This window comes from Dendrobates tinctorius, unplaced genomic scaffold (assembly GCF_039654945.1).
Source record: "Dendrobates tinctorius isolate UK_male_01 unplaced genomic scaffold, ASM3965494v1 ptg000107l, whole genome shotgun sequence".
NCBI lineage: Eukaryota > Metazoa > Chordata > Amphibia > Anura > Dendrobatidae > Dendrobates > Dendrobates tinctorius.
Genome location: NW_027361775.1, coordinates 25,496,530 through 25,568,160, shown reverse-complemented (window position 1 = coordinate 25,568,160; position 71,631 = coordinate 25,496,530). Strand labels below are relative to the sequence as shown.

Sequence of the window (71,631 nt, the reverse complement as noted above, 5' to 3'; positions counted from 1 at the left end):
CTGAGTGACGTAAAGTCTTCAGATTTATGTCAGGACGTTATATATATATATATATATATATATATATACGGGACAGTCAGCAAAACCAAAGAATTTTGACCAGAAGACCTTAATAGAGTGCAGTGTGAGCTGGAGCATTGGAAGAGCCATCATGTGAGTGAGAAGACTGGACAGGCACTGGGAACCTAGAAGGCAGCAAACACATTTACATCACATATACATTAAGACATAAATGAATGAGTTGGCTTCTTTATTAATTGATGGAAGGACACAACTTTCTTGTATAGTAAGCCATGCTTCCCAACTTTAAAGGGAATCTGTCACCACATTGTCCTATTTAACCTATTAATGTGGATATAGAATACTGATAACAGTCCTAACCTGTGATATCAGAAGTCTTGTTGCTGAGAAATCATCTTTCATCACTTTATATAAACTACCTCTTCAGACTCTGGGGCGGATGGTGCCTGGAAGATCACTCTGCCCTCAAACCTCATTGTCTTGTGAATCGCCTCCCATAGCATCACTGTGTGCATGTGACTTTGGGTTTTCGTCCTGTAATCTTGCGCCAATGGAGTCCCAGTTGCCATTGTTCCTTTTCCGTGATCCTCCCTTCTCTGGGTATAGGTTTCACGTTCCTAATGAAAAGGTGCTGGCAGTCACTGGTATTTCCACTCCATTGTTTCTATGCACCGGAGACTGTTGGGGATGGAAGTTCCAGTTTATCATCTGTGCAGTAGTATGGTCTAAGAAGCTTCTCTACAGGTATAATGCATTATACCAGCAATCAAAGTAATAAAAAAAAGTGAAAGTCCCATAGAGGGACCAAGTAAATTAAAAAAAAAAAAAGCTGTAAAAAGTTGTAAACGTATTTCTTTAAAATTACAAAAGAATTTAAAAAAAATAAATTATTCCAATAAATGCACATTATATAAAAAAGAAAAAAGTTCACGTATTTGGTATCGCCCGATCTATAAAATTGTCACTATTAAAACCCTTCTCAGTGAACACCGTAAAGAAAAACTTCGCAAACTCTGGTTTTTCATCATACTGCTGGAAAAAAGTGGAATAAAATACTTTAAAAAATGGTATAATTACAAACGTAATCTTGTCCTACAAAAAACAAAACACCACACCCCTCCATTAGAGGAAAAATTAAAAAGATATAGCTCTCAGAAGAAAGCGATGCAAAAATAATTTTTCTATAAAAGTTATTGTATAAAAGCGCCAAAATATAAAAATAAACTGTAAATGTGGTATTGCTGCAATCGTATTGAGTTGAAGAATAAAGCTGCCTTATCGATTTTACCACACCCAGAACAGCATACACACACACAAAAAAAACCAAAACATTTCTTGAGTTGGATTTTTGTTCATTCTGCCTCCCAAAAATTGGAATAGAAAGTGTTGAAAAAAATGTTATGCACCCGAAATTGGTACAAATAAAAACGTCAACTCATTCTGCAAAAAGCAAGCCCTCACATGATGGGAGAAATAAGGAATTCTAGAAAAATTATTGCTCTCAAAATATGGAGATGCAAAAACTTTGTTTTGCAAAAAAAAAGGCAGTTTTTAGTATGCGACAACTGCCAAATATAAAAACCCAATATAAATATGGTATCGCAGTAATCACACCGACTCAAAGAGTAACGTCGCCTAATCTCTTATACACAAAGAACGGCGTAAAAAATAAAACCAATTTTTGACCTACTACTGATTTGTTCATTCTGCCTCCTAAAGATCGCAGTAAGGCTCGGCTCACATTTGTCCTGTGCTCTATGCTGAGCGCTTACACCAGGGTTTCTGTGTAAATCTCTTAAATGCGTGATTCAGACTGAACCCCCGGCAGAAGATTCCCTGTAATGAGGGAGATGGAGGCATTGTGGATGCTGTCTGACTTGTGATCCGGTGGTGTCAATCTTTTAGGATTGTATAAAAGCGCCGTCTGCCACAGTTTTGTGCACTTCTGAAAAGGACACCTATGCACAGAGGCCAGATGGAGTCCAGAGTAACTCTGCTGCTTCATTGTAGTGAATGGATCCCTTGAGGGTTTCATTTGAATTGCGTCACTTGGAGATTTAGGCCGGAGTCACACTACCATATAACATGGCTGAGTGCTATACGAGAAAACATCTCATAGCACTTGGCCCAGTGTTATACCATGGGGCAGCTCAGATCTGTGATTATTTTCTCATGCCGATTCAGCAGGAGAGAACAATTACAGCATGATGTGATTGGCAGTGAGACTTTGCTCACTCACAAATATACAAGTCTATGGGTGCGAGTGAAACATCGGACCACACTTGAATGTCACCCTAGTATAGTCCAATATACGCAGAGTCAGGCCATGGAGGAGATGAAGAAATTACTTTCTACGTCTCTTCTGCACCTCTGCTGCGATTCTCACATGCGAGAGAATCGGAGCACAATAGTATGACACTCTGTTCACACTCGCAGTAGAGCTGGAGCTAAGGGTCACTGGCATATCGCATCATTGGATGCCATAGTTGGAAACCGCAATATAAGCGCTCAGAGTAGAGCGCAGGATAAATGTGATCCCAAACATTTTGTAAAATATTCCCAATAAAAGCTTCAACTCAATCCCCAACAAAGCAAGTCCCCACTCAGGTCCATAATCTGTTAATGGAAATATTTGGTGCTCCCATGTTAATGGTAGTACAAAGGCTCTGGAAAAGCGGTATTGCTCCTCGCTCCCCAAAGATATCCAGTGAATTCTGCACTCCCAAATCCAAATGCCCCACTCGCTTCTGAGCCCTTCAGTGTGCCTAAACCACTTTTAGCATCCACGTTTGTCATTTCTATAGCGATGAGAGCCAGCCTAACATATAGGTTACTGGTCTCCAGAAACATGAGCTAGGTACAATGTATGGGCACTGCAACGTACTGGTCACTACAATGGCATATGTGCAAATTTCACTCACCAACATCCACTGCTGCTTGTTTCTGGAAAACATCCATGGAGAAAAATCATCACTACACCTTTGGATAAATTCCAAAAGGGGTATAATTTCCAAAATGGGGTCATTTGAGGGGGCATTCTGCTCTTCTAGCACTTAGGTACTCTATATATGGAGTCTAAACTATTCTAGGAAAATCTTTGCTCCAGGAGGGAGATAGCGCTCCGTCCCTCCCGAGTCTCACCTTATGTACAGCCACATATGGGATATTGCCATGTTCAGCAGAAATTGTGAGACAAATTTTGGTGCCAGTTTTACCCATTCCCGGTCATGAATGTGCCACATTCTGCTGGGACCTGTAGTTAATTGAGATTAGAAGATCACTGTGATTAGCTGAACACAGGTCCTCTTTAAATCCTCACGGTCTTTCATGAGTTAATACGTTGCTTGTGGCATGGAAAGGGCTTAGAGTTTGCGGTGTATTGGCTGTGCTGCTTATTGGAACCACTCCTTTCCATTATATAAACCTGTGCCTGGCTTCTCCCCATGTGAGCAGTCATAACTTCATAGCTGCAGTAGAGAAGGTGGTTCTGAAGTTTTGTGCTTGTCAGTTTCAGATTGTTGTATGCCCCTTCTCTTCCCTTGTTTGAGTTTCTTCGTGTTACGTTTCTGCCCCGTTATTGTGCACCCATCTTCACGTTGTATTTTACCCTGTGTGCCTGTAATTTTAAGGGCAAACAAAGGCACAATATCTGTCTAGCTGATGTTACCCCTTACATCCCTCACTTGGGGAGGGTGGAAGCTACATAACGATTGTGTAGCAGCACAGAGAAGTACGGGAATCGGGCACCTCCTTCAAGAGCAACCTTGGGGGAATAGACTAGGCTTCCCTAGATTGGGGACAGTATAGGGTCCCTCTTCCTGGCATTTCTCTATGTAATTGTAAAATCTGTGGTTCAAAATTTTTTGTTGTAAAAAAGGAGATTTTTGTGTACTCGTACCGTAAAATCTCTTTCTCTTAGCCTTTAATTGGGGGACACAGAACCGTGGGTGTTATGCTGCTGTCCACTAGGAGGCGACACTATGCATAATCTGAAAAAGATTAACTTTGGCTCCTCCTCTGCAGTATACACCCCTGGACGGCGTCAGCCTTCTCCAGTTTTGTGCAAAAGCATTAGGAGGAATATACCAGAAACATAACCATGCCTGTAAGAAGGCTACCATAAATGAGCCCAAACAATATGAGAACCCAGCTCAAACAATATGAGAACCCAAACGTAACAACGGCCCGCAAGGGCAACAGGGTGGGAGCTGTGTCCCCCAATTAAAGGCTAAGAGAAAGAGATTTTACGGTGAGTACACAAAAATCTCCTTTAGGCCGGTTTCACATTAGCGCTTTTTCAGCGCGCGCACGGCCGGGGGTAGCTCCGCCCCCGAGCCGGCTCTGCCCGGCGTGCCCGCCCCTTCCTTGTAGCTCCGCCTCCTAGCGGACAGCGGCGCCTGCGATCGGCGCACCCTATCTTTAGCATAGGGTGCGCCGATCGTGCGCAGGCCGTGCGCTAGTTGCGCTTTGACCTGCGCTGCGCACTTTTGACGGTGCGCCGTGCGCGCCAAAAATCGAACTTTTCGGATTTTGGCGCGCACGGCGCACCGTCATAAGTGCGCAGCGCAGGTCAAAGCGCAACTAGCGCACGACCTGCGCACGATCGGCGCACCCTATGCTAAAGATAGGGTGCGCCGATCGCAGGCGCCGCTGTCCGCTAGGAGGCGGCGCTACAAGGAAGGGGCGGGCACGCCGGGCAGAGAGCCGGATCGGGGGCGGAGCTACCCCCGGCCGTGCGTGCGTTGAAAATGCGCTAGTGTGAAACCGGCCTTACTCTGTCGCCTTATTGGGGGACACTGAACCGTGGGACGTCCCAAAGCAGTCCCTGGGTGGGAAGCAGTGGACGAATATTGTACTGACAGTTCCCTAAATTTGGGGTACTGCCGCCTGCAGGACCCGTCTACCCAGGCTCACATACCCTGAGGACTGGGTATGCACTCTGTAGTGTTTTGTAAATGTGTGCAGGCTAGTCCAAGTGGCTGTCTTACACACTTGATGTGCCGAGGCTTGATGCTGAATGGCCCAAGAGGCCCCTACCGCCCGCGTAGAGTGAGCCGTGATACCGGCCGGAAGAGCAGAATTGTTAAGGCGGTAAGCTTCTTGAATGGTGGACTTGATCCACCTAGCAAGGGTGACGTTGAAAGCCGGTAGGCCCTTGCGAACGCCTTCTGGGAGAAGGAAAAGTGAATTAGACTTCCGGAAGGGAGCAGTCCTAGACACGTAAATACGCAATGCCCTGACAAAGTCTAGCGTATGCAGAGCCTTCTCCACTCTATGAACGGGAACCGGGCAAAGAGATGGTAATGAGATTTTCTCATTGAGGTGGAAGGTGGACACAACCTTCTGAAGGAAGGATGGCACTGTACGGAGAACCACCTTGTCCTGATGAAAAACCAGGAAGGGTTGTCTGCAGGAAAGAGCTGAAAGTTCGGACACCCTGCGTAGCGAGGTGAGTGCCACCAGGAAAAACCACTTCCTGTGATACAAAGCGGAGTGAGACCTCCTTTAGGGGTTCAAAAGGAGGTGACTGTAGTGCTGTCAAGACCAGGTTGAGGTCCCACGTCTCCGACGGATGTTTGTAGGGGGGAACCAATCGAGAAACCCCTTGGAGAAAAGTCTTCACTTGCGGATTGTTAGCAAAATGCCTCTGAAAGAGCACTGAAAGCGCTGACACCTGGCTCTTAAGCGAGCCCAGGGATAGCCCGGCGTCCAGGCCTGACTGAAGGAAACCGAGGACCTTTGGAAGAGAATAGGGGAGTGGGATGTGCCCACGAAATTCGCACCATGTGAAGAAAGCCTTCCAGGTACGATAGTAAGTTTTGGCTGAAGTTGGCTTTCGAGCCCTGATCATCGTTTTAACAACGTCCGATGAAAAAACCTGCTTGGGTCAAAAACCAGGTCTCAATGGCCACGCCGTCAGATTGAGAGCCCCTGATTTCTGGTGGAAGAACAGGCCTTGTGACAGAAGTTCGGGACGTGTGGGGAGACGCCAGGGAGCGTCTGCTGTGAGTTGCACTACGTCGGCGTACCATGTACGCCTGGGCCAGTCTGGAGTGAATAGGATGGTGGGGAACACCCTCTTGTTTGATCTTCCTCAGGACTCTGGAAATCAGGGGAAGGGGTGGAAAAATGTACAGAAGCTGGAACTGGGTCCAGTCCTGAACCAGGGCATCTGCTCCGAGCGACTGCGGATCGCGCGTCCTGGCCATGAAATTGGGAACTTTGGCATTGAGATGGGATGCAATCAGAACCACGTCCGGGGTCCCCCAACAATGGCAGATCTGATGGAAAACTTCGGGATGGAGAGACCACTCCCCCGAGTCCATTCCTTGACGGCTGAGATAGTCGGCTTCCCAGTTGTCCACACCCGGAATGTGGACCGCAGAGAGTACCGACCTCGCATCCTCCGCCCAGTGTAGGATACGTGTTACTTCGTTCATCGCCTGGATGCTGCGGGTGCCGCCTTGATGGTTCACGTATGCCACCGCCATGGCATTGTCCGACTGCACTCTGATATGAGAGTCTGCTAGCAAGTGATGGAAGGCTTTCAATGCCAGGAAGATGGCCCGAATTTCCAAGATGTTGATGGGCATGGTCACTTCCATTGGTGACCACTTGCCTTGCGCTCTGTGATGTAGGTGTACCGCTCTCCAACCTGTAAGGCTTGCGCCGGTGGTCAAAACCTTTCCGTGACCGGAGAGAAAAGGATTTTCCCATTGCAAGTGAGGTTGGCTGGAGCCACCAGTGCAGGAACCTCCTGGTTTTCGCTGATAACCGGAACTCTCTCTTGAAGGAGAACAGATTCCTGTCCCAGGACTTGAGGATGGGGTCTGAGGTGAATCTGGGCAAATGGTACCGCCTCCATTGCCGCTGCCATCCTGCCCAGTCCGCTCATGGCATACCGGAGAGATCGGGGGAAACCGCGGAGGAGAGTGTGAACTCCCAAACGGAGGGCCAGTGCCTTGTCCCTGGGGAGGATCACCAGACCCCTGGAGATGTCAAATAGCATCCCCAGGAAGGTCAGAGACTGACTTGGGGTAGTCGAGGACTTCTGTAAATTGACTAACCATCCCAGGCGACTCAGAGTGTCGATCGTAATTGAGACTTTGACCTCGCAGTCCTTGAAGGTGGGGGCCTTGATGAGGAGGTCGTCCAGGTATGGAACGACTACTATGCCTCTGGAGTGCAGAACGTCCATGGTAGCTGCCATGTCCTTTGTAAATGTTCTGGGAGCCGTGGCGAGACCAAACGGGAGGGCCACAAACTGGTAATGGTCTTGGTTGATTGCGAGTTTGAGAAATCTCTGATGGGCGAAGCAATCGGTATATGCAGGTATGCGTCCTGTATGTCTATGGAGGCGAGATATTCTCCTTCCTCCATGGACGCAATGATTGACCGGAGGGATTCCATGCGAAGGTGACGAACTCGAACATACTTATTCAGTTGCTTGAGGTCTAGTATGGGTCGGACGCTGCCTCCCTTTTTGGGCACCACTAACAGGTTGGAGTAGAACCCTCGTAAGCGGTCGTCTGCTGGAACCGGTATTATGACTCCTGCTTGCAGGAGGGATGAAACCGCTTGATGGAAGGCTCGAGCTTTGAGTGGAGGTTTTGGAGGAACAGAGAAAAAACCTGTGCGGTGGGCTGGTAGTAAACTCGATTTTGTATCCTGAAGACACTATTTCCTTGACCCACCTGTCTTCTGTAATAGGCAGCCAGACCTGCTGAAAGAGTAGCAGTCGTCCGCCTACAAGTGGGGTGTTTTCCGGAGGGGATGAGTAATGATGAATGAAAAGTCTGAGCTTTCCCTCCCTTGGATTTTGACTGGCTTTCCTTTGACTGCCAGTTTCTGTCCGGCCTCTGTGCCGCCCGTGTGTTGTCCCTGAGAGGGGAACTGTTATGACTAGCCTGAAGAATTCCGAAAGGAACGGAAACGAGATTGATTACGTGTTTTAAACGTGCGTTTTGGTTTCAGCTGAGGGAGGGAAGTACTTTTACCCCCGGTAGCATTGGATATCATTGTATCCAGCTTTCCACCGAAAGGACGGCCCCTGAAGTACGGGAGATTTGTTAGGGACTTTTTTAAGGCCGCATCCGCCTTCCATTGTCTTAGCCAGAGAATATGCCGGATTGTGATGGCATTTGATGCTATTTCCGCTACCCCTCTTGCAGAATCCAACGCTGCATGGACCATGTAATCTGTCACTACTGCAATTTGCACCGCCTGGTCCGCCAGCTGAGGATTTGAAGCTTGGAGGCCCTGTTGTAATAGATCAGCCCAGGCCATAATGGCCTTGGCTGCCCAAACTGAAGCAAATGCAGGAGCTAAAGAGGCACCTGCCGCCTCGAAGATTGAACGAGCCATGCGTTCTACCTGTCTGTCTGCTGCGTCCTTGAGGGTTGAGCTGTCAGGCAGCGAGAGAAGCGTTTGTGCTGTCAGCCTAGAGACTGGAGGATCCACTTTAGGCGGATCTGTCCAATCCTTAGTGTCCTTCTGTGGGAAGGGGTAGTTTGCTTTCAAGTATTTGCGATTGGCGTTTTCTCAGGCTGCGAAAAATGCTTAGAAAGTATTTTTTTTTTTTTTTTGAAATTCCGGGTGATCAAGAAAGACCTCAGATGGTTTCTGAACACTTTCAAAGGAAATCTTGTGTTCTGGTACTTCAGGGGTTGGATCAGAAAAGTCTAGCACCCGAAGGATGGAAGAGATTATATCCTCAACTAGCGCAGCATTGTTAGGGGGACAAGGGAGCAGAGCGTTCCTTGTTTCGTTATCTGAGTTGGAGTCACATATGCCCTATGAGTCTTGTGTGGTCTGGGATCGTTGTGGAGATCCACATCGTCCCCTGATACAGAGAGACAGTCTCGGTGACCTGTAGCCACTGTCTCTCCCTGGAGGGGGACGACCTAGTGCTATGTGAGGACGCAGATGAACGCGACCTGTGGGTCCGCTTACGTCTCGAACTGTCGTAAGCGGCCTGTTCCTGATACCGGACGTCCCTTTGCTGGGTAACGTTCATAGTCGAGACATGACCCTGCAGAGCCTGCAGTAGTGAGGAGGTCAGGTTATCTATAGATATTGTTATAGACTGTGACTTCTGATTCGCCCATTCTGGCACAGTAGCGGCCGCAGAAGCGTTGCTGTTCTTTGGGTAGTCCCAGCAGTGCGGGTACGTGCTGCCGCTGGGGAGAGTGGCCTTGCAGGCTGTGCAGACTGCGCAAAAGCAGTCTTGCCTGGTCCTTTTTTGAGCCCGACATAGTAACTATTCGCAGAGGCCCTACAGGTGTATCTACGCAGAGGAAAGGAGGGGTAGGGGAGCGTTATAGGTGACAGGAACTCACAGCTGAGTACAAAGGACCCAGCTGTGATCTTACCCCACCGGTGCTCCCCCTAGGTCCAGCGCTGGTAAATCCTCTTGTGCCCCCCAGAGACTGCTGTGCTGCCTTCAGTTTCTTCAGGTGCAGCAAGATGGCCACCGGATTCTGAGGTGGAGGGGGAAGGGGGCGGAGAGCTGAAAAGGGCGCGCGGAGCTATGTAAAAGCGCGCCCTTCCTGTCTCGATCCGCCCCTTCTATGACACTGTAGTGTAATTTTTCGTCATCCGGGGGCGGGCCGGGGGGCGGGAATAAGGCGACGACTTCGGCTAGGCCGAAGCCGCGGCCTAAATTTGATAGCTCATGCCCAGAAGGGCTCCAGGACGGCGCGGTTGTCCGGGGGAGGGTCGGATTCCAACCAGACCCCCCCGGATTGAACGGTAGGCTAGCGGTGGGGACATGAGGGCCACCTGGGCCCTGTGGGGGGTCCCTTTGAGGCGCTATGCAGCTGGTGCTGCCGCAGAGACAGGGGTGCCGGTAGCCCTGTCTCTGACAAGTGCCATGCCTGCCTGCACCTCCCCCGGTCCAAACAGGAGCCCGCAGCTGGGCTGGGGTCCCTGGACATGTAAGTGGCCGAATGGTGCCTGGTAGAGGCCCTACATGCGGTGTCTCGACCTAATGCCCCCAGAGGGGGATTAGGGAGGGTGCTGCTGTCACCGTCAGGGGGCTTCGTCCTACCCTCGACCTCAACCCAGAGCCCAAGGAAACTGGGGAAGGAGGGGGGGTTCTCGACTTCGAACCAATACCCGAGGGACTGGGGAAGGAGCGACATGGGGAAGAGCCATCTCGACCTCAACCGGGTACCCCTTAATAGAGGACCGAGGAGGGAGCCATGCCGGGGGTCTCACTGGAGACCCGCTTTTCTTCATCTGTAATCCGTTGAAAAAAATTAAGGAAAAAAACGGAAGAGAGAAAAAAATCTTAGGTGTGCCTCCTTGCGACACTAAGCAAAAACTGGAGAAGGCTGACGCCGTCCAGGGGTGTATACTGCAGAGGAGGAGCCAAAGTTAATCTTTTTCAGATTATGCATAGTGTCGCCTCCTAGTGGACAGCAGCATAACACCCACGGTTCTGTGTCCCCCAATAAGGCGACAGAGTAATGTAATTATTTTTTTCTTTTCTGCCCAATGGGTTAAAATTCTGTGACCCACCTGTGGTGTCAACATGCTGACTGCACCCCTAGATAAATTAATTGAGGTGTAGTTTGTAAAGTGAGGTCACTTAAGGGGGAGGGGATTTGTTCTTCCAGTGGGTCATTGCACCTGCAAACCATAATAGTAAAGTCTGCTCTAAAATGTGGCGCTCCTTCAATTCTGAGCTTTGCACTATGGCTCAAATGTAGTTTTCAATCATATATGGGGTATCGGCGTAATCAGGAGAGGTTGCACAACAAATTTTGGGGTTCATTTTCTCCCGTTACTTTTGTGAAAATAAAAACCAGGGCTAAAAGAAAACTTGGGGGGGAGGGGTGGGGTAGTTTCCCCTCTGCTCTACTGTACGGTATAAACGTCTGTGAAGCGCCTCGGGGTTCACAGTGCTCAGCGCAGAGGCGGACCTACCGTAGGTGCAGCTGCATCGGGGCCAGAGGGGGGCCCTTTCAGGCAGGTGAGTACTGCCAGGGGCCCAGATTTCTTCTTCAGTAGACAGCTGCCAGCACTGTACTGTCCTTTAGATATGTACAGTGCCGGTAGCCATCCCAGTATTGCACAAACTGCAGGCTGTGTGTGGCCCAGTCTGCTCATCTTAGGTCACCTGCACCCCTTTTTCAATGTGCCGAGAGGAGAGAGATTAGGTCAGCAGAGAGCCAGGGGGCAGGAGGTATGTGACAGGGCTTGATCTGATTGCTGCCTCTTGTCTTGATCAGGGGAGGCTCTAGCTGCACTGTGAGGTATTGCACCATCTTAAACTTACATACAGGTCACTGTCAGTGGGGTCATTAGCTCCAGCGTCACCTGATCTGTATGTAAGCTTAGGGTACCGTTACACATAACGATGTCTCAGCGATCCCACCAACGATCCGACGTGGATGGGATCGCTGGGACATTGTTAGCTGATCGCTGGTGAGCTGTCACATAGACAGCCCCTCCAGCGATCAGGACCAGCGAGCACGCTGGTTACCAACGTAAACATCAGGTTTCTAAGGGCTGTGGGGCCCTTAGAAACCCGATGTTTACCCTAGATACCAGCGTGCACTGCAGGCAGGGCGAGAGGTGGAGGCAGAGCGGCGCAGACAGACTGGCGTAGCTCTGCTATCTGCTACTCCGGTCTGTCAGACCGGAGTAGATAGCAGAGCTACTCCGGTCTGTGCGCCAACCTGCCTGCAGTGCACGCTGGTATCTAGGGTAAACATCGGGTTTCTAAGGGCCCCGCGGCCCTTAGAAACCCGATGTTTACGTTGGTAACCAGCGTGCAGCGTCGCTCATCGCTGGCTCCCGCTGCCACACGCAGCGATGCGCACTGGCCAGTGGGAGATCAGCGATGAAAAAGCAGGCCAGAACGATCCAGCACGATCAGAGATACCCCGCTGGGGGGCGATTGCTGCTGGATGTCACACACAGATCGCGCTGGTGAGATCGCTGTGTGTAACGGGTCCTTTAGGCCGCAGCAATAACACACAGCGACCCTCAGATAGAGGCTGCAGACACCAATATACAGTCATCCTGCAGTTTCTGACCCCAGCTTCAGGACGACCTGCATTATATATCAGATATACAGGGTGGGCCATTTATATGGATATACCTAAATAAAATGGGAATGGTTGGCGATATCAGCTTCCTGTTTGTGGCACATTAGTATATGGGAGGTGACCATGGTGGCCAGTTTGAAGTCAGCAATATTGGATCCAGTTTTATTTATTTTATTTATTTTTTAATGGGAAGAGGGTCATGTGACACATCAAACTTAGAGAATTTCACAAGAAAAAACAATGGTGTGCTTGGTTTTAACATAACTTTATTCTTTCATGAGTTATTTACAAGTATATGACCAATTATAAAATGTGTTCAAAGTGCTGCCCATTGTGTTGGATTGTCAATGCAACTCTCTTCTCCCACTCTTGACACACTGATGGCATCACCGGAGAAGAAATGCTAGCGCAGGCTTCCAGTATCCGTTGTTTCAGATGCTGCATATCTCGTATCTTCACATTATAGACAATTGCCTTCAGATGACCCCAAAGATAAAAGTCTAAGGGGGTCAGATCGGGAGACCTTGGTGGCCATTCAACTGGCCCATGATGACCAATCCACTTTCCAGGAAACCATTCATGTAGGAATGCTCGAACCTGACACCCATAATTGATGGTATGGTGTGGTATATGGAGTACAAAGATAGTGGGGCTATTCTTCATCAATGGAAACCTCAATGCCATTGGATATCTGAAATTGCTACATGATGATGTGGTGCCCTCTTTATGCACTGAAGATGGCACATTCCCTGAGTTTTTCCAGCAAGATGGAGCACCACCACATTATGGGTGTCAGGTCCGAGCATTCCTACAAGGAATCTGACCCCCTTAGACTAGCATTTCTCCTGCGGTGTTGCTATCAGTGTGTCAAGAGTGGGAGAAGAGGGTTGCACTGACAATCCAACACAATGGGCAGCACCTTGAACACATGTTATAAGTGGTCATAAACTTGTAAATAACTCATGAAAGAATAAAGTTACATTAAAACCAAGCACTCCATTGTTTTTCTTGTGAATTTCTCAATAAGTTTCATGTGTCAAATGACCCTCTCCCCATTGGAAAAAAATTAAGTTGGACCCAAAATGGCCAACTTCAAAATGGCCACCATGGTCACCACCCATATTGAAAAGTTTTCCCCTCCCATATACTAATGTGCCACAAACAGGAAGCTGATATCACCAACCATTCCCATTTTATTTAGGTGTATCCATATAAATGGCCCACCCTGTATATTGTGTGTGAGGTCCAGGAGTGCTCAGTCAGTGCATTTAACACTGTATATACGTGCACATAGTATACTCCATTACACCCAGTACACAGATTAGCATATGGCTTATATATAACAGACCTGGGCAAAGTGCAGCAATCGGACCAATAGCCAAAGGCCCCGAAACACTGTGCTGCAGGTCCCACCAAACGGCTAACCTGCACCCAGCTTTCACCGCTATCTGTATCTTCAGGATACAGGTAGCAGGTGAATATAATGGTGGAAGACGGAACCACCAGCTACTTCCACCACTGAGGGTGTGTGACAGACAGCAGACGCGATGACGTCGCTACATCGCTTCTGCTATGCGGCAAGTCAGTGCACGCAGAAAAGACCGAAGCAGAGAGCTGGGGGAACGGGAGCGAGAAGAGTATGTGTGTGAGTTTTTTTTTTTCAATATGTATGTGGGATTTGTTCCTTTATATAGAGGGCTATGTAATCGCTCAAACTGTATAGAAGGGGCTATTGTAAGTGCTCATGCTATATATAGGGGGCTATGTGAGGCCTCACGCTGTAAATAAGGGCTATGTGAGGCCTCTCGCTATACACTGCGTTCCAAATTATGCAAATTGGATTTAAGTGTCATAAAGATGTAATTTTTTGTTTTTCAAATAAACTCATAGATGGTATTGTGTATCAGGGCTCTTTGGATCACTGAAATCAATCTCAAATTCCTGTGATAATTAGTTTACCAGGTGAGCCCAATTAAAGGAAAACTACTTAAGAATGATGTTCCACATTATTAAGCAGGGCACAGGTTTCAAGGAATTTAGGAAAGAAAAAGGACCTCTCTGCTGCTGAAAAGCATCAAATAGTGCAATACCTTGGTCAAGAGATGAAAACATTAGATATTTCCCAAAAATTTAAACGTGACCATCGTACTGTTAAGAGATTTGTGGTTGATTCTGAGCACAGACATGTTTGTGCTGATAAAGGCAGAATGAGGAAGGTTTCTGCCAGGTAAGTTCATCAGATTAAGAGAGCAGCTGCTAAAAAGCCATTACAAACCAGCAAACAGATATTTAAAGCTGCTGGTGCCTCTGGAGTCCCTCGAACCTCATGGTGTAGGATCCTTCAAAGGCTTGCTGTGGTGCATAAACCTACTATTCGGCCACCCCTAAAAAGTGTTCACAGGCAGAAATTGTAGCAGTGGGTCCAGACATACATGAAGACTATTTTTCATACAGTCTTGTTTACTGATGAGTGTCGAGCAACCCTGGATGGTCCAGATGGATGGTTGGTGGATGGCCACTATGTCCCAACAAGGCTGCGACTTCAGCAAGGAGGTGGAGAAGTCATGTTTTGGGCCGGAATCATGGGGAAACAGCTGGTAGGGCTCTTTAAGGTTCCTGAAGGTGTGAAAATGACCTCTGCAAAGTACTGTATATAGAGTTTCTGACTGACAGCTGTCTTCCATGGTATAAAAAGCAGAAATGTGCCTTCAGGAGCAAAATCCTCTTCATGCATGATAATGCACCATCTCATGCTGCAAAGAATACCTCTGAGTCATTGACTGCTATAGGCATAAAAGGACATAAATTCATGGTGTGGCCACCATCTTCCCCTGACCTCAACCCTATAGAGAACCTTTGGAGTATCATCAAGCAAAAGATCTATAAGGGAGGCAGTTCACATCAAAACAGCAACCCTGGGAGGCTATTCCGACTTCATGCAAAGAAATCCAAGCAGAAACTCTCCAAAAACTCCCAAGTTCAATGGATGCAAGAATTGTGAAGGTGATGTCACAGAAGGGTTCCTATGTTAGCATGTAACTTGGCCTGTTAGGATGTTTTGGAGTTAAATAGCTTTTTTGTTCAGTGAATGTGACCTCCTAATGCTGCAAATTCCACAAATGAACATTTTCAGTTCTTTAAAACAGATCAAATGTTTAGAAATTCTACTGTGTCTAATAATTTGGAACAGTGCAATTTGAGTTTTTATTCATTTTGGAGATTATACTGTTATCATTGGGAGGTTTCTTCAATAAAATCTGATGTATACTCTAACCGGTGATGACTTTTATTAGACTGACTGTCATTTGTACTGACTGTTTAGGAAAATCATAGAAAAATATCATTTGCATAATAATTTGGAACACAGTGTATATAGGGGGCTATGTGCACCAATGCCTACAGATCACATGCAGAAACAGACATGTCCATTTATCTTGTAGAGACACGAGTCTCTGCAAGATAAAATTCACCCTTACAACGTATTGGACGCTGTGATTCCACATGGTTCAATGATCACACGCAGAATCACCTGTGTTCAAAAGCTCCACTGTGCGTCCCTCAGACCCGAGACAGTAGCAGCCCGTCCCAGGGGCTGCCGATGTCAGCGTTTCTTTTGAACTTTAATGTCTGGCCAATCAGAGGCTGACATAGGCATCTGAGTCATGGCCACGCGCCACCATGGAGGGACAAAATTACTATAAAGGGCCAATTGTAAAACAATAAATGTAAGAGGACAAAAAAAAAAGTAAAATCATTAATAAAAATTCAAAATATTTGGCCACTGAAAATGCTGTTTTCTGTAAAAACTGAAGTAAAAAAGAAGTCCTGTACCATATCCCATAAGATAAACACTATTAAAAAGAATAAAAAACATGCCAAAAAATGATGATCAAACAATTATATAGAAAAATAATAGTATCACTGTAAGGCTGTGTGCACACGCTGCGGATTTTGCTGCGGTTCCGCAGCGGTTTTGGCCGCTGCGGACCCGCAGCAGTTTCTGCTGCGGTGTACAGTACAATGATTCCCTATGGGAATCAAAAACCACAGTGCAGACGGTGCGGAATTTTCCGCGCGGATTATCTGCGGTTTTCAATCCGCAGAAAGAATTGACATGTCAATTCTTTCTGCGGATTCTCCTGCGGTTTGCCATCTCCTCCATTGAGGAGATGAAAAACCGCAGGGCAAAACCGCAGAGCAATCCGCAGGTAAAACCGCAGGTCTTTTGACCTGCGGTTTCACCTGCGGATTGTACAAAATCCGCGCGGATGAATCCGCACCTTTTCCGCAGCGTGTGCACACAGCCAAAACATCTTCTCCCACAAAATGTGACACATTTGCCCATCTGAGTTTGTGACCCCTGTTATACCCAAAAAATGATAAATACCCAAGTACCAAATTATTCTGGTGTCTAACAATCTCTTTTTACGTTTGCACACAGGCCTTATTTGTCCAAAGGAACACACGAAAAGCACGGTATTTAACTGATGCTGCTGTCGTGCTAGCAACAATGTACCAAGCCATATGGGACTTAGGCCGGGATCACACATGCGAGAAACACGGCCGAGTCTCGCATGTTAATACCCGGCACTCTGATCAGAGCCTGTGGCCGCGTAGAAATACATGCAGCCGCACGCTCCGCTCCTGAGTGCCGGCGGCAGTGCCAGGTATTAACATGTGAGACTCGGCCGTGTTTCTCACATGTGTGATCCTAACCTTATAGTGTATCACGTTACTACATTCGTAACTGTTCAGACTGGAGTTAGCTCTAATAAATATTTAAAAGAGCAGAAAAGTTTTAGCGTGTACACAGATTCATTCATTTGGTTCCATTGCTGCTAGCTCACCAGATCACTTAGTAAAGAGCGCTCAGCTTTCCCTCAACCGGTTTTAGTACATAATTCCATTTCTATATAAATTTAGGGCGTTTCGTAATAGTGTTGTGCTTTTGGTATTAGAAATTACTGAATAAATTGACGACTGGGTGTTGTCAGTTGGGGGTGTGTCCCTACAACACTGACCAATCATTGCTGTCAGCAAGGCTGTGGAGAGGCAATTTCACTGCACACTCTCACGATCATGCAAATGGTAAGATCTTTATTTAGAGATTCCACAAACGTGATACAAACCCAGGAAGAATCAGTCAGTATATTGTTTTTTTTCCCATATACTTTGTGGAATCGGCAAATAAAGCTCTTACTTGCATCATCTCGAGAGTGCGCAATGAAAATACCTATAGGCATGGAGGGACCGCCCTGATCTACTTGCACCTCCATCTTATTGATATTGAGTGTACTCTAAATCATCTTAATTTGAAGACTGTGAACGGACACAACTCATTAATCAGAGGAATGAAATCAATTATGAAAATTACTCAAATAGGAGCAATACCAGAGGAAAGTCAAAACACAGCGCCGAGCAAAAGTTTTAGACACGAGGAAAAATTGCTGCAAAGAATGGTTTCAAAAACAGAAGTATTAATAAATTATAATTATTTGTCAGTTAAAATGCAAAGTGAATTAGAAAAAGAGAAATGTAAAAATCAATATTTAATGGGACCATTTTTTGCCTTCAAAGCAGCAATTCTTCTAGGTACCCTTGCACACAGGTTTTGAAGGAACTCAGCAGTAAGGATGTTCCAAACATCTTGGAGAACTAACCACAGATCTATGTATGTAGGCTTGTATAGACGCTTGTGTCGCTTCATGAAATCCTTCACAGACTCAATGATATGGAGACCAACAAGGAAAGACTAGAAGCAATGGGATGAAACTGAATGGGAGGAGACACAGATTAGATATTAGAAAAAACTTTTTGACAGTTAAGAGTGATCAATGAGTGGAACAAGCTGCCACGAGAAGTGGTGAGTTCTCCTTCAATGGAAGTCTTCAAACAGAGGCTGGACAGACATCTGTCTGGGATGATTTAGCGAATCCTGCTTTGAGCAGGGGGTTGGACAAGATGGCCCAGGAGGTCCCTTCCAACTCTACGATTCTATGATTCAGGGCTCTGAAAAGCGATTAAACACTTCTATTTTTTTTTTAACAGCGTGACTAAATATTTTGCACAGTACCGTAGTTCTAAGAAAAAATGCTCCAGAATTGGTATGTCATGGGGAATACAAGTATCTACAAGAAGACAGGGACTTTTTAGAGACAACAAATACGGTAGGTATGTACTTAGTCCTAATGCTAGCAGAGGAACGGGTATTGTCATTTATACAGGAAGCAAAACATAATATTTATGTTAGTACCATGACTAGACTATTTGGATGAGCTCCTCTCAGCTTTAACACCTTTCCTGCAATAATGACAGCCTGGCTTATATGTATACTTGTCTTTATACCAGTGTTCCCATGCAGCCTTAGAGTCTGGTCACATCGCTGATGAGCATTATATCAAAAGTACACTTTAAGCAACACTCCAGCGATATTTTTTTTGTTAGCACTGGAGTGGCGCTACAAATCTTAGGTTCCTGATCCTTATCTTATAATTACCCACTGCCGTCTTCACCTTTTAACCAGTGCCATAGGACTGGGGCTTCTGACTGACCGGAAGTAACGGTCACAAGTGCTCAATACATGTCTTTGAGAGCAAGAATGAGATTCTCATAGACTTACATTGTAAAGGGACCTCCAGCTCGCTCTAGCAAAATACTGGTGCGATCTGAAATTGCTGACGACAAACCAGAGTGGCGGTGATAAAAGATAAAACCGTAGTCGGATAAGTATCAGACCAGGGTCAAGGACCTTACTATAGAAGCACCACTTCAACCCTGCAATAAAAAAAAAACAAAAAAAAAACACTGGCGTGGTCAGGACAATGTCTTGATGTAAATCACTGTACAGCCATGCAGTTGTATATGTCACCCATAAACTCTCATGATGATTAAAGAAAACAAAATACATACATATATAAAATAAGATTTTTTATAGATATGTCTGCATAGTGAAGCACACTACTTGTTTACTTAACAAAATATACAAATTTAGTTATAAAAAGGTATACCAGCCTGATGCATGCCAAAAGGTTTTAAACCTTCATAGTTTAAATAGGGCCCTACGACTATATTTGGAACTCTCCTAGTACATATGTCCATTATACAGTGGGAGAAATAATTATTTGATCCCTTGCTGATATTGCAAGTTTGCCCATTGACAAAGATATGAACAGTCTATAGTTTTAACCCCTTTGTGACACTGGACGTACTATTCCATCCATGTGCCCTGGGACTTAATGCCCACGGAAGGAATAGTACTTCATACGCTGATTGTCACAGCTGACACCCGGCACTAAGTGCCAGGAGCTGTCACGGACCATTCCCGGCACTTTAACCCCCGAAAAACTGCGATCAAACACGATTCAGAGCCAGTAGAGGGGCAGATCTGTACGCCATAGAAGCAATCAGCCTGCACAAAATGAGTGTCCCATAGTGGGACAATGTGTAAAGGAATGAATAAAAAAAAAGTTTAAATAATTGTAAAAATATCATTAAAACAATTTGAATACATTTTTTTTAAACAATAAAAGTACACATATTTAGTATCGCCGCGTCTATAACGACCCGACCTATAAAACTGTACCAGTAGTTAACCCCTTTAGGGAACACCATTTAAAAAAAAAAAAAACACGCCAAAAACAATGCTTTATCATACCGCTGAACAAAAAGTGGAATAACACGCAATCAAAAATACAGATATAATTAACCATGGTACCGCTGAAAACGTCATCTTGTCCCGCAAAAAATAAGCCGCCATACAGCTCCATCACTGGAAAAATAAAAAAAATTATTGCTCTCAGAATAAAGCGATGCAAAAATTATTTTTTTAATAAAATAGTTGTTGTATAAAAGCGCCAAAACACAAAAAAAATGATAAATGTGGTATCGCTGTAATCGAACTGACCCGAAGAATAAAACTGCGTTATCAGTTTTACCACACGCGGAACGGTATAAACGCCCCCCTCCCAAAAGAATTGCATGAATTGCTAGTGTTTGTTCATTCTGCGTCCCAAAAAGCGGACTAAAAAGCGATCAAAAAAATGTCACGTGCCCGAAAAAGGTACCAATAAAAACGTCAACTTGTCCCGCAAAAAATAAGACCTCACATGACTCTGTGGGCCAAAATATGGAAAAATTATAGCTCTCAAAATGTGTTGATGCAAAAACTAATTTTTGCAATAAAAAGCGTCTTTTAGTGTGTGACAGCTGCCAAACAGAAAAACCCGCTATAAATAGTAAACCAAACCCCCCGTTATCACCCCCTTAGTTAGGGAAAAATAATAAAATAAAAAAAAAAAAAAATGTATTTCCTTTTTCCCCATTAGGGTTAGGGTTGGAGTTAGAATTGTAGGGGTTTCCACTGTTTAGGCACATCAGGGGCTCTCCAAACGCAACATGGCGCCCAATCTCAATTCCAGCTAATTTTGCATTGAAACGTCAAACGGCGCTCCTTCCCTTACGAGCTCTGCCATGCACCCAAACAGTGGTTTACCTGCATCTATGGGGTATCGGCGTACTCAGGAGAAATTGCACAATAACGTTTGGGGTCCAATTTCTCCTGCGAACCTTGGTAAAATAAAACAAATTGGATCTTAATTACGTTTTTTGTGAAAAAAAAGTTAAATGTTCATTTTTTTTTTTAAACATTCCAAAAATTTCTGTGAAGTAACTAAAGGGTTAATAAACTTCTTGAATGTGGTTTTGAGCACCTTGAGGGGTGCAGTTTTTAGAATGGTGTCACCTTTAGGTATTTTCTATCATATAGACCCCTCGAAGTGACTTCAAATGTCATGTGGTCCCTAAAAAAAAAAAAAAAAGATGGTGTTTTAAAAGTAAGAAATCGCTGGTCAAATTTAACCCTTATTGCTTCCTAATAAAATAAAATTTTGGTTCCAAAATTGTGCTGATGTAAAGTAAACATGTGGGAAATGTTACTTATTAACTATTTTGTGTGACATATTTCTCTGTTTTAAAGGGCATAAAAATTCAAAGTTGTAAACTTGCTAAATTTTCGCCAAATTTCAGTTTTTTTCACAAATAAACGCAAGTTATATCAAAGAAATTTTACCACTAACATGAAGTACAATATGTAACGAGAATACAATGTCAGAATCACTGGGATCCATGGAAGCTTTCAAGAGTTATTACCTCATAAAGGGACAGTGGTCAGGATTGTAAAAATTGGCCCGGTCATGAACGTGCAAACCACCCTTGGGGGTAAAGGGGTTAAGGGTAGGTTAATTTTAACATTAAGAGATAGAATATCAAAAATAAAATCCCGAAAATCACAATGTATAAATTCTATAAATTTGCATTTTGCAGTGAGAAATAAGTATTTGATCCCCTACCAACCATTACGAGTTCTGGCTCCTACAGACAAGTTAGATGCTCCTAATCAACTCGTTACCTGCATTAAAGACAGCTGTCTTACATAGTCACCTTTATAAGACTCCTGTCCATAGTCTCAATTCATCAGTCAGACTCTAACCTCTACAACATGGGCAAGACCAAAAGAGCTTTCTAAGGATGTCATGGACAAGATCATACACCTGCACAAAGCTGGAATGGGCTATAAGACCATAAGTAAGACTCTGAGTGAGGAGACAATTGTTGGCACAAAAGTAAAAAAAAAATGGAAGAAATATAAAATGAATGTCAATAGACATCAATCTGGGGCACCATGCAAAATCCCACCTCGTGGGGTATCATTGATCATGAGGAAGGTGAGAGATCAGCCTAAAACTGCGTGCAGGGGAACTTGTTAATGGTCTCATGGCAGCTGGGTCCACAGTCACCAAGAAAACCATTGGTAACACATTACGCTGTAAAGGTTTAAAATCCTGCAGTACCCACAAGGTTCCCCTGCTCAAGAAGGCACATGTGCAGGCCTGTCTGAAGTTTGCTAATGAACACCTGGATGATTCTGTAAGTGATTGGGAGAACGTCCTGTGGTCAGATGAGACAAAAATTTAGGTCTTTGGCATTAACGCAACTCGCCGTGTTTGGAGGTAGAGGAATGCTGCCTATGACCCAAAGAACACCATCCCTACTGTCAAGAATAGAGGTGGAAACATTATGTTTTGGAGGTGTTACTCTGCTAAGGGAACAGGGCTACTTAACCGCATCAATGGGAGAATGGATGAAGCCATGTACCGTAAAATCCTGAGTGACAACCTCCTTCCCTCCGCCAGGACATTGAAATGGGTCGTGACTGGGTCTTCCAGCAAGACAATGACCCAAAACATACAGCCAAGGCAAAAAGAAGCACATTAAGGTCATGGAGGGGCCTAGCCAGTCTCCAGATCTTAAGCTCATAGAAAATTTATGGAGGGAGTTGAAGCTCCGAGTTGCAAAGTGACAGCCTCAAAATCTTAATATTTAGAGATGATCTGCAAAGAGTGGATCAAAATTCCTCCTGACGTGTGCGCAAACCTCATCATCAACTACAAAAAATATCTGACTGCTGTGCTTGCCAACTAGGGTTTTGCCACCAAGTATTAAGTCTTGTTTGCCAGTGGGATCAAATACTTATTTCTCACTGCAAAATGCAAATAAATTTGTATAAATTATATAATGTGATTTTCTAGATTTTATTTTTGATATCCTCTCTCTCAATGTTAAAATTGTCCAACCCTTAAAATTATAGAGACTGTTCATGTCTTGGTCAGTGGGCAAACTTACAAAATCAGCAAGGGATCAAATAATTATTTCCTCCACTGTAAGACAAAAGACAATGTGAAGACAGCCATAGTCTGTTACAATTACAGACGTTTGAAGCATACATTCATTATTTAGCATATCTCAGCAACACCAGTAAATGTTTGGTTATGCCATTTGCATGACAACCTGGATACCGCAGTACAGTGCACCTTAAATGATTTAGGACTATAACGTCACATAGCAACCAGCGTTCCTTGTTTCCCAAAATGAATGAATAAGTTACTTCTCATGGACATTTCTTCTGTTTCATTCCAGCATTATATGCCAAATAATGGGAAAAAACAGAAGCAGGGGAAACCTACTGCACAGGAATACACGTAGGATTTATTAGGAATGTTAATGATACTTTTTCCAGCATGTATTTTACACTATTCTCCTTTTAATTAATTCCTAAAAGACTGCCATGTAGTGTTTTATACAGCATGTAGGAACTTATTCAAAAAACAGGGAAGTAACGGACCATTACCTTTACTCGCTTTCAATAAGCGCTGGCGTCGCGGTCCGCGCCTTCAGACGTATAAGTAAGCAACATGGAGTGAGAGCCTCTTACTTCCTTTTAACTGCTTAAGTCTGAAGGCGAGGAATGCGAGGCCAACGCTGATTGAATGTAGGGCCCTGGGAACATGAGTGATGACACCGCCGAAATGGTACGGAAGGCGAGTACAAGAAGTTTAAGCTTTTTTATTTTAACGGGGCCAGACATGGGGATTGAAAAGGGGTTTTCTAAACAGTGGATATCTCCTTTAAGGAACTGAGATAAGTATGAAAGTAAAACCAATGGAAAAACTAAACCTTGCCAAGATCAAAAAGTGTCATTAGGGTTTCAACAGTGTCATCTATAGATATGTCAATCCGGAGCGTTGTGCAGAACGGTTTATTATGAAAGAAGGTAAGATATACAATATTGTTGTATCAACATAATTTAACTGTAGCAAAATTTAATTTACCAAGACAAAACAAGACTTATTGTCTGTGTGCCTGGAAAGATCCCAACCAAAACCTTAAAACAAGTATCGAATTGTTAACAAAACTGTTATATTTTCAGAAATGCTACACAGCAACACTTCACAGTGTACTTTTTGGCAACATTCTTACCCCAAGTCTATGGCTATGTTCACTTGCAGCGTTCTTGCAGCAATTATTTTCTGCCACCAAAAGAAGCTGAATGAATTCACATACTGCAGATTTTCAAAAACCACTGAAGTGCTCAAATTTAGTCAGAGAAAAAAAAAAAGCTGTGTGGGCATGAGATTGCTGAAATCTCATCATAGCTTTCACTGGTACTGTAAAATGCAGCTTCTGTTCTGCAAATAAAAACGCAACTAAAAACATGCTGCGTGTGAACACAGCCTATAGCTACACCGAATGTTGCTTATCATCATACCCAACAAGGGTGGTATTTACCATAATACTTTTGCTCCAAAATCACTGTGGATCAACACTTACAAATGTTTCAGATGAAGCCAAAAGGCATGTTTCGCAGACAAAATGCCAATAAGGAATGGAGTAAAATATTCCACCACACGTTGGCAACCCCCAGTACCAAGACTTCAGTGTTGTAACACGGAAACCATCTTCTCGAGCAAAATAAAAAACGTTAACTAGGAGTCTGTGTTCATAACAGTATTCTAGTCAATGTCTGAAAGTAGTAACTGAAAATTCCAGGTCATATTTCACTTTTCCAGGGCTTAGAAACTCTTTTATCCATATTTCACAGTACAAACAATACGAAAGTTCTGAACTTTAGAGCTCTGAAAAAAAAACAAATATGAAGAGCCACAACCTTGGTGCAAGAGACATTAATTTTTGGTCTCTGCAATTAAAGTCGGGTAAAAAACAAAAAGGAACGTAAACGGAGAACAGCCCGAGGCAAAGAAAAGATCTCATCCCACAGTCACAAATCTGCTGCCTTTGTTCAGTGTCTGAGACAGTCTTTGTTCCTTCAGAATCTTGAAGCGCTCATTCAGTGTGATCCCAGTCTAGTAAAAAGAAGAGAAACAGCAGAACTTAGCTCTAGGAAATATAAAGCAACGATAATGATAATGCAGGAATCACTTTATAATGGGATGGTATAGAATAGTCTCTACAGACCGGTGACGTTACCTGTTTAGCGATGCTGTTTATATCAAAACTAAGTGGAACCCCCTTGGGAACTTTTGCTTCCGCACCTTCCTTTTTCAATAAAAAGGGCAATAGGGGTCTCGACGACATGGTTCCCATAGTACTGTTGAAGACAAGCGTGACACAATGAAACATTAGACAAGATTATCACCACAGGGATTACAGAATAAGAATAACCAAAAAAAATAGCGGAACAAACTAGCACAACCCATATACGATGACTCATAAAACAGTCTACTTACCTTGGTACAGCAGAAGGATTACCAAATGACACCGTCAGAAGACCACTTCTGTTCATAGAGGTCTGCCATCTGAAAATACATAGGAGGAAATAGAACTAATTCCTTCACTACTTACTTGCAATCAAAATTAAGTGACAGCAGAGCGAAGGACACAAGCCTAGGAATGTATAGCTAAACTGAAAAGAACACAGCAACTCGTCTGAGAACGAAGGCAAATCTTGGACAGGTCGATTACTTTAACCCCTTCACGACATGCTGTACATGTACATGTCGTGTCTCTCCCTGTGATGTGGGCTCCGGCGCTGAGCCCACATCTTTCCCGGCACATGTCAGCTGTTTTGATCAGCCGACTTGTGCCCCTAACAGCTGTGGGTGGAATCGCGATCCACCAGTGGCTGTTAACCTGTTGCAGCTGTCAATCTCTGACAGTGGCATTTAATGTGATCGCGCAGGAAGCATGTCACATACCTAAGGGTCGCCGATGGGTTGGCATGACAACCTGGGGTCTGCAGCAGACCCCTGTGGTTGTCATTGCTGGATTGCAAGGAGATCGGATTATCACAGCTTTTAGTCTCCCATGGAGACTATTGAAGTGAAAAGTTTTTAAAAATATAAAAAAACAAAGATATAAAAAGCTCAAATCGCCCCCGATATAAAATAAATTTAAAAAATTACACATATTTGGTATTGCAGCATTCAGAATCACCTGATCTATCAAGATTTAAAAATAATTAAACAAATCGGTTAACAGCATAGCAAAAAATAAGTCAAAATGCCAGAAATACATTTTTTCGGTTGCCACAACATAGCACTAAAAGGCAATAACGGGTGATAAAAAGACCATATCCACACCAAAATGGCATCAATGAAAATGTCAGCTTGACACACAAAAAATAAGCCCTCACCCAGCCTCAGAACAAGAAAAATTAAGACACCATGGGGTCTCAGAAAATGATTTTTTTTTCAACACTTAAACAAAAAAAAGAACATGTACATGTTTGGTATCTACAAACTCATAATGACCCGAAGAATCATAATGGCAGGTCAGTTTTAGCATTTGGTGAACATGGTAAAAAAAAATTGCAATAAAAAAACAGAATTGCATTTTTTTTGCAATTTCACAGCATTTGAGATTTTTTCCCCATTTTCCAGTGCACAATATGGTAAAAGCAATAGTATAGTTAAAAAGTGCAAGCCCTCACATGGCCATATGGACAGAAAAATAAAAAAAAAAAAAAGTTATGGCTCTGGGAAGAAGAGGAGCAAAAAACAAAATCAAAAATGAAAAAGAAGGATTTTTGGTACTCACTGTGAAATCTCTTTCTTGGAGCCTTCATTGGGGGAAACAGGTAACCATGGGGTGTATGCTGCTGTTGCTAGGAGGCCGACACTATGCAAATAAAGTAAAACTGGTTCCTCCTCCGTAGCATACACCCACTGACAGGCAGGAAGTACCTCAGTTAAGTGTTAAAGCAGTAGGAGAAGCAACCAACAGACTCCACATATGTACCGGCTCAACAACCAAGGCACGTTGGCCCAAAACCAGTACAAACAAATGGGGAGGGTGCTGTGTCCCCCAATGAAGGCTCCAAGAAAGATTTTACGGTGAGTACCAAAAATCCTTCTTTCTTTATCGCTTCATTGCGGGACACAGGTAACCATGGGACGTCCTAAAGCAGTCCCCAAGGGTGGGAACAGAAAATATGCAGAGAAAAGAAAGGACTGAGGCCAGCAGGTGTGTAACCACCGCCTGCAGCTCCTTTCCTTCCTAGGCCGGCGTCGGACAAGACATGAGTATGAATCTTTGCAAAACTTGAAAGAATGTGCGAAGATGACTAGGCCGCGGCCCTGCAACCCCTAAAGCCGAGGCCTAGCGAGAAACTGCCTCAGGAGAGGGGCAAGAGGGACCTAGAGAACAATGGACAATGTGCACTAATGTGGGATGAAAGGAAACGGAGGATGGCAGGATAATGCTCCCCTGATTTCTCTTCTTGGTAGCCAATAAGGCTAACGGAACCAAATAGATGTACTTACGCCACCTAAATCAGATACTCAGTAACTGTCGTAGAAACTTGAGGATGCAGGTTTTCTCGCCCAAAGCATGGTCAGAATGACCTGATGGGAAAAGCCCCAGTCCCTCTCAGAAGTAGGCCTCAAAGGCCATGGCGTTAAACTTAAACGACTGAACTGTGGCGGAAGAGGGGACTTGCGGAAGAATATCCGGACGGTCTGGAAAGCCTCAGGAGGCGTCCATGAGCATGTACGCCAGCTCTGGATACCAGGTCTGACTTAACAGCTTGTAGTTGTCAGGACTACTGGAAACCCTTCTGATCGATTTTTTTTTTTTGTGATTAAGGGAAGAGGCGGTGACAATAGAGGCATCTGAAACTGGGACCACGGAATCACAAGTGCATCACAACCGACAGCCATCGGATCCTGGGACCTGGTAACGCACCGGGGAACCTTTTGGTTCGTTCAAGAAGTCATTAGGTGGATATCCGGAATGCCCCACCTCCGACAAATTTAGCTGAAGACGGCGGTGTTGAGCGACTACTCGCCTGACGCGAACCCCCGAAGACACAAAAAAAACGGCTTCCCAGTGGTCTACCCCTGGAATGTGGACGGCTGACATGGCAGGGACATGGCTTTCCATTGCTACCTCTACCCTGATCCGTGTGTTGTGAGTCCCGCCTTGATGGTTTATGTAAGCCACGGCTGTGACAAAGTCCGACTGACTGCGGACTGGCTTGCTTGCGAGGAGAGACTGCCAGCGGAGGAGGGCAAGATGAATTGTCCTGATCTGCAAGAGATTGATGGGAGGAGGGTCTCCTGAACGTTCCAGCGACCCTGCGCTGTGAGAATGAGGAAGCATGCTCCCCAACCCTGAAGACTGGCATCGATGTTGATGATCTGCCAACGGAGCGGGAGAAATGACCTCCTGCGCAGTGCAGAGATGGATAGTGTCCACCAAGAGAGGGACTGCTTCACATTGAGAAGTAAAAGCACTGGCCAATCCAGGTAAACAGTCCAGGGAAACAATTTTCTTGTCCCAGGTAAACCGGAGGGCCAGCTGAAGAGGGCGGGTGTGAAACTGGGGATAAGGCACAGTTTCCATGACCGCCGCCATGACCTTCGTGAAGACCCTGGTAGTGGACGCCAGGCTGAACAGGAGTGCCGTGAACTGGTAGTGGTGCTCCTGTATCGCAAACAGAAGAAACCTCCGATGCCGTACACAAACAGAAGTGTGCAGGAAAGCATCTTGAATGTCCACAGAGCAAAGTAAATCCCCATGCTCAATGGAGGGGGATCACCGAGCTCAAGGACGAAGAGGCGAATCTGAAGGTGGCAATTCAACTGCTCGAGGTCTAAGACCGGGAGGGGAGAAACGGTTTTTTTTCGGGAGTACGAAGAGGTTCGAGTAGAACCCAGAAAACTGTTCGTGCCAAGGAATGGGTACAATGACACCTGAGCTTAGGCATGGAAGAGACGGCTTGGAGAACCCACGAGAGGGTTGATTTAGCGGGAAGGAGAAACGTCTTCGTGGGGGCGAAGAAAATTCCATTTGTAGCCGGGTGTAACGATCTCCCTGACCCAGGCGTCGTCGTCGACTGCTGACAACCAAGTTTCTGTGGAAAGAAGAAACCTGCCTTCCACCCTGGAAAGATTCCCAGGTAGGGGTGACCTGTCAGAGGTGAATCTGTGATAGGGGATCCGGAGGAAGAACGGTCCTGCTGGAAGGAACCGCCAGAGGAAAGGCAAATAGGTGCTCTTACCTCTGGTGGCGTCGGAAATGACCTGGACCAGTTTGGTCCCAAAGAGCCTGAATTCCTGGAAAGGCAGGCCAGTGCTAGATCTGCTAGCTCCACTGTAGGAGCCGCCACCATAATGCCCCGGTGAAGTATTTTGGCCCAGGCCGATATGGCTTTCAGCACTCAAGTGGAGGCTAAATTAAGTCAGAGAGAAGTGCATGACGCCTCTATGGCCGATACAGTAAAAGCCACAATTTGTCTGTCCGTAGCGTCCTTGAGAGACGCCGCATCAGGACCGGACAGAACGGTTTGAGAGGCTAAGCGTGAAAAAATGCGGATTCACATTAGGGGAATCGGACCATATGGTGACAAGGTCTGAAATAAAAGGGTATAGAGAGTGTCCAGATGTTTTCTTCCCGGGAAGCATTTGCCGAGATGTTCCCAGTGTCTAGAGGCAGTAGCCTCAAACTCTTTGGAAAAAATGCTGGAGGGACGTTTCACCCGTCTGAATGAAACGGAGACATCCTGAGCAGCCGCATGCTCCTCTTTTATATCGAGGGTTTGAACAATAGCCGAAATAAGGCTACCTACCATGTCCAGGGTCCCAGAAGTCTGATCCGCATCTGAGTCAGACTGTGACTGAGAAGCTACATCCGACCCGACGTCCGCCTCCAAGGAGGGGGGGGGGGGGGGGGACGGGTAGAGAGGGGCATTCAACATGCCGCAGAGGGGCCCGGTGAACTGGATGAGGAGCTTACTAGATCTTTCTCCTGATCTGTCCCTGTGGAGGTCGTGGTCGGGTGCATGCGAATCACCATGGGAGGTATTCAGAGCACTGGTGGCGGCAGACAGATGCGGCATACAGTCTGTGAATTTTCTAGTCAGGTCTGAGACCAATTGAGACATGGCCACAGCCCACTCCGGAGGGAGGGGAGTGCATTCATCTCGAAAATTGAATCTTCTGCCGGCTGGAGACCGGCTGGGACATGGCAACAGACCTCTCCTGAGGGAAGGGAGTGCCGTCCTCCCAGGCAGATGCCGAGGGACCTGGGCTCGATTCCCTTGTTCCGTACCAGATTTGTCCATGTGACCATCGCGGACAGGTGCGTGTGAATTACCATAAAAGGTGTTCGGAGCACTGGTGGCAGTAGACCGATGTGAAAGAAAAACACTGCGGATCTGGGGTTAGATCCAGGTCCGTCTCCTACAGACACTAAGCTTAAACTGAGGTACTTCCTGCTTGTCAGTGGGTGTATGCTACAGAGGAGGAGCCAGTTTTACTTTATTTGCATAGTGTCAGCCTCCTAGCGACAGCAGCATACACCCCATGATTACCTGTGTCCCCCAATGAAGCGATAAAGAAAGGGCTGTGGCCCGAAGGGGTTAAGCCAAATGCTGTGGCTGGCGACATGCTGAAACCCTGCAAGCCTGCAGTGAGCTGATGAAACTTTTGCTTCATAATAATGTGGCCATTGGTCGGCCAAGAGTGGGCAGAGTGTAGGCCACATATCCAGCCTGCAAAACACAGGTCCCAATAATACACAGACCAGCACTGCAGCCACGCCACTGTTATCCCCTGCACCCAGCTGGACAGCGACCATTATTACTGCCCCTTTACTTGTGCAGGAAATTACTGAGTAGTCCACATCGCTGAGTCACTGCTGCAGCCCCTTTATTTTTAGTGAACATAGTGGGATGGCGATATACTATAATTTTAGGAGAAATTACCCTTTAAAAAGGATTATACTCACGAATCACTTCTGCTTGGGACAAGAATTTCCTCGCGCTGATCACCATCCATTCTTGTCTGGACCTGAAATGGAAGAAATAATGTAAATTAATACGCATGTTCAGAAATGTTGTAAGCTTTCCATACTAATACTACCATTACATTTACTACATCAGTTATTTTACCGTACAAGAAAAAAAAACACCGAATTTCATCAGTTTCATTAGATTTATCAGGTTTTCTCCAATGGGGGGAAAAAAAAAAAAAAAAGTTCAAGATGTTTCTGTGATTTTGGTGATTTTACAACGACCAGTCAGCCAAAAATCACGGACATGTGAACACCTCCATAGAGTATCATATGTATGAGCGCTACACATGATAAACACGAAGAGCACTTGTATGAAAAATACTGATGTGAATAATGTCTTACATCTACTACAAAGGTAGTGTTCCCTAAACAGTCACCATGCTATTTCATCCTTCTTCTCCGCTAGGTTTCTAAAACTTAATATGGACAAAACAGAATTCATAATCTTTCCCCCCCATGTCACTCAACCCCCCTCCCCCCCAACAGACCTATACATTAAAGTAAATGGCGCTTCCGACTCTTCCCAGTCCCACAAGCTCGCTGCCTCAGGGTTATCCTTGACACTAACCTCCTTCAAACCACATATCAAAGCTTTTTCCACTTCCTGACGACTTCAACTCAAAAATATTTCCCGGATCCGTACATTCCTCAACCAAGAACCTGCAAAAACCCTAGTCCATGCCCTCATCACTTCCCACCTTGACTACTGCAACCTCCTGCTCTATGGCCTCCCCTCTAACACTCTTGCACCCCTACAATCTATTCTAAACTCTGCTGCCCAACTAATCCACCTGTCCCCCCGCTATTCCCTGGCCTCTCCCCTCTGTCAATCCCTGCACTGGCTCCCCATTACCCAAAGACTCCAGTTCAAAACCCTAACCATGGCATACAAAGCCATCCACAACCTTTGCCCTCCATACATCTGTGACCTCGTCTCCTGGTACTTACCTGCACACAACTTCCGATCTTCACAAGATCTCCTTCTCTACTCCCCTCTTATCTCTTCTACCCACACTCACAAGATTTCTCCAGCGCACCACCCCTACTCTTGTACACTCCCCCAACAACATATCAGACTCTCGCCTACCGTGGAAACTTTCAAAAAAAAAAAAAAAAAAAAAAGGAGTCTGAAGACCTACCTCTTCCAACAAGCCTACAACCTGCAGTGACCACTGATCCACCAAGCCACTGCACGACAAAGCTCTGCCCTAGTCTATTGCATCCGAGCCCAGCCCTTGTAGATTGTGAGCTCTCGCGGGTAGGGTCCACTCTCCTCCTGTACCAGTTGTGACTTGTATCGTTTATTACTGTACTTGTTTTTATTATGTATACTCCTCACATGTAAAGCGTGATGGAATAAATGGCGCAATAATAATAATAATAATAATAATAATAATAATAATAATAATAATAATAATGTGCCTTTTTTGGCAATTTCATTTTGCTTTACGTTTGTATATATTTCTTAATCGCATGTTTATTCCTGGATTAATCAATTTTGTCTAAAACCGGCAGTATGAGATTTTTAGGACATAAAAATACTTATTTGTATTAATATTTATTTTTATTAGTGTTATTCCGGTTATTAATTTACTTTGTATATTTGGCTCATTGCACATTACAAATTAGAAATACAAAAACCTTATCTTATTAATAAAATTGTGATATTTTGACTCCCAGTTATTTTATTAACATCTGCAAGTAACGAAGAATGCATGACAATGGAGATGCCAGTCAAGCAGAAAAAGTGGAGACGAATGCCTGTGATTGGAGACAGTCAGCATTGGCCTCATTTCTAATGGAGTATTGCACATTATACCTGCAATTTTTCACCAGCTGGATGATATATATAGTTTGGATAGGGGGTTTATTTACTCCATTTTGTCATTAACTGTATGTAGGTTTATATGGGACTGAATATAATGACTGTTTTTTCAAAGAACCAAAACATAAGATAAAATGCAAAAAGATCATCCTTTTCCTCTAAAGCAGTTGCATGCAAGTTAAACCCACAGATAACCCCTTATGTAAGAGAGGGAAAGCATACCACAGTGGGGACTGCATAGACAGCTTATTTCTGCAGGGGGTGCCATGTAGACAATCACTGTACATAATAAAGAGACCTCGACAGGTGATACATGCTGCAAAAACTTCAGGCTGCATTAATCAGACATTGGCTTGGTTATTTCAGCCAGATACGTTTTACTTTGAAATTCCGCAGAAAGAGGCCAGTCCCTGGCCGACTCGCCCCAATCCCCTGGAGTGACAGGTCTCTCCCTACACACACATACATGTAGGGAGAGACCTGTCACTAAAAAGGGGCAAAAGAGACCACCAGGGACTGGCCTATTGGACTAGTCACCTGATCAACATAGCGTCTAAACTCTTAGTGACAGAGCCAACTTTGACCTTAGCGGTAGTCTGTCAGCACAGGATGATTGATCAAACCGAGCAGAGGCGCTTGGTACATCATTGCAGGGCTACTCAGTTATATACACATTCCCATCCACTTGTTTTTCATCTATTTCCACCTTTCTCTGACTCTATGAAGACAGAGCTGTCAATCAAATAATAAAGGGCGGAGACTGGGAAAACAAGCAGATAAGCTGTATATAAATGATTGGCCCCACCATGAAGCACCGAAACTTAGTTTTAACAGTCATTCTGTGCTGACAGAACTCTGTCATGCTGAAAATAGCATCTGATCTGCCGGCAGGATGATAATGAGGAGTAGATGGATATACATTTTTATGAATAAAGTTTCAGTAAGGCTATGTGCCCACGTAGCGTTTTAAACCGGACACTCAAACCCGGACTCCTTCCCAGAAAATGCGCTTTTTTTCGCGCGATTTTGCCGCGATTTTCGTGTGCGAAATTCAAGCACTTTCCAAGCGATTTGAAGCATCGCTTGGAAAGTGATTGACAGGTTGGTCACACTCGTCAAACAGTGTTTGACAAGTGTGACGAGCTTTTTACTATTGAGGCTGCCTATGCGGCATCAATAGTAAAAGATAGAATGTTAAAAAAATTAAAAAATCATGGTATATTTTCCTTCCGACGTCCCGCGCAGTCTCAGCGACGCTCCCGTTCCTAGCAATGCCTTGCGAGACCTGTGAGGACGTTGGTCTCGCATTGCTATAGTGATCTCACGAGACCGCTAGAGTAACGCGAGACTACGTCATCACAGGTCCCTGCCGCAAGGCATTACTGGGAACGCTGAGGCCCGGGAAGGCTGCGCATGACACCGGAAGGTAAATATACCCCGATTTTTTATTCTTTTTTTTTTTTTTTTACAGGGGTATGGTACCCAGGGACTGGAGGACAGTCTCCTCTCCTCCACACCGTGGGTACCAACCACACATGATATGCTTAACTTTGCGATGGTGGGCATAGCCACATGCGGGAAGTAAGCGGTTCTCATGCATTCCTATGGGTGCTGAATCGCGGCAATTCTTTGCGATTCCGCAAAAAGAATGAGCACGCTGCATTTTTTCCGCGATGCGATTCCGCCGCGGAACAGAGCGCAGCATTAGTACAGCATGTGCGGAATGCCATAGGAATGCATGGGGTGCGCTCTGTACGAGTTTTTTTAAACGTTTTCGCAGCGTTTTTGGGCCGAAAATCGCGGCAAAAACGCTTAAAAATCGCATTGTGGGCACACAGCCTAAATCTTGCATTTTCGTCACTGAAATCCCTGATTGTATGCATGAGTCCAGTGGGCAGTCACATTCAGTGATTGACAGTATTCCACGTGTAACACTGCATGCAGAAGCAGCTGTCAATCACTAGTAGATCAACTTACTGGACTCAAGTAAACAAACCTCAAAATTGTACTGAATCTTTTCCAACTGAGGTAGATGGAGTCACTGTGGATTTTGCTAGCCTTTGTTCCTGTGGGATCCATCTTTTAAAGGCATACACAACTGCAGTCGAACACACTTGTTTGCTAAAAAAGACACCTAACACTGAGGGGACATCACCGGAACAAAGGCTGTGTGGAGTCCAAAGCCACTCCAACTACCTTCACATTGTTTAGTTAGGGGTTTCGTCTGAACCATGTTTTATGGGGATTTAGATGGAAACCCTAAGGTAAGTGCTAAACGGAGTGAAAGATAGATGTGAACCGAGACTTATTCTGGTGTTTGAAAAGCAGAATGAACAACAAGGAGTTCAAGAATTGCTTTTAGTTTTTACACCATGTGGTATAATTGATAAGAGGGCTTTATCCTTTGAGTCAGTAGGATTACAGGGATATTAAATTTACATATGATTTATAAATGATGTTAATTCATTTTTAGTGTGAAAAAGTATCAATTTGTTTTTGCGTTGCGAAATTCTGACAGCTATAGCTGTAGGTTATGTTCACACGTTACATTTTTGCGGTATTTTTCATGCAAATTAACAGCTATGTTTTACAGTGCCAGCAAAAGCCATGAGATTTCAGAAATCTCAGGCACACAGTTTTTTTCCTGGCTGAATTGGAAAACTGATGCGTTTTTTCAAACTGCAGAATGTCACTCCTTTCAGCATTTTTGTATCCTTTTTCAAACATAAAAAGCAATAGTAAGTGCAAAAACACAGTTATCAGGTTTTGCTGTATTTTTAGTGCAGAAAACTCAGTCACTAAACTGTATCAGCATGAAACACTCAGCAAAAATGCAACGTGTGGACATAACCTTATACTTTTCTTCTGCCAAAAGCTGAATTATGGCTTTTATTTGTGGGATGAGTTGAAGTTTTTATTGGTACTATTACATGCAAATTTTATAGTTGCTTTTTATTCAGAGTTGTTGGACACAGAGTGAACAAAACGCATCAATTCTGGATTTTTTTTTTTATGCCATTCACCATTCAGTATAAGTGGTAATACAGCTATGTTGTTCTGGTCAGTACTATTACAATACCATATTTATATGTTTTTTAGGTTTTGATACTTTTGCACACTAAAAGTATTTTTTTTCCTTAGTTGCACTTTGGGACTTGAATACTTCTCTTTCATTGCTGATATCATACACTGCCATACTTCTACATTGCAGTGCACAAGACCTGTCAGTTTCAGACCAACACAGCCTGTTAGACCCTGGCTTAAATGGCCGTGATCAGTACTAAAACCAATTATGGCTGATGTTGCAGGGTGTAAGCTAAAATAAAAAGCACCCACCTAGGAGGGAAAATGCAGCAGTAGTTAGCTGTATAATTAATCCTTAGCGCCATAAACAAGTGGAGCTGAGGATGAATGCTGCTTAAAGGGAAGGTGCCGTGCTTTTTCATAATTTAATGTAAAAAAGAAAATAGTATAAAAAGATATTGTCCCCAAAGCTTGACTCAGTGGTGTAAGAGACAAGAGTCGGCTCCCGACCCCCATCTGTCTCATTGCAGCAGCAGCAGCTGTGAACTGGCCACCAGGGCTGTGGAGTCGGAGTCAGAGTCGTGGAGTCGGTGCTCATTTTGGTGGAGTCGGTATAAAATGGACCGACTCCGACTCCTAAAATATATAATAAATTGGGTACAGTAATTCAATGCAGGATGTGCTGAATATTTTTTCTTAGGAGTTTGGGAAAGTTATGAAATGTCCTATAAATGGCTGTTATATTCCTGATCTAAGGCTACATTCACACACAACGTTTTTCCTGTGTTTTTTGAGGATACGTTTTTCAGCTGCAAAAGCTGATCATCTTTTTAAAAAACTGCATCACCTGAAAGGTTTTTGAGCTCATAGATAATGTTTTCAATAGCAAAAGCAGATTAGAAATCTGCTCTATCTATCCATTTATCCATATCTGTCTATCCATATCGTATCTGTACCAAAAAGAATGAAAACCGGGTAGTACACCAATATATATTCTGTTCTATCTAAATATCTTGATTATTGGATCATAAAAATGATTAAATGTCTGAGGTTCACATTGTACTACAATAAATTTTTCACTTAAATATAAGCAATATGTGTGGGAGTCGGAGTCGTGGAGTCGGAGTTGGAGTCGGTGTAAGGGAAATTGAGGAGTCGGAGTCGCAGGTTTGGCTTACCGACTCCACAGCCCTGCTGGCCACGCCTCTGTGGGCAGCTCAATTCACAACTGTAGGTGTGGCCAGGCACCATTTTATTAGAGCCCAGTGCTTTCCTTTCAGCTCCATTTACACTCGATTGCAAGCCCTGGATGCTGTACTGTTCCAGCATAACGGCTTGGATGTTCTCTCTGCACATACCAGCTGCAGGAGAGGATACAGGACGAGCTCCTGGAGACCGAGCTGCTCTTTCCAAAACACCCGACCAGCTGCTGCCCCTGTAAAACTTAGGAGGAGCTGCTCCCTGCTGTTTGAAAACACTTGGCAATCTGCTGGACATCTCATCCTCTCCTGTGTGATACGGACTGCTGAGCGGTGTATCTAAAGGGCCTGTCACACTAAGCGATATCGCTAGCAATATCGCTATAACGTCACTGGTTTTTGTGACGTTATAGCGATATTGCTAGCGATATCGCTATGTGTGATACTTACCTCCGACCGCTCCTCCGCTGGTTATCGCTGATCGCGCGAGAACATCCTGGACCGTTTCTCGTCGTCAGCTTCCTGCTGTGGAGACGAGCGACGCGTGGACACGGGCGGGAGAACGCCAGGATCGCCTCGTCTGACAGGTAAGTAGCGACCCCCGACCCCTGCGATGTCGCTGGTGAGTTCTGCCTGTGTGGCAACTCACTAGCGACCACTTAGCGATGAACCAGATCCATAGGCGGATTGAAAAAAACGAGAGAAAGAAAGAGAGAGAGAGGCAAAAAACGTTTCATAGTCCGTCCAGTCATGTCAGCAATCGCCAAAAATTTGGCGGATCCGTAAGAAAATGGATCCAACGGATGACCATCCGTCAAGATCCGCCGATAATGCATGTCAATGGAAACAAAAACGGATCCGCCAAGAAAAATGGCGGATCCGTTTTTTTTGCAAAACGGCGGATTTTGACTGATGGAGACAAATGGATGTGTGAAAGAGGCCTAGCTAGCAATATCGCTAAAGCATCACTGATTTTGTGACGCAGCAGCGATATCGCTATGTGTGATACTTACCTCTGACCGGCTTCCCCGCTGTCTGTCGCTGATCGCGCAGCTCCATTTCTCGTCGGGCACTTCCTGCTGGCGCCGACGAGCGACGCGTGGATGCGGGCGGGAGGACATCAGGATCGCCGCGTCTGAAAGGTAAGTAACGACCGCTGCTGCGTCGCTGGCGAGATCTGCCTGTGTGGCAGCTCACTAGCGACCATTTAGCGATGCACCAGCGATCCTGACAGGGTCGTATCATGGTCGGGATCGCTGGTGCATCACTAAATGTAAAGGGAACTTAATCCTCTCCTTTGTGATACTGACTGCTGAGCCGTGTATCTAATCCTATCCCGTGTGATACTGACTACTGAGCCATGTATATAATCCTCTCCTGTGTGATACTAACTGCTGAGCTGTGTATCTAATCCTCTCCTGTGTGATACTGACTGCTGAGCCGTGTATCTAATCCTATCCTGTGTGATACGGTCTGCTGAGCTGTGTATCTACACCGTGTTCCAAATTATTATGCAACAAATATTTCATCATATTTTCTCTAAATTACCTATATGAATTGCAGTCATTGTTATTTTCCAGTCATCTAATATTCTAGTATAATTGCAATATTTTTGAACAAACTGCCTATGAACACAGTATATTTTTAAAAATAAGAAACACTCAAAATGCATGTTCCAAATTATTATGCACAGCAGAGTTTTCAACCTTTTTATTTTGAACAAAAAAATGGTCAATTGTGAAATTATAAACATTATCAGCTTATTACAAAATGAAATCAAACAGTTTTCAAGTCAAAACTTTATTCTAGGTGATGTTACATTTGCACATAGGACCCCTTGTTCGAAAGAAGCTTCTGAACTCTCTCGTCCATTGAATTTGTCAGTTTTTGGATGGTTTGTGCTTCAATTGTTTTGCATGTGGACAGAAGACCCTCCCAGAGCTGGTGCTTAGATGTGAACTGCCTCCCGCCATCATAGACACTCCTTTTGATGATGCTCCAGAGGTTCTCAATGGGGTTGAGGTCAGGGGAAGATGGTGGCCACACCATAAGTTTATCCTCCCATAGCAGCCAGAGATGCAGATGTGTTATTTGCAGCATGAGACGCTGCATTATCATGCTTGAAAATGATCTTGCTGCGGAAAGCACGGTTCTTTCTCTTGAACCATGGCAGGAAGTGCTGTTTTAGAAACTCCACATAGATTATGGAGTTCATCTTTACCCCTTCAGGGATCCTAAAGGGGCCGACAATCTCTCTCCCCATGATTCCAGTCCAAAACATTACTCCACCTCCTCCTTGTTGGCGCCTTAGTCGTGTTTTCATGGGGTGTCCATCAACCAGCCATCCTCTACTCCATCCATCTGGACCATCGAGCGTTGCATGGCACTCATCGGTGAACAAAACAGTTTGGAAGTCAGTCTTCATGTATCGTTTGGCGCACTGGAGCCGTTTCTGCTTGTGTGCAGTGGATAGAGGTGGTCGACAGGATGGCTTACGCACAGCTGCAAACCTCTGAAGGACCCTGCATCTTGTTGTTCGGGGGACGGTGGAGGCACCAGCAGCTTCAAAAACTTGTCTGCTGCTATGACAAGGCATTTTTGCAGCTGTTCTTTTAACCTGACGCAATTGCCTGTTGGAAAGAGTCCTCAATCTTTCCTTATCAGCACGCACACGTGTGTGCTGGGAATCCGCTACATACTTCTTGATTTTGCGATGACCACGATGAAGTGTCTTGGCAGTGTTGACTGTAGTCATGCCTTGACCTAAATACTCCACAATTTGTTGCTTCTCAGCAGCCGACACATCCTTTTTCTTTCCCATTTTGGCAAAAAATGTAGGCTGCTTAATAATGTGGAACAGCCTTCTTAAGTTGTCTTGCCTTTATTTGGACACACCTGCCAAACTAATTTGCACAGGTAACTGCAATTGCTTTCAGTGATATAAAGAGCCCTGACACACATCACCATCAATGAGTTTAAATGACAAAAAAATTCTAACCTTATCACTCCTAAACTCTTTTTGCATAATAATTTGGAACACAGTTTAATCCTATCCTGTGTGATAGTCTGCTGAGCCGTGTATCTAATCCTATTCTGTGTGATACTGTCTGCTGAGCCGTGTATCTAATCCTATCCCGTGTGATACTATCTGCTGAGCCGTGTATCTAATCCTATCCCGTGTGATACTGCTCTCCTTAAATGCTGCTGTCACCCTGCTGGTTTTATGTGTGATCTACATGGTGGTATTGTGTATGATCTATATGGCAGTATTGTGTGTGAAGTATATGGCGGTATTATGTGTGAAGTATATGGCGGTATTATGTGAGAACACTATGGCAGTATTATCTGCTAAAAGGGGACCCCTTCTAGGGTGGTTCTGGCTGAGCACCTGCACACGGGTCAGGGGTAATAGGTGCAGTCAGGGGTGGGCTGGTGAGGCAGCTGAAGAGAGGGGTCTCATTTTTATCGTTACTGTATGGCTACATTTCCCCCCATCCAGCTTCCCAGGGTCATCCCGGACTGCGCCTGTCGCCTCGCTTTCACACATCGCCAGGACAGGATCTGAGGAGGGGAATGGGGTCTTTGCATGCAAAGTCTGGATCAGAATTGGCCATCAATCAGCAGAAATGTTTCCTGGATTTCTGTGGTGCTGTCACCCTGCTCCTCCCCCATATATCTCCCTCTGTGACCCCATAGACCAGCACACTGCTCTCCTGAAATACTCTGTGCTGCTGTCACCCTGCTCCCAGAATCCTTGCTGCCTGCCATCCTCGGTGACAGAAGACCCCATTCCTCTCCTCAGATCCTGTCCTGGCGATGTGTGAAAGCGAGGCGACAGGGGCCTGATGTATGGTGGAAGGAGCAGGGCGACAGCAGCACAGAGTATTTCAGGAGAGCAGTGTGCTGATCTATGGGGGGCACCCTGTTTGGTGCCAGGGATTGTACATAGAGTGCTGTGTTTTATACACATGGATGGACCGTCTGTTTGTCTGCTCCACAGAAATCCAGGAAACATTTCTGCTGATTGATGGCCTGTTCTGATGCAAAGACAGTGAGCAACTTTGCAGGCCCCATCAAAATGGCTGATCACTGTGTTCCTAGATGTCATACTCTCTTTTCCCTTAGCAAACACCCAGAAGGGGAGGAGAGGAGTGACATCACACCCATGTCAACATATTCCACCCATAATTACTGCAGGGCAGTAATGTGAGCTAGTTGTACACTAGGTTTTTGTGGCAAATTTCAGTAGCTGCTCCCCCAGTGTTAACAAGTGGAAAGCCAAACTTTAAAATTATTTTTCATATTTTGCAAAACTAAAAAAAAAAGATAATATTTAAGAAAATGTAAACATTAATTCTTTACAATTTTTCAATTGCTGAAAATTTTTTTTTGGGATGGTACCTTCCCTTTAATAAACACCATAAAAAAAAAGAACCACAGCAGTTCAGAGTAAAACATAAGTGGATGAAATGACAAACTCGTGGTTAAGGCAGCATAAATCAGCTATCAAGTTACCTTTCAATAAGTACTGCTGTTCCCATACATATTACATTGCCAAAAAATTTTCATAAAATCTAAGGGTTCTCCCAGGAAAATATTTAATGTATATGGTCAGCATGTGATTATAAATCAGTTTATAAGAAATGTATCACAGATCCTTATTATTCCAAATGGATTTACCTTCAGGCCTCTCCTAAGGAAATATGTGGCTTGCCGAGTGTCTCGCTGCTGCCTCATTCTCAACCCACTTCTAAAGGTATTTGCATGTGAATAATTGCTAAAATATTAAAGGCAAGACATTAAAAGTAACTCAGATATACAATATACACACATTCAGATTTACATGTCCTTCTAGTATATAATCCTAGACAAATCTGTGGCAAGAACTGACTCAAACGTTAACGATAAATGTTTAAATACATAAGGCTGTGTTCACACACAGCGTTTTTTTTTGCGTTTTTCCCGCGGATTTACCAAAAAATCCACTCAAAACGCTTAAAAGAAGCTTCCCATTCATTTTACTGCATTTTGCACTTTTTGTGCATATTGATGCATCTTTTTACCGCGAAAAAACGCTTTGCGGTAAAAAACGCAGCATGCTCATTAACCCCTACCTGACATCCGACGTACTATCCCGTCCACGGTACCCAGGCGCCTATGACCGGGGACAGGATAGTACGTCTAGGTGAGCGCCGCTGATCGCGGCCGGGTGTCAGCTGATTATCACAGCTGACACCCGGCACTGTGTGTCAGGGGCAGTCACGGACCGCCCCCGGCACGTTAACCCCTGGCACACTGCGATCAAACACGATCACAGTGTACCAGGGGATTAGGGAAGTATCGGCAGGGAAGGGGATCCCTCCGTGCTTCCCTGAAACCCCCGCAGCAGCGCAATGTGCAGCGCTGTTGTGGGGGCCTCCTTCCCTGCATGTCCCCGGATCCAATATGGCGGCGGGGACCTTCAGGGGCATGCAGGGAGCTGGCTTCCTCACTGCCTGCAAAGCCTTCTGCACTCTGTCATAGCGATCTGTCACATGACAGTTATGTCCCCCCTGGGACAATGTAATAGTAAAAAAAAAAAAAGTGTAAAAATTTATATATTAAAAAAAAAAAAAAAAAAATAAATCTCTAAGTAAAAAAAATAAAAGTACACATTTAGTATCGCCGCGTCCGTAACGGCCCGCCCTATAAAACGGTCCCATTAGTTAACCCCTTTAGCGAACCCCTTAAGCCCCAAGGGTGGTTTGCACGTTAATGACCAGGCCAATTTTTACAATTCTGACCACTGTCCCTTTATGAGGTAGCTCTGAAACGCTTCCATGGATACCGGTGATTCTGACATTGTTTTCTCGTGACATATTGTACTTCATGTTAGTGGTAAAATTTCATTCAAATAACTTGCGTTTGTGAAAAAAACGGAAATTTGGCGAAAATTTTGAAAATTTCGCAATTTTCCAACTTTGAATTTTTATGCCCTTAAATCACAGAGATATAGCACACAAAAAACTGAATAAGTAACATTTCCCACATGTTTACTTTACATCAGCACAATTTTGAAACCAAAATTTTTTTTTGTTAGGAAGTTATAAGGGTTAAAAGTTGACCAGCGATTTCTCATTTTTGCAACACCATTTTATTTTTACGGACCACATCACATTTGAAGCCACTTTGAGGGGTCTATATGATAGAAAATACCCAAAAGTGACACCATTCTAAAAACTGTACCCCTTAAGGTGCTCAAAACCACATTCAAGAAGTTTATTAACCCTTTAGGTGCGTCACAGGAATTTTTTGAATATTAAAAAAAAAAAAAAAAAAAATGAATATTTAACTTTTTTTCACTAAAAAAATACTTCAGGTTCAATTTTTTTTAATTTACCATGGGTAACAGGAGAAATTGGACTGCAAAAGTTATTGTGCAATTTGTCCTGAGTACGCCGATACCTGATATGTGGGGGGGAACCACTGTTTCGGCGCATGGCAGAACTCAGCAGGGAAAGAGCGCCATTTGACTTTTTCAATGCAAAATTGTCTGGAATTCAGATCGGACGCCATGTCACGTTTGGAGAGCCCCTGATGTACCTAAACAGTGGAAACCCCCCCAAGTGACCCCATTTTGGAAACTAGACCCCCCAAGGAACTTATCTAGATGTGTGGTGAGAACTTTGAACCCACAAGGGCTTCACAGAAGTTTATAACATACAGCCGTACAATTAAAAAAATCATATTTTTTCCACAAAAATGATCTTTTCACCCTCAATTCTTATTTTTCCAAGGGTAACAGGACCCTAAAAGATATTGTGCAATTTGTCCTGAGTGCACTGATACCCCACATGTGGGGGTAAACCACTATTTGGGCGCATGGCAGAGCTCGGAAGGGAAGCAGCGCCATTTGACGTTTTTGGCTGGAATTGAGATCGGACACCATGTCGCGTTTGGAAAGCCCCTGATGTACCAAAACAGTAGAAACCCCCCATAAATGACACCATTTTGGAAACTAGACCCCCCAAGGAACTTATCTAGATGTGTGGTGAGCACTTTGAACCCCCCAGTGCTTCACAGAAGTTTATAACGCCCGTGCGTGAAAATACAAAAATCGTATTTTTTCCACAAACATCGTATTTTTTCCACAAACATGATCTTTTAGTCACCAATTTTTTCATTTTCCCAAGGGTACAAGGAGAAATTGGATCCCAAAAGTTGTTGTCCAATTTGTCCTGAGTACGCTGATACCTCATATGTGGGAGAAAACTACTGTATGGACACACGTCGGGGCACAGGAAGGGAAGTAGTGACGTTTTGGAATGCAGACTTTGATGGAATGGTCTGCGGGTGTCATGTTGCCTTTGGAGAGCTCCTAATGTACCTAAACAGTGGAAACCCCCAACAAATGACCCCATTTTGGAAACTAGACCCCCTAAGGAACTTATCTAGATGTGTGGTGAGAACTTTGAACCCCCAAGGGCTTCACAGAAGTATATAATGCCCAGGCATGAAAATAAAAAAAATCGTATTTTTTCCACAAACATGATCTTTTAGTCACCAATTTTTTCATTTTCCCAAGGGTAACAGGAGAAATTGGACCCCAAAAGTTGTTGTCCAATTTGTCCTGAGTACGCTGATACCTCATATGTGGGAGAAAACTACTGTATGGGCACACGTCGGGGCTCGGAAGGGAAGTAGTGACGTTTTGGAATGCAGACTTTGATGGATTGGTCTGCGGGTGTCATGATATTTTTGCCCCCAATTTTTTATTTTCCTAAGGGTAACAGGAGAAATTGGACCCCAAAAGTTGTTTTGCAATTTGTCCTGAGTATGCTGATACCCTATATGTGGGGGTAAAACACTGTTTGGGCGCATGGCAGAGCTTGGAAGGGAAGGAGCACCATTTGACTTTTTCAACGCAGAATTGGCTGGAATTGAGATCAGACACCATGTTGCATTTGGAGAGCACCTGATGTGACCAAACAGTGGAAACCCCCCAATTATAACTCCAACCCTAACCCCAACACACCCCTAACCCTAATCTGAGCCCTAACCCTAGCCCTAACTGGAAAATGAAAATAAATACTTTTTTTTAATTTTATTATTTTTCCCTAACTAAGGGGGTGATAACGGGGGGTTTGATTTACTATTTATGGCGGTTTTTATTTTTGGCAGCTGTCGCACGCTAAAAGACGCTTTTTATTGTAAAAATAGTTTTTGCATCACCACATATTGAGAGCTATAATTTTTCCGTATTTTGACCCACCGAGTCGAGTCATGTGAGGTCTTATTCTTTGCGGGACGAGTTGACGTTTTTATCGGTACCATTTTTGGGCACGTGACATTTTTTTGATCGCTTTTTATTCCGATTTTTGGGACGCAGAATGAACAAAAACCAGCGTTTCATGAATTTCTTTTGGGGGGGTGCGTTTACACCGTTCCGCGTGCGGTAAAATTGATAAAGCGCTTTTATTCTTCAGGTCGGTACGGTTACAGCGATACCTCATTTAGGTCTTTTTTTATGTTTTGTCGGTTTTTTGCAATGAAAACAATTTTATATAAAAAAATAATTATTTTTGCATCGCTTTATTCTGCGAGCTATAACTTTTTTATTTTTTTGCGGATGATGCTGTATGGTGGCTCGTTTTTTGCGGGACAAGATGACGTTTTCAGCGGTACCATGGATATTTATATGCGTCTTTTTGATCGCGTGTTATCGCACTTTTTGTTCGTTGGTATGATAAATCATTTTTTGCTTAGTTTTTTATTTTTATTTTTTAAGGGGTTCGCTAAAGGGGTTAACTAATGGGACAGTTTTATAGGGCGGGTCGCTACGGACGCGGCGATACCAAATGTGTACTTTTATTGTTATTTTTTTTATTTTCAAAAAAATGAATTTATTGGGGAATTTTTTTTTTTTTTTTTTTTTTTACTAATTTAGCGATTTTTTTAAAATTATTTTTACACTTTTTTTTTTTTTTTTTTTTTACTTTATTACATAGTCCCAGGTGGGACATCACAGATCACTGTGACAGATCAGCAATCTGTCACAGGCAGTTCTGCAGACTTCCTCATGCCTGCGCTTTGCAGGCAGTGAGGAAGTCAGCTCCCTACAGGCCCCCGTCGCCATCTTGGATCCGGGGGCCTGTAGGGAAAGAGCCCCCCGCAGCAGCGCTGCACATTGCGCTGCCGTGGGGGGCTCAGGGAAGCACGGAGGGAGCCCCCTCCCTGCCGATGCTTCCCTTTAACTCCCGGTACACCGCGATCGTGTTTGATCGCGGTGTACAAGGGGTTAACGTGTCGGGGGCGGTCCGTGACCGCCCCTGACACATTGTGCCGGGTGTCAGCTGTGATAATCAGCTGACACCCGGCCGCGATCAGCGGCGCTCACAACGTGGGCGCCGCTTATCGCATTAGACGTACTATTCCGTCCTTGGGAATTAAGTCCCAGGGCACATGGACGGGATAGTACGTCTAATGGCAGAAAGGGGTTAAAAAATAAAAAAAAATAAAAAAAAGCAAAAAATAATTCTTTATTATCATACCGCCGAACAAAAAGTGCAATAACGCACGATCAAAAAGACGGATATAAATAACCATGGTACCAATGAAAACGTCATCTTGTCCCGCAAAAAACGAGCCACCACACATCATCAGCGAAAAAATTTAAAAAAGTTATAGCTCGTGGAGTAAAGCGATGCAAAAATATTTTTTTATTGCATAAAAGCGCCAAAACATAAAAAAATGACAAATGAGGTATCGCTGTAATCGTACTGACCCAAAGAATAAAACCGCTTTATCAATTTTACCGCACACGGAACGGTGTAAACGCACCCCCCAAAAGAAATTCATGAAATGCTGGTTTTTGCTCATTCTACGTCCCAAAAATCGGAATAAAAAGCGATCAAAAAATGTCACGTGCCCGAAAATGAAACCAATAAAACCATCAACTCGTCCCGCAAAAAAGACCTCACATGACTCGGTGGGTCAAAATACGGAAAAGTTATAGCTCTGAAAATGTGGTGATGCAAAAACTATTTTTTACAAAAAAAAGTGTCATTTAACGTGTGACAGCTGCCAAACATTCACTTGAGTGGCCTTTCCTATTTGCGTGTTTACAGAAATATGGTTTCGGAGATGGATTTAAAAAATGGACTGACGCAATTTACCCAAGTACTAAGGCCCGAATAATTATAAGCAACTCCGTGTCTAGAGGGATGCGGCAGGGGTGCCCCCTCTCCCCTGTCCTCTTTGCCCTTGCAATCGAGGCGTTGGTAATACGCGCAAGGTCCTCTCCGAATATAAAAGGCCTAAACAATTGTCTAGATACTATCGGCCTCTATGCCGATGATATGGTGATATTTATGGATGGCGTGGAGGAGACCCTGCCATATGTGATTGATACCATCGATAAATTCAGTAAATATTCAGGTTTATACATTAACTGGGAGAAGTCTGCCTTGTTGCCCCTTTCTCATAACCCAGGAGCCCACCTTGATACTTTATCTTCATTGCCTAGTGTCACATTTTAAATATCTAGGAATTAATATCCCAAAACAGTGAACTTAACCTAGAACTTAAAATCCTTCCATTATTGGATCTAGTTAAGATTAAGTTTGCATCCTGGAGTAAACTGCCTCTGTCGCTGGTCGTATAAACCTCATTAAGATGACTCTACTCCCTAAGCTTAGCTATTCCCTCCAACACAGTGCAGTGCTGATCCCTAAAGCCCTTTTTTGCAGGTTTAAATTCTTTAACTACATCTTTTATATGGGGGAAAACCAGACCTAAGCTTAAATTATCTACTTTACAAAGACCTAAAACAGATGGGCGGGGCGGCTCTGCCGGATTTCTATTTACATTATCTTGCCGGGCAGGTTAAAGCCTTGTGTAAATGGATGCCTGATAGTCTACTGCCTAATTCCGAGAGTCACCTGGCCCACGCTGCGAGAATTGACTGCCCACTGGGTTTTTTGGAAATGAAAAACCTGGCATCCCCCGATTATTGCCTTTACTCCGATTGGCGAGGTCAGGTTGAAGACAGATTAAAAGGTAGTCCACTTTGGGGATCTTGTACCCGAAATGCCATTATGGAATAATGCTTATTTCCCGATGCTTCTGAACCACCCGTCCCACTGACTTCTGGATTGCGCACAGTGTTTCCTCAATCAGAGATTTATATGTAAATGGTGTCCAAATGTCCTTTGAACAAATTCAATCTAAAAACGATATCCCAAAGTCCCAATTTTTCCGCTACCTTCAGCTTAGATCAGCTATTCAGTCACATTTACGATCTGTGGGCGGGATCCAGACTCTCATCTTTTCCTTTAATAGGAATCCTTAAGTCGCAGGGGCCCCAGGGTCTCATTTCTGCTCTATACACTTATATGCTGTCTGTGGGAACCGGCCCTGCCCTGCCCTGGTAGCGGTCAGGAGGTGGTGGTGGTGTGGGGGGGGGGGGGGGAGGTCTTATTCCTGATGGTCAGGACGAGGGCTCGGAGAAGGTTCTTGAGTCTTCGATTGGGGTGTCTCCATCGATCAATAATAAAATGATTCAATTATATATGATACACCAGTCATATTTAACCCCGTCACGTCTCTTCAAAATGGGTCGACTCCAGTCCTCGGATTGTTTGAGATGCCACTCAGCAGAGGCAGACTTTGCTCATATGGTGTGGAGTTGTCCTATTATCCTCTCCTACTGGAGTGCGGTAACATTGCTGTTGACTTCACTAGTACAAATCCCGGTTCCCCTTAACCCGTTGGTCTGTCTATTTGGGGTGTTGCACGGGGAGATGTGGGGACACTGTTAGAATTTTCTTGCGGGACACACTCTTTCTGGATAGAAAGATGCTGGCGCTATGGTGGATGTGGTGCACATCCTTCTCTCAGAGCATAGATTGAATTAGTAAATACAGTTATACCATTTGAACGAACACTATATCAGAACCGGGGCTGTCCAGGGAAATTAGATAAAATTTGGGATAGGTGGAACTCCTCTCACCATTCTAGCGCGTAGTGGTTCAGTACCACTGTAAATACTATGGCTAAAAAATTTTTAGGTTACCTTATGGCATCGAATTGCTATTAATACTGCATAAATATGTTTGGCAGTGTGTTAGTAGTAGCTGTAGGATAATTAGATATGTTGTGTCATTTTGAGATGTACATCGCCAAATGGATATAAACAATGTTTTGCTCACTTGTTGATTTGGTTTATTAACACTGCAACAAGACTTGGACTTATGAACGCAATAACTATACTAGGGATCTAACATGTAAGGTTGCTGTTCCTTTATAGTTGTTTGGACAAATGCGTATGTATCACTTCGGCTGTATTCATGTGTATATATGTTTTATGGTTAGTAAATGGATTAAAGAAAAAAAAACAAAAAATACATTTACAATTTCATATTAATCAAATGGATCCGGTTTGGATCCACTTATGAACAGATAAAATTTTGCGAGTGGTGTACCTAATCACCACTAGTGTTCTAGGGAGGCAAAGTGCTTAACCACTTAACGACCAGGGGTATTTTTGGTTTTGCATTTTCACTTTTCCCTCCCCTTCTTTCCAGAGCCATAACTTTTTTATTTTTCCGTCTATATGGCCATGTGAGGACTTATTTTTTGCGGGACGAGTTGTACTTTTGAACGACACTATTGGTTTTACCATGTCGTGTACTCGAAAACGGGAAAAAAAATTCTAAGTGCGGTGAAATTTCAAAAAAAGTGCAATCCCACACGTTTTTTGCTTGGCTTTTTTGCTAGGTTCACTAGATGCTAAATCTGACCTGCCATTATGATTCTCCAGGTCATTACGAGTTCATAGACACCAAACATGTCTATGTCCTCTTATCTAAGTGGTGAAAAAAAATTCCAAAGTTTGCTAAAAAAAAAAATAAAGAAAAAAAATTGCGCAATTTTCCGAGACCCGTAGCGTTTCCATTTTTCATGATCTGGGGTCGGGTGAGGGCTTATTTTTTCCGTGCCGGGCTGACGCTTTTAATGATACCACTTTTGTGCAGATTCGTTCTTTTAATTGCCCGTTATTGCATTTTAATGCAATGTCTTGGCGACCAAAAAAAGGTAATTCTGGCATTTTTAATTTTTTTCTCGCTACGCCGTTTAGCGATCGGGTTAATGCTTTTCTTTTTTTATTGATAGATCGGGCGATTCTGAACGCGGCGATACCTAATATGTGTATGTGGGATTTTTTTGTTACAGTTTTATTTTGATTGGGGCGAAAGGGGGGTGATTTGAACTGTTAGGGTTCTTTTAATTTTTTTTTTTTTTTTACTTTTGGCATGCTTCAATAGCCTCCATAGGAGGCTAGAAGCATGCGCAACCCGATCGGCTCTGCTACATATGGGCGATGAGCAGATCGCCCATATGTAGCAGATATACTGCTGTGCTTTCAGCGCCGACCACCGGGTGGCGCTGAAAGCCACATGCCTGGAACAACCATAGAGGTCTCATAGAGACCTCTGGTTGTCCAGGCAACATGACGCCGACCCCCGATCACGTGACGGGGGTCGGCGATGAGGTCATTTCCGGTCCGGCGGCCGGAAATGCTATTTAAATGCCCGTTGTCAGCTTTGACAGCGGGATTTAACTAGTTAATAGGGGCGGGCGGACGGCGATTCCGCTCGCGCCTATTGCAGGCACATGTCAGCTGTTCATAACAGCTGACATGTCCCGGCTTTGATGCGGGCTCAGCGCCGGAGCCCTCATCAAAGCAGGGGAGATGTCTGATGACGGACTGTGTCCGTCATTGGACATTAAGGGGTTAAAAACCATCCTTTATGATCAGTTTCCCTTAAACTTTGATGTTAACCCCTTTCCAACATCGGGCATAATAGTACGCCGATGTCGGACTCCCACTGTTTGTTGCGGGCTCCATCGCTGAGCCCGCACCTTTCCGCACACATATGAGCTGATATATACAGCTGACATGTGCCCGCAACAGCAGTGGGTGGAGTCACGATCCACCCGCGGCTGTTAACTAGTTAAATGCCGCTGTCATTCTCTGACAGCGGCATTTAACTCACGCTTACCGGAAGCATGTCACTAAACCCGCCCATCGGTGACCCCGTCACATGATTGCGGGTCACCGATGGGTTGGCATGACAACCAGAGGTCTCCAGTAGGCCTCCTTGGTTGTCATTGCCAGACTGCTATAAGAGCCGGCTGGTGGTCAGCGCTCATAGCAAGTGAGCATTTCTTCTACACACAGACGATCTGCTCATTGCCTGTGTGTAGCAGAGTAGATCAAAGTAGTGTAGCTTCTAGTCACCCATGGAGACTATTGAAGCATGCAAAAAGTTTAAAAAAAAAGTTAACATTAAAAAACATTAAAAAAAATTTAGGATCCATTCAAAGTAATCACTCCGGTAACTGAGCAATTTATTTTCATTGCTATACTTTAGTGGACTTTAAGAATCGACATGTGAACAGATCCTTAGAAGGTCAATGTTTTAGCCTCTTCCAAGCTGTAATGTAACAGTATGTCACGTGTGCCAGTATATGAAGCAGGCTCAGGATACACAGCCAACATCTTCCAATAACAGCCGCGAGTGGAGTTTGCGCAGATCAATGCGGTTTCAATCAATGATAATGCCAAAGGGTTGTCAGACGCTTGCTGAAGGTCCCCATGGCTGACAGCTCAGCTTTCTCCATTTGTTAAGCTAGGTTCACATAGCGTTAATGCAGTCCTTTCAACGCATAGCGTTGGTGGGCTGCGTTAACGCTACTCCCTGCCGCGATTGCATTATGAAATCCCGCTAGCGCAGATGCTTCAGTGTCTGCAGTGTCCGAGGGTCAATCACAGAATGACAGCACATCGCTAACGCACGCTGATTATGACATGCGTTAGCGTTGCGCTCGACTATAGCAGTCTATGGGTGCGTTAAAGCATCTGTTACATAGCGTTAATACCGCTATTTAACGGATGCGTTATACGCACCCCCTTAACGCAATGTGAACCCAGCCTTAGCTTTATGCAGCCCACATGCAATTGTTTTTTACAGCAGCAGTTACTACAAATGCGCAAGATTAAATGAAGTTTCCTATTTTAAAGAATTGTAATGTTTCCATACAAAAATCGCATGCTATACAGTGTCTTCATATGGAATCCTGATTTTTTTTTCTGCACAAATACACTTGGCTGGTCAAGAATAATCCAACACATAGATACTAATGCATGCTGTGATTTGTTTCACTCACAGATTTGGTCCATGAACAGAATCGTTCATCTGCTCTGCCCTATTGAAAAACATTGGTCTGAGTGCTCTGTTTTTTCACGTACAGCAATTGGATGGAGAATCCGATCATGTAAACTTGGCATAAAGTCAATCTGTCACCACATTTCACAAAAGAAACTACATACATTACCAGTTAGATCTCTTCGACCATACTTTAACTATCCATGTCAGAATGACTGTATAATCTTGATATTAAAATGTATATTGCATGAGTCCAATGGAACATTGCCTAGACTGGATACAATTGTCTTCATCCAGTTCTCAGTTCAAAGTAAGAAAGTATAATGTAACAAAATGCTAATTCACTGACAGCAAACATCAAAGCACAAAATACATTAGAAAGTCATGTATATCAGCTGTACTGTTTCAGTTCTGTACAATGAACTCCCGGCCGCCACGGGAGCTGCACAGGTGATCAGTGGAGGTGTTGAACCCCAACGGTCTTAGAGATGACCTACTGTCTAGATAGGTCATCAATATAAGTCTTGGGACAACTCTAATAAATAGGATAGTTGAACAATACCTACTAGCCGTATGTGCGCCCTGGAATGCATCTGCAGGCGTGATGGCATTGCTGCTGCTCACCATCAAGTGTCAAAGTGAGTGGCGCTAGAATACCCCAAGTTATTTGCATAAAACGGTTCTCTAAAAGGGGTTTTGTTTATTTTGTTCATTAAAAAATATCAGTGTCAAATGTAACTTACCTATTAAAAGGAAATCTGTGCAATGCTGTGGGGGACTTGCTTCTGAAATCCATTGGCCTAGAAAAGTTAATTTTTCTCCTGAAGGGCAGTCGCTGTGGTGTTGAATGCTACAAAGGTATAAGGAATAAAGAATTCAAGAGGGTTCCAATAGTTGTAAAAAAGAAAACACAAACTTAGAGCAATTTACTTTACAGTTTAGATCCTGCTAAATTTTAAGATATTAATAAATGTTAGGATCGTTTCACTATGTAGCCGGATGTACAGCTGACCCAGGACCAGGGCTGTGGAGTCGGTAAGCCAAACCTGCGACTCCGACTCCCCAATTTCCCTTACACCGACTCCGACATATATTGCTTATATTTAAGTGAAAAATTTATTGTAGTACAATGTGAACATCAGACATTTAATCATTTTTATGATACAATAATCAAGATATTTAGATAGAACATAATATATATTTATTGGAATACAGCTTTAGAACACAAAACTGTAATAAATTGTAAATATGTAATACACTAATATCGAATGTAATATATATATATATATATATATATATATATATATATATATATAGCACTATGTAATAAACTATGTAAGTGGCAAAAAACAGTTTTCAACAAAAACATACTAAATAACATTTGTGCAGTCTATGAATTTGTTCTAAGAAATAGAATTGCCTCCATGAGATCCTCCTTCATAGATGACCTAAAATCTGACCTAATAATTTTAAGGCTAGAGAACAACCTCTCTACAGTAACTTGGGTTGGAGGCAAAGCTGTAACCACATGGGCAACATCTTTAACAATTTCCGGGTATAAAGGAATTGCCTCATGCACAGTCAGTTTTGACGAACGGTTGAATTTTTCTATTTCTTTGAGAGCAAGTGAAACATTTGGGGAAACGTCAGGGGGAAGGCCGGGTGACAGGTCTCATGGCGCTGTGCATGGAGCATGGCTGTGACAGGACAGTGATGCACCATCACCTACTGTGTGTGCTCTCAGGGGCCCCCACAGGGTGACCAATATTATGGAATGTGGGAGAGATCAGAAAACTCGCTTCGCTTTCCTTAGGACTTGGGATAATCCATCAGTAAGTGATGGGGGGGGGGGGGGGGAGTCAGCAGAGCTCAGGTGCTGCCCACTGGTCTTTGGGGTTGAAGTTCACCTCTAAGTACTTCCTGCCTAGTAATTCCTATCAAGGTAGTGGTGTGGAGGCTCCATAATAATTATAATGATGACCCCATTGCTTGACCGGGGGGCCCACAGAGTATGAACAGCCCGGGGCCCTGGCTACCCTTAATCCACCCCTGGTCCCAGGTCACATGAACGGGATAGTACGTCTAATGGCAGAAAGGGGTTAAGGCCACGATCACAAGCTCAGCATTTGTGAGCCAAAACCAGGATGCGAGGGTGAAAAATGCAGAACTGTTGCTTGTGTCTCTATTATACTTTTCACCTGATTTTTCCACTCTTGATTTTGGTTTACAAATACAGATGTAAAAATAGTGACTGTGTGAATGTGGCTTCATAGGAATACCACCCTGGCAGACAAGGAGGCCTTCAGAAGCAGGGATTGTGTCGCACAGGGGGCTGATGGTCTTGGAGACCTATAAAATGTTGCTATTACATTTGAAAGCTGCATTTAATAGGTTAAACTGATGAGATTAAACCTTGCTCAGGCTATGTGCACACGTTGCGGATTCTCAGAGTTTCTGGCCCTGCGGGTCCGCAGCAGTTTCTGCTGCATTGTACAGTACCATTCTTTGCAATTGTAAAACCAAAAACACTGTGCACATGCTGCGGATTTTTCCGCACGGATTTGCTGTGGGTAACAATCCGCAGCATGTCAATTCTTTGTGCGGATTCCGCTGCGGTTGCACATAGCCTCAGATCACACCAGTCATTTTTGGAGTGCCAGATGTGTAAGGCTACTAGCTCACAATCAGGAGTTTTAGACGCAGAACTATGTGAATTTAACGCATCTAATGACTGGCTATGGCGGAAACTACACAGCTGAGACTAGTGTCTCCACTACTGAAATTAACATGCTGCGGCTCGTAAACCCGCAGTGCAGGTGAGTTTATGCAGCGTTACATAGAAGCACAGTGGGCATGGCATTTCTATAAATCCCATACACTCTGCTGTGTAAGGCTGCGTGCCCACGATCAGGAATAGCAGCATTTTGGATGCAGCGTTCTACATTACAAGCAGACACCCGAGCTGCACGTTCAGCTCCTGAGCCTGCTCAGATAGTGATAGTTCATGCCCACCGTATAGGGATGGCAGAGGATACTAAATGGTTAAATGGAGGAGTAGTGCTGAAATGGGAAAAGAAAAGTTGACAGACTGATGTTAATTTATCATCTGGTTTTCAATCAGGTACAAAGCAAAAAAAAAAAAAAATCTGTAAAAACCATTGTCTGAAAGTTTATAAACTATAGCACATGATGATAGGCAAAGACATTATTTGTTGATGAGAGAATTAGGTGCGATACCCCATAGGTATGACAAGTATTGGCGGCCGCACGCAACAGAAATTTCAAATTTGGTTTTCAAATTGATTGTTAATGTAAAATGATCTATTAACAATGTCAAAATTGCGCCAACATGTGGCTTTCAGGTATGCAATTCACATCTACTTGAACGTGTCTAAACAATGCTTCATGTCAGGTTCTAAAGAACAGAAAACTGCACTGAGGCCCCGATTATGACTAACGTAGGAAAGAGTGAATATATAAAGGTCAAAAACAGAATAGAGCAATTCCTAGAACTCAATTTGCTTTTTCATGGATAAGACCGTACAAACCAAGAGGCAAAAGTCTGGGAAACTTGAGAGGCAGCAAATGGGCTCAATGGAATGATTTGCTCCCAATACCCATAAATGTCATGTAACAGATGTGGTGTATTATTATTGTTTTATGTGTCCATAGACTGTAGACTAAGGCTGGGTTCACATTAGCGTTCGAGGGCTCTGCGGAGGGCTGTATACTTCCTATGTTAAGCCCCGCCTACTTCTGCATGCATCCTGCGTACCTATCTTTAACATTGGGTACGCAGGACATGCGGATGCATCGTTTTGACGCTCCCGCCGTCTGCGCAAAAGGCAACTTGTTGCGTTCCCGTGTGGTTGGCAGACGCGTCACAACGCTGCATCCGCATGTCCTGCGTACCCAATGTTAAAGAAAGGTACGCTGGATGCATGCAGAACTATGTGGAAATAGGCGGGGCTTAACAGAGATCGTATGCAGCCCTCCGCAGAGCCCCCGAACACTAATGTGAACTTAGCCTAAAGGGCATGTCACACTAAGATATCGCTAGCAATATCGCTATAACTTGTGACGTTATAGCGATATTGCTAGCGATATCGCTATGTCTGATACTTACCTACAACCCGCTCCCCAGCTGTTTATCACTGATCGCGCGAGAACAGGCTGTACTGTTTCTCGTCGTCAGCTTCCTGCTGTGACGACGAGCGACACGTGGAGCCGGGCGGGAGGACGCAGGATTGCCTGGTGTGACAGGTAAGTAGTGACCCCCGTCCCCAGCGATGTCGCTAGTGAGATCTGCCTGTGTGGCAGCTCACTAGCGACCACTTAGCGATGTACCAGCGATCCTGACCGCGTCATATCGCTGGTCGGGATCGCTGGTACATCGCTAAGTGTGACAGTACCTTAAGGGTGTCCATACACTTTATACCTCATTCAGACATCGGTGTTGCACCCGTTTTTTTCCACAGATAGAACATGCACCCATTATAATCTATGGTGCTATTCACAGGTCCATGCGAGCTGGATGTTCATGCAAAAATCACGGAGACATTTCCGCTTTTTTCCCCACCATCACAAACGAAAAGAACCCATGCAAGTCTATGGGTCCGTGAAAACACAGGACTTCTCCACTATTCTAATAAAACAGCAAACACTACAGGACAGATAAGTGACAACATTGTCCAAAATGTTAGCTGCCCAGAATAATGAAAATTATATCAAAAGCTGAAAAGGTAAAAGATTGAAGAAGAGAATATTTTACTCTCATGCGAAGTGAACGACTGAAAGGACTAACTCCACTCCACGCGGACATCCTGTGAAACCCCGGCTTGGCACCATATGGACGCCTCTGAACTCTCATGTTTCCAGAACCTACAAGAAAAGCATATCCAATCAATAATCAATGACATCCTACGAACATGTAGAACAAAAACAGATCAGCACAGTATAGAGACAGATCAGCACAGTATAGAGACATACCAGGCAGGCGCTGAGCACCCCACTTTCCCCTGTTATTTCGGAAATGCTGGAAATAATTTGATCGTGAACCTCCATTGAACATTGCCTGGCTCTGCTGTTCTTGCTTATTTAACCTGATAATGTCGTCTGTAGGAAAAAGAAAAAAAAACAGATATAAATCAGGTTGTGTCAATGAATAGTAAAAATCTTAACACGGGATTGAGCCCAGGAAGCTGGAAACTGCTTTCATTTACGTTTCACTTTGTACCTACCACATCCATAGTAGCATCACTTTTAGGAATCATAACCTTTTAGGCTATTTTATCTGGACACTACTACGCTATGGTTATATACATAGCATTTAATACTGGTCACTGGCATAATCTGGCGAGCATCAGAGAGAAACAACAGCCTGCATGACTCAACTCAGGATGGGGCTGCAGAGTCTTGATCTCGGGATCAATAGGGAATAGAGATGTGCGAACCTGAACGGTAAAGTTCGGTGTCTGTACTGAACACCCACTGGTCGGGCACGGACACCGAACACGGACTTCACCAGGAAAAACTCTCACGGTGCAAGCGGGGATGTCACGGCAGTTAAGCCCGGCTGGGACCGGAGCTTCAGTGAGTGGATGTAACCTCGATGACGTCACCGCTGGTCACTGAGGCTGCGCTCGCAGCAGTTCAGTTACCAGTGGTTCTCAGCCTGGATGGTCGCATCTTAGCACCGTCCAGGTTGAAAACTGTTTCTCCCCCAGACATGGATTACAGCATGGGACAGAACGACGGACAGGTACGGTATATTGTTTTTTTTATTTTACTTTAATTACAGGCGTACGAGGGCTTCAGTGGAATTAGGCGTTTAAATAAAAATGGAAAACTGTGATTAGTCTTACTTCAAATGAAGGAATTTATTCTGGCTGTGTGTTTATTTACCATACAACTGTAGGATTAGTAATGGATAGGTGTCGTATAGACGCCTCTCCATTACTAAGCCGTGGGCTTGATGTCATCCGACAATATAAAGGTGACATGAACCCCACAAATATGAACCCCACTTGCCACCGCTACAGGGCAAGTGGGAAGGGAAGAGCCAGGCAAAGCGCCAGAATTGGTGCATCCAATAGATGCGCCTCTTCTGGGCAGTTGCGGGCTGCTATTTTTAGGTTGGGGTGAGGGGCAAAATTCACAGCCCCTTACCAGACTGACAATACCAGCCCCCAACTGTCTGCTTTAGCAAAGCTGGTTGTCAAAAATGGGGGGGGACCCCACACCATTTTTTTAAGTTATAATTATTTAAATATATTCTTGATATCTAGCCTTGCTGAAGCTGACAGCTGAGGGTTGCAGCCCCAAGCTGTGAGTTTTGCCTGGCTGGTTAGCAAAAACACAGGGGAACCCACGCTTTTTTTTTTTTTTTTTTTTTTATTTACAGCACAGGAGCAGCTAATGAATACTCCCATCCGCTGCTCCTCCTCTCACTGTAATTAGCAGTAGCAGGTGTCGGATGATGGGAGCTGTAGTCCCATCAGCTGACAGCAGTGATCGGCGGTAAGCTTTATACCTCCGATCACAGCTGAGTGCTTACGCTGTCTTTTGACAGCATGGGAACCATGGCTCTTGACTTCTGATTTCACCGCTGATTAGAAGTGGTGTTTGCTGCGCTGTCATGCACATGACAGTGTGGCAAACACTGGGTGTTCGGGCCCCCCATTTAAGTGAATGGGGCTCGGGTACTGTTCTGATACCCACACCCAAACTTTTTTAACTGTTCAGCCGAACTCAAACATCCAGGTGTCTGCCCATCTCTACTAGGGATCCCAGCAGTCAGACACTCAATGATCAGCAAGTTACCCTATTCTATATATGTAAAAGAGGGTGAAAGTTAGTATATGTAGAATAAAAACAAAAAAAAAACCAACACTTTGTAATATATCTGAGAAATTTGTTTCACCTCCTGGATTAATATTTCATTCTCAAAATTCTAGATGACTGTTGGTGCTCATACAAATCTATGGAGAACTGTAACTATTTTCGGTAGAACTTGCAGCAGAATGTCAGGGTGCGCCTCTAAATCCTCCCCACCTCCATAGAATTTTAAACGCGCCAGCTGCCTTCTCCTAGCTCATAATGGGAGTCTTTCTTCACTGAATACAGATTTTACCCAGGATTGGAAAATGAATGAGCAGTCCTGGTGGAGTATGAAGCAGATCTCTGATAAGTTAGATCACCAGTTCTTATTTTCGTGTGCAGCACTGATTTATGAAACAAAAATTAAACGAGTTACTCTTTGTGATTTTTCAGGCGCCAACCTGTGTCAGCGTATGATCAATACGTGTGGATCCACAGCAAATCTAGCAAAGGCAAATTTAAAGCCGTTGACTTTTCTTTCTTCGTTTAAGGAACCCACAGAAAATCCCGATTTCTCTCAAATTTGCTCTGGAAATTTTCTGCAGCAAATCTGACCAAAGTGCATGTAGCTACAGGAGAATCGAGAAAAATCACTGTCATTAAAGAATGCAGAAATTATCATAGGTGGGGGTATTAAGAGGAAATCAAACCCGAGGCTGAATTCAGATGACAGATCTCGCCGTCCCACCACGGAACTAGCTGTCTGGACTGATGACGGGTCTCCGGATCTAAACTCACCCGCTTATACAAGGCTGTGTGACATTGGGATCCATGGACGGGCAGTGAAATACGCCCATCGTCTGAACTTAGCCGATCAATAACTAAAATACCATATACCCAGTTATCCCACGCACGTGAAATGTGGACACAGCCGGTAACCCACATTACATACATGGGTCCATGTCACTGATACAGTCAGAACTAGGTGAAGCTGGCTGACAACGAGTCCTGGAAGGACAGAAGTTGTCAGAATCCGGGCATTCTCCATCTTACAGGAACGCTCCTAAGCCACTAGCAGAGGTTAGAGCGGTGCTACACCGAGAACAGGCCGGCTCCCCTCACACACAGGAGCCTACGGCCAAGCTCAGTAAACAAACAGTTGTGGAAGACAAGTTCCTTACCGAGCGACATATCAATCTTGTCAATGTCGGCTGCAGACGGCACCATGTCGGTCACCGTCAGTGCAATGCGTCCTGCACAAGTCTGCAGCGCCCTATGGAACGTCCAGCAGCAGCCACACTAAATTAGTATCAAGCGACGGGTGACTAGGCCCGAGCTCCGCTCACTGAGAGACCTGCTGCGTCAGCTGACGTCCGGCGTGACGCCGCAGCAATACGCAGCAGACATGTTTGGTGAGGCAGGATCGACGTCAGTCAGTCACGTCCCCTGTCCCTGACGCAGCAGACATGTTTGGTGAGGCAGGATCGACGTCGGTCAGTCACGTCCCCTGTCCCTGACGCAGCAGACATGTTTGGTGAGGCAGGATCGACGTCGGTCAGTCACGTCCCCTGTCCCTGACGCAGCAGACATGTTTGGTGAGGCAGGATCGACGTCAGTCAGTCACGTCCCCTGTCCCTGACGCAGCAGACATGTTTGGTGAGGCAGGATCGACGTCAGTCAGTCACGTCCCCTGTCCCTGAGCTGTTCCGTGGGAGCAGGTGATGCTGCCTCCTTCGTGCTTGTCACGGTGTTTGGAGCGTCGCGGCCTGTGCCTCATGCTGGTGCTATGTGTGTGCCTCACAGCCGGGCTCTAGCTGTCACTGCAGGTTCCCTCCCTGTAGCCGGTTATTCCTTGTTATGCCATACAGGAGGCAGCGGGTCGTGTACAGTCACCGTCAGAGGCGGACACTGACAGCTTCGGGCCGCTGTCCTTTTATGGCGACAAAGCTACTTAGATACTTTATATATATATATATATATATATATATATATATATATAGCCACACACACACACATACATATGTATATATATTACATAGACCGGACTCAAGTTAGTCTGCAGTTAGCAATTAGTTATTAGTTAGCTATTCGATTTTCATGTATGATGAATTATTCATAGAGTGGATGGGTAAAATTTTGTTCAGGATTGTGAGATATTTATTTTGACTACTTGTGGTCCTGGGTTATTCACGTAAATCACTTATTTATGTCGCGCAACCTACTCTATCGTACATAAGTTCAATTTGAAAAGAGGTACCCTGGACCACTAGTACTCAAAATGACCAGCTCAATGTCCTGAATAATATTTGCCAAAAAAATGATCAACTCTATGTGTAGTTCAGAAGTTATTCACGTAAATCGTTTATGTCGCGAATAAACAAGCGCACTCAATCGTACATAAGTTCAATTTGAAAAGAGGTACCCTGGACCACTAGTACTCAAAATGACCAGCTCAATGTCCTGAATAATATTTGCCAAAAAAATGATCAACTCTGTGTGTAGTTCAGAAGTTATTCACGTAAATCACATATGTCGCGAATAATCAAACGCACTCAATCATACATAAGATTAATTTGAAAAGAGGTACCCTGGACCACTAGTACTCAAAATGACCAGCTCAACGACCTGAATAATATTTGCCAAAAAACTGATCAACTCTGTGTAGTTCAGAAGTTATTCACGTAAATCGTTTATGTCGCGAATAAACAAACGCACTCAATCGCACATAAGTTCAATTTGAAAAGAGGTACCCTGGACCACTAGTACTCAAAATGACCAGCTCAATGTCCTGAATAATATTTGCCAAAAAAATGATCAACTCTATGTGTAGTTCAGAAGTTATTCACGTAAATCACATATGTCGCGAATAATCAAACGCACTCAATCGTACATAAGATTAATTTGAAAAGAGGTACCCTGGACCACTAGTACTCAAAATGACCAGCTCAATGTCCTGAATAATATTTGCCAAAAAAATGATCAACTCTGTGTAGTTCAGAAGTTATTCACGTAAATCACATATGTCGCGAATAATCAAACGCACTCAATCGTACATAAGATTAATTTGAAAAGAGGTACCCTGGACCACTAGTACTCAAAATGACCAGCTCAACGACCTGAATAATATTTGCCAAAAAACTGATCAACTCTATGTGTAGTTCAGAAGTTATTCACGTAAATCTTTTATGTCGCGAATAAACAAACGCACTCAATCGCACATAAGTTCAATTTGAAAAGAGGTACCCTGGACCACTAGTACTCAAAATGACCAGCTCAACGACCTGAATAATATTTGCCAAAAAACTGATCAACTCTATCTGTAGTTCAGAAGTTATTCACGTAAATCGTTTATGTCGCGAATAAACAAACGCACTCAATCGCACATAAGTTCAATTTGAAAAGAGATACCCTGGACCACTAGTACTCAAAATGACCAGCTCAATGTCCTGAATAATATTTGCCAAAAAAATGATCAACTCTATGTGTAGTTCAGACGTTATTCACGTAAATCGTTTATGTCGCGAATAAACAAGCGCACTCAATCGTACATAAGTTCAATTTGAAAAGAGGTACCCTGGACCACTAGTACTCAAAATAACCAGCTCAACGACGTGAATAATGTTTGCCAAAAAAATGATCAACTCTATGTGTAGTTCAGAAGTTATTAACGTAAATCGTTTATGTCGCGAATAAACAAACGCACTCAATCGTACATAAGTTCAATTTGAAAAGAGGTACCCTGGACCACTAGTACTCAAAATGACCAGCTCAATGACCTGAATAATATTTGCCAAAAAAATGATCAACTCTGTGTAGTTCAGAAGTTATTCACGTAAATCACATATGTCGCGAATAATCAAACGCACTCAATCATACATAAGATTAATTTGAAAAGAGGTACCCTGGACCACTAGTACTCAAAATGACCAGCTCAACGACCTGAATAATATTTGCCAAAAAACTGATCAACTCTATGTGTAGTTCAGAAGTTATTCACGTAAATCGTTTATGTCGCGAATAAACAAACGCACTCAATCGCACATAAGTTTAATTTGAAAAGAGGTACCCTGGACCACTAGTACTCAAAATGACCAGCTCAATGTCCTGAATAATATTTGCCAAAAAAATGATCAACTCTATGTGTAGTTCAGACGTTATTCAAGTAAATCGCTAATGTCGCGAATAATCAAACGCACTCAATCGTACATAAGTTCAATTTGAAAAGAGGTACCCTGGACCACTAGTACTCAAAATAACCAGCTCAACGACCTGAATAATGTTTGCCAAAAAAATGATCAACTCTATGTGTAGTTCAGAAGTTATTCACGTAAATCGTTTATGTCGCGAATAAACAAACGCACTCAATCGTACATAAGTTCAATTTGAAAAGAGGTACCCTGGACCACTAGTGTGATGTACAATGTCGGCAAGATATGTTTTCTGTTGCAATGTGCTAACAAATCCTCCATCCTAGGACATTGTAAACTGTCAGTAATAGGAATTCCTTCCCCCCAGGTTTTATCAACCCTGCCACTTCCTCTGGAAGAGCAGGAATGTTAATTAGCTAGACCATCTTCCTCACACCATTTGGCTTCTCTCAGCTGAAAGAGAAAAAAGTGCGGGAACTAAACTTCTTTGTTTGAAACGAATAAAACTATGAGAGACTATACCATAAGAACCAAATACCCTAGAGATATGAAAATCATATTTTTGTAACCTGAGCGGTCCCAGCTTCGAGACCGCGTATGTTTCGAAGTTCTACCCTGTCCAGAACATGAGATATGATTTGCGCCCAAATGGATGGTCATATCGCATAGATGTTTGATGTTTTCTTGATAGGCTCATTACGCTGGGAAACATGAAACCACTGATGAGTCCATACCAGCTTCTCCCATAAAGTTATAGCTAATCTAAGTTTTGTAGCCAAAACATAACTTGGATAAGAGAGGTGGGATCAACCCAGAATGCACCTCTCTGTGATGTCACATAGGAAAGTCTATAAGGCATTCCCTGGCAGAACCAGCTCAGAACAGCTGCAGAATCCGTGCTGACAAGAACTCAGATGAGCGGAGAAGTGCAGCTCCGCCTCCACCCACCATAGCCGCATGGTCTGCCTAAGGAACAATATGGAACTGTGAGTGTAATCTCTTTGTTTTCTCCACTTTTATTTTATACCTGTACTGTACATATTTTATGTCTCAATTTTATAGCAACTTTTATCTGTAATCACTGTCCTCTTTCGGAAAATAAATGAAATTATTTAGATCTGTCTCCATGCTCTAAGAATCGAACTATACGCCTTTGATAGATAATCGCTACTAATTCAAGGGGTTTGCCACGGACCCTCTTAATTTAACACTGTGAATTAAGTAACCGTGACTGGTGGCAGCGCGTTGTGTACGGCTATTACGGCTTGCTGGCAGTACAGAAGGGTCTTATATTGCTGAATAAGGGTCTGCGGCCACAGCATTGATAATTCCCTTACTGCAGAAGCCTAATTGCCGGTTCACAACAGGCAGCCCGTCCGGCGACCAATTATCCTAGGTGCAGTTCCCTGACTGACCTGAGGGTAAGGGGGGCGCCGGAGAGCTGCGAGTTCCAAGGTGGAACTGAGAAAGTGGGATATACACAAATCCCCGCAGTACTTGGAAGATTGATAGCAGTGGTGGGGCATCCAAATTAAACTCCCCCTGCGGCAAATTGTAGAGCGAGATTAGCTTGCTGGATATTTTTGTCACATGGTGCCAGTGGTGGGATAACTAAGATAAGCCCCACTGCGCCTGTGCTAGCCGTGTGCCGTCCGCTGATACACCGGTGTCAGTGGTGGGATCGTGACATAGTGGTGGCACAGGGTCCGCTGTCCGTCGCGTTTTGGTGGCAGCGGGACCCCCGTTAGTCGTCGCCCGTAAGTGGACGAACGGCCGTGGGCTGTTCGTCACATATTGGTGGCAGAGCGGTGGGATAATCCTAGAGCATTAGTGATTTGGTTTGAGCAATCATTCCTCTCACTAAAGACCTGCACGGTTCCTGCGGGAATCCTGCATCATAGGTTTTGGAGAACAGACTCAGTGGTTACTAGTCCTGAGACATTAGTGTGTACTTGCAAGTATCCCCCTCCCGTTTCTTCGTTTTTCTTTTTCTATCTTTTATTTGGCAACCATGGCGGCGATGACAGTGGAGTGGTATCAGAAGCAGAAAAAGGACACCCTTGCTGGGTTATGCACGTACCGAGGCATAGACGCCGCAGGCGGAACCAAAGATCAAATGATCGCGGCTCTAGTGCAGCTGGACAACGACCAGAATCCAGCGAGCGCAGAAGTTGGCCCAAGTTGCCATGGGGCTGCAGCAGAGGCTCCACTCCTGAGCGCTGGCCCCACATTCAACCAGAACGGGGTGGACCCCTATCTGCAAATGACCTTGGACGCACTCCCCGCCGAAGACAGGGATGGGCGGGTGAGGCTGATCCAGCAATATCGGCAGGAGGCCCAAGCCGAACGTGAGCGCCAAGCTGAGGCGGAGAGAGCCGAGCGCCAGGCGCAGAGGGCCCATGAACTGGAGGTACTCCAGCGGGGTGGGAATGCCCCCACAGCCCGAAGCAGTGAGCCCAGCAGCGTCCAGACTCCTAAACCCCGGCCAGAGCATTTTCCCGTGATGGAAAAGGATGGGGACTTGGACACATTTCTGCGAGCCTTTGAGAAAGCCTGCAGACAGTACCAGCTGCCTAGAGACCAATGGGCAAGGTACTTGACCCCAGGGCTAAAAGGCAAAGCCCTGGAGGCATTTGCTTCTCTTCCGCCAGAAGCCGATGACGACTATGACGCCATAAAGCAGGCGCTGATCGCCAAATACCGGCTGACACCTGAGGTATACCGAAAGAAGTTCCGGCACCTCCAACGTGGCCCACATGATAGCTACAGTGATGTGGTGCAAGGACTCAGGACCCACTTTGACCAGTGGATCCATGGACTGTCCGTTGAAACCTTTGAGCAGCTACGGGACCTGATGATCAAAGACCAGTTCCTGCATCTCTGCCCAGCTGAGGTCCGACAGTTCATCCTGGACCGCGAACCAACGAATGCGGACAAAGCGGCGCAGATCGCCGACAACCACGAGGCCAACCGGAAGCCCGAGACGCGGAGGCCAGTCGCCACCAGCTGGAAAGGGGGTAAGCCAGCAACCAACCCCAATGCCCCAGCTAGCCGTCCCTCCGGAGGCCCTGTCCCTGTTGCCAACAACAGGCCGGCTACTGACAGTCGCCTGTGTCACCACTGCAAGCGGCCTGGTCACTTCTCTTACACCTGTCCGGATAGGCCGAAGAACCCCCCAGCCAAGGCCCCCGGGCCCAACCCCTCTGTTCTTTTGGTGGGAGGTGTGGTTGGGAGGGCTGACGACAACGTTCAACCTGTTCAGGTGGGGGCCCGTCTTGCTACAGGCCTCAAGGACACCGGGGCTGAACGAACCCTCATCCGTCCTGGACTGGCGGCCCCTGAAGAGTTTGTTGAGGGGAAAACCTTGACTGTCACCGGGATTGGAGGCACCCGTTGTCCCTTGCCAGTGGCACGAGTTTTTCTTGATTGGGGTGCCGGGAGCGGGTTGAGGGAGGTGGGAGTGTCTGAAAATTTGCCCACTGATGTTTTATTGGGGACTGACTTGGGGAGGATGGTTGCATACTATGTCCCTGACACCCTTCCCCAAACTGATAATAAGGGTAACGTTAACCCTGATGATGTTGATGATGGGAAACTGAATGTGTTACCTGCTAATGCCTTGATGAGTAATGATGCAACTAACAACCATTCTTTCCCAAGGTATGATGCTGATGCTGATGTGAATGTACCAAAGCAAACTGATAACCATTCTTTTCCTAGGAATGATGATGTTGATGTATCTGTGCCGACTGAACCCGTTAACCCTTTCTTTGAAACGGTAGATGTGTCCACAGGTACCGAGGTGCTCAGCCCCGTCACTCTGCGGAGTGAGACGGCTGAGGAACCCCTGGCAGGAGCAAGCAACGGTGCTCAAGAGAATGGGGAGGTGCATGGGGACCATGAGGAAGGTAATGCCATGCAGCTGACCAGTGCCACCGAGGAAGGTAACTGGCCCATAAGTAGCACTGCTCCTAAAGTGTTGGGGGTGGATGGGGAGGGAGAGCCCAGGGCAGCACCGGCTGGTGGGTCTGTAGAAATCCCCAGGGAGACAGCATACATAGCAGCTGTCACACGCAGTCAGAGTGCCCAGATCGCAGGTAACGCACTGTCTTCTGGACCCTCTGCTGCTACAAGAGAGACTGAACCAGAGGTGAACCCAGAGCCGGTTCCAGAGGGTCCCAGTAAAGAGGGGACCCTGACGTCACTTCTGGCAGCCTCCAGCATGGAGTTCCAGGCTGCTCTGCACTCAGATGCCAGCCTGGAGAAATTGAGAGGTCTCGCCGAGACGCCCACCTCCAAGCCTGATAAGGAGAGGGTGTTCTGGGAACGAGGAAGGTTGTACCGGGAGACAGTACCCGGAGATCCTAAAAAGGAGTGGTTGAGGGAAAGGCAGCTGGTCGTCCCCTATCAGTTCAGAACTGAGTTGTTGCGGATTGCCCATGAGATTCCACTCGCTGGACACTTGGGGATCAGCAAAACAAAGGCACGGCTGTCTCAACACTTCTATTGGCCCAAGATGGGGACAGATGTAACACACTACTGCCGCTCCTGTGCCACCTGTCAAAAAGTGGGTAAGGCGGGGCCTGCTCTTAAGGCTCCCCTTATTCCTTTGCCGGTGATAGAGGAGCCTTTCCAGAGAATCGCGGTGGACATTGTAGGACCGCTGTCCGTCCCCAGCAGCTCCGGAAAGCGATACATTCTCACCGTGGTAGACTACGCTACCCGGTACCCAGAGGCAGTAGCTCTGTCTTCAACCAGGGCAGATAAGGTGGCTGACGCACTGTTGACCATCTTTTCAAGAGTAGGATTTCCCAGGGAGATGCTTACCGATCAAGGGCCCCAATTCATGTCTCGCCTAATGGAGGCTCTCTGTGAGAAAATGCAGGTGACGCAGCTGGTATCGAGTCCGTATCACCCACAGACTAATGGTTTGTGTGAACGTTTCAACGGTACCCTCAAACAGATGCTCCGCATACTGGTTGAGACCCAAGGGCGCGACTGGGAGCGGTACCTCCCACACCTGCTGTTCGCTTACAGAGAAGTTCCGCAGGCCTCGACCGGGTTCTCCCCCTTCGAGCTCCTGTATGGCAGGCGAGTCCGGGGACCCCTTGGGTTGATAAGAGAATCCTGGGAAGATGAGCCAAACCCCACAGAAGTGTCCATCGTGGATTATGTCATGCGCTTCCGTGACAAGATGCAGACCTTGACACAGTTGGTGCATGACAACATGACGCAGGCTCAGGCTGACCAGAAGCGCTGGTACGACCAGAACGCCCGGGAGCGGACCTACCAGGTGGGTCAAAAGGTGTGGGCGCTGGTCCCTGTACCAACGGATAAGCTTCAGGCAGCCTGGGAAGGCCCGTACGTCGTCCACCAACAGCTCAACCTGGTCACCTACGTGGTCACGCTTGACCATGCTCGGGGTAGGCGCAAGGCCTTTCACGTCAACATGCTGAAGGCGCACTACGAACGTGAAGCTTGCGTCCTACCGGTCTGCAATCTGCCAGAGGATGGGGAGGAAGATTCCCTCCTGGACATGCTGGCCCAGGCCAAGGCCGATGGGTCCATTGAGGACATGGAGATAAGTGGTTCGCTCACCGTGTCCCAGCGGTTGCAGTTGATGGCCACCCTGGAACTCTTCCGGCCCGTGTTCACCAACCGTCCTGGGAGGACGGAGTTAGCGGTTCATGAGGTGGACACCGGGAATCATGCCCCATTACGGCGAACACCTTATCGGATCTCTGAAACGGTGCAACAAGTCATGCGCCAAGAGGTCGATGAGATGTTAAGGCTGGGAGTGATTCGACGGTCAAAAGGTGCGTGGGCTTCACCTGTAGTCCTCGTGCCTAAAAAGGATCGAACCACCCGGTTCTGCGTGGACTACAGGGGGCTCAACGCCATCACAACCTCTGATGCCCACCCAATGCCGCGCATCGAGGATCTGCTCGAGCGGTTGACAAACGCCAACTACATATCCATCATGGATTTGAGTCGGGGATACTGGCAGATTCCCCTGAGCCCTGAGGCGCAGGAGAAATCCGCCTTTATCACCCCCTTTGGACTGTACGAGTCCACGGTCATGCCCTTCGGCATGAAGAATGCCCCTGCCACTTTCCAGCGGATGGTCAACCACCTGCTTCGGGGACTGGAGGAGTACGCGGTGGCGTACTTAGACGATATTGCCGTCTTCAGTTCCACCTGGGAGGAACACCTTCAGCACCTCCAGGAGGTGCTCAAGCGTCTTCACCAGGCAGGCCTGACCATCAAGCCGGGGAAGTGCCAGATAGGCATGCGCGAGGTCCACTACCTGGGGCACCGGGTAGGCGGGGGTTCCATGAGTCCTGAGCCAGAAAAAGTGGACGCAATCGTGTCCTGGCCCACCCCCAGGACCAAGAAACAGGTGAAGTCCTTCTTGGGCACTGCAGGGTACTATAGGCGGTTCGTACAGGACTATAGCGCCCTTGCCAAACCCTTGACTGACCTCACCAAGCAGAGGCTACCCCAAACAGTCAACTGGACAGATGACTGTGAGGCTGCTTTCCAAGCTTTGAAAGCAGCCCTGTGCAACTCTCCAGTGTTGAGAGCAGTCGACAGCAGTCGCCCGTTTCTGGTACAGACCGACGCCAGCGAGTTTGGCCTCGGTGCTGTGCTTAGCCAGGTCGACTCGGGGGACCAAGAGCACCCCGTGTTGTACCTGAGCCGGAAACTTTTGCCGAGGGAAGTGGCATACTCGACCATCGAGAAGGAGTGTCTGGCCATGGTGTGGGCACTGCAGCGTTTGCAGCCCTACCTGTACGGGCGCGCCTTCACGGTGGTAACTGACCACAACCCTCTGAGCTGGTTGCACACAGTGTCCGGAACCAATGGAAGATTGCTCCGCTGGAGCCTTGCCCTTCAACAGTACGATTTTACTGTAAAACACAGGAAGGGCAGCGAAAACGGCAATGCCGATGGGTTGTCCCGCCGGGGCGAACCCGCTGAGGTGCGCATGGCAGATTACCGAGAGGTAATGCCTCCTTAGCGCCCTCTTAAGGGGGGAGGTGTGATGTACAATGTCGGCAAGATATGTTTTCTGTTGCAATGTGCTAACAAATCCTCCATCCTAGGACATTGTAAACTGTCAGTAATAGGAATTCCTTCCCCCCAGGTTTTATCAACCCTGCCACTTCCTCTGGAAGAGAGGAATGTTAATTAGCTAGACCATCTTCCTCACACCATTTGGCTTCTCTCAGCTGAAAGAGAAAAAAGTGCGGGAACTAAACTTCTTTGTTTGAAACGAATAAAACTATGAGAGACTATACCATAAGAACCAAATACCCTAGAGATATGAAAATCATATTTTTGTAACCTGAGCGGTCCCAGCTTCGAGACCGCGTATGTTTCGAAGTTCTACCCTGTCCAGAACATGAGATATGATTTGCGCCCAAATGGATGGTCATATCGCATAGATGTTTGATGTTTTCTTGATAGGCTCATTACGCTGGGAAACATGAAACCACTGATGAGTCCATACCAGCTTCTCCCATAAAGTTATAGCTAATCTAAGTTTTGTAGCCAAAACATAACTTGGATAAGAGAGGTGGGATCAACCCAGAATGCACCTCTGTGATGTCACATAGGAAAGTCTATAAGGCATTCCCTGGCAGAACCAGCTCAGAACAGCTGCAGAATCCGTGCTGACAAGAACTCAGATGAGCGGAGAAGTGCAGCTCCGCCTCCACCCACCATAGCCGCATGGTCTGCCTAAGGAACAATATGGAACTGTGAGTGTAATCTCTTTGTTTTCTCCACTTTTATTTTATACCTGTACTGTACATATTTTATGTCTCAATTTTATAGCAACTTTTATCTGTAATCACTGTCCTCTTTCGGAAAATAAATGAAATTATTTAGATCTGTCTCCATGCTCTAAGAATCGAACTATACGCCTTTGATAGATAATCGCTACTAATTCAAGGGGTTTGCCACGGACCCTCTTAATTTAACACTGTGAATTAAGTAACCGTGACTGGTGGCAGCGCGTTGTGTACGGCTATTACGGCTTGCTGGCAGTACAGAAGGGTCTTATATTGCTGAATAAGGGTCTGCGGCCACAGCATTGATAATTCCCTTACTGCAGAAGCCTAATTGCTGGTTCACAACAGGCAGCCCGTCCGGCGACCAATTATCCTAGGTGCAGTTCCCTGACTGACCTGAGGGTAAGGGGGGCGCCGGAGAGCTGCGAGTTCCAAGGTGGAACTGAGAAAGTGGGATATACACAAATCCCCGCAGTACTTGGAAGATTGATAGCAGTGGTGGGGCATCCAAATTAAACTCCCCCTGCGGCAAATTGTAGAGCGAGATTAGCTTGCTGGATATTTTTGTCACATGGTGCCAGTGGTGGGATAACTAAGATAAGCCCCACTGCGCCTGTGCTAGCCGTGTGCCGGCATTGTGTCACGTCCCTCCGTCCGCTGATACACCGGTGTCAGTGGTGGGATCGTGACATAGTGGTGGCACAGGGTCCGCTGTCCGTCGTGTTTTGGTGGCAGCGGGACCCCCGTTAGTCGTCGCCCGTAAGTGGACGAACGGCCGTGGGCTGTTCGTCACAACTAGTACTCAAAATGACCAGCTCAATGTCCTGAATAATATTTGCCAAAAAAATGATCAACTCTATGTGTAGTTCAGAAGTTATTCACGTAA

The 71,631-nt window shown here is 45.1% G+C and overlaps 1 protein-coding gene across 1 annotated transcript; it reads right to left on the bottom strand.

Annotated features, from left to right (window-relative positions):
• Positions 1 to 23,654: 23,654 nt before the first annotated feature.
• Positions 23,655 to 60,285, bottom strand: FYTTD1 (forty-two-three domain containing 1). The gene is made up of 9 exons (XM_073589286.1): positions 59,983 to 60,285; positions 56,972 to 57,097; positions 56,754 to 56,863; positions 52,726 to 52,832; positions 41,454 to 41,550; positions 30,660 to 30,721; positions 25,160 to 25,228; positions 24,900 to 25,020; positions 23,655 to 24,775 (listed from the first exon to the last, which is right to left on the bottom strand). Exons 1-9 carry the CDS (start codon positions 60,026 to 60,028, stop codon positions 24,680 to 24,682), a joined length of 834 nt encoding a protein of 277 aa, XP_073445387.1. The 5' UTR covers positions 60,029 to 60,285; the 3' UTR covers positions 23,655 to 24,679.
• Positions 60,286 to 71,631: the final 11,346 nt, after the last annotated feature.

What these genes read in the sequence shown, in the direction of transcription:
- FYTTD1 (XM_073589286.1), bottom strand. Translation starts at nt 60,028, where the DNA reads ATGGTGCCGTCTGCAGCCGACATTGACAAGATTGATATGTCGCTCG. An exon ending in GGGTGCTCAGCGCCTGCCTG is followed by an intron (nt 56,864 to 56,971) that starts GTATGTCTCTAT and finishes CTTTTCTTGTAG; the next exon opens with GTTCTGGAAACATGAGAGTT. An exon ending in AATCCTTCTGCTGTACCAAG is followed by an intron (nt 25,021 to 25,159) that starts GTAAGTAGACTG and finishes TGTCTTCAACAG; the next exon opens with TACTATGGGAACCATGTCGT.